Below are 72,089 nucleotides of genomic sequence, written 5' to 3'. Positions count from 1 at the left end.
GAAGAAACCATCTGAGCAGAGCCTAATCACCCTGGGTTCCCACAGAGTCTCCGTGGCCTGAGGGAAGGGAAGGCTCCAAATCTAATCCCCTCTGGCCTTTTATTGGGGAGAATAGAAATATCTACTTCCAGTTCCCTCTGCACTTCCAGTCACATCTCAAGAGGTGGAATGACAAGGACTTGAGAAAGTCACAGCCCAGGGTCTCAGGCTCACTTACTGACTGGTCTCAGAATGAAAGAAAACTTCCTCCCTCCATACCTCACCCTGCAACTCTAGGACCTTAATATACTAATGGCAGTTTTCACAAGAAAGAATTGTAAGACTCAGACCTTTTCAAGATATCACTAGGAAAACCAAAGTCACAAGCCCTTAAAAAATACAGCTCATCATCACACCACAACTCTGAGCCAATAAAATATAAAGCAGCTCTAGAGGCCTACAGGCCTCAGTTCCTTTTCCCCAGTACATCATGTCCACAGCAGGACTAAATGTGAATAGTGCACTAACAAAAGGGCATCATTTGAAGAGACAGAGGCAGCACTAGAACCATCCTGGAACATGCAGTGAAGAGAGCCTTGGACAATTGAGAAAGAGAAACAACTATGGTTAATATGCTAGGGCTCTAAACGACACAGAGGGTATATGTGATATGAACAGAGAGAATGTGCAGTGTGGATAGAGCAAGCCTGGGAGCCAGGTTCTGATTTGGCAGAAATATTGCAATGGTAAGGCCAGGACTTTAAAATCACTATGATCAATATGTGCCTGGATCCAAAGTGAAAGACAGCGAGCAAGAACTGATGAGGGATGGAAAGGGGACAGGGCAAACTCTAGTGAGAATACAAACATGAAGGTTAGTTGTTAAAAATCTCCTCACAGGAGAGGGCCTTCCATACATGGGCTTCTGCATAGACTGGGCAGTGGCCAAGGATTCAAAAGAGTTATTTGAAGTGAACTGAACAAACTCTGAGAATACAGAGAAGCAATACAGAAACCTGCCAGAGCAGGTGAGCAAGGGATTGCACTAAGTTTCCGAATCACTCCAGAATTCTGCCCCTGAGAATTACAGTGAATGAGCTCCCAAACATACAGAGCCTCCTAGCAGAATTGATCGCCCAGAGGGAAGAACCATGAGCTCCAACACATTAAACGCCTAAGAGAGGAGAAACAGAGAAAGAAAATGAAGTAGGAATAAAGAAAAACAGAATAGGAGACATGGGGAAGCAACATGAAGGGCCATCTCTTACAATAAATAGGTTCTCTTCTCAGCAAATGTTAAAACTACACTGAAACTACCAGAGTATAAGAACAGTAGTGAATACACTGGCCATATTTCAATGTGGAAAACAAAGTAGAAAGTCTTCATGATCATTAGAACCCTATGCATGTTACATTAGCAAAATCATTGACACAAAACATGCATGCTAAACAATTTCTACAACACAGTTCTCTTACTCTTTAATAATCTGCTTGTGTCCATCAGAAAGATGCTGCATCCTTAATGACTTATTGCCACAGTCCCTCTAATGACTATAAGTGATCTGAAGGACAAAATACTGAAAAAAAATGAGCCTGATCTCAAAGTCCATAAAGCAACTGATGAGCAGTAAGAACAGCCTCCTGGACCCACGTGTGCCAACCATGGCTAAAAAGCCTCCTTTTAAAAGGAGAAACAGACTACAACAACATTCAGAAGAGCGGTGACATGTTGTACAATGGAATACATAAGCTGGCTTTCTAAATACCTGTCCTTTCGCCTCAGTCACCACAGAATACACTAAGATGATTATTCTGCACCTATTTTATAAATTCCATGAGGGAAAATTAATACTACTACCAAAAGAGGGGGTGGGGGGAATGCAGTGCCAAGGAGCAGCTCTTGATTGTGTCATCACCTCTAGGATTCCAGTTCTCCTTTAGCTTGACTTCCATCTCTTCCCATTTCTACTTAATTTACCGAGAGCCATGTTGCCTGCCTCAGAAGGCTGATCCTTGTAAAGACTAGTGTTGGAGTTCCTTCTAGGTCTTCCTCCTATTTCATCATACAAATACCTTGTGGCCATTTTTCTATATGAAAGGGTAGGCTGATTGACAAGCCCCCCTTACCAAAACAAACAAACAGACAAACAAAAAACATTGGTTTCATGTGAAATATGATATGGAACAGTTTTTGAAAGCTGTTCCATTTCCTTAATGACTGGTTGTCTCAGTTGTTGGGGTTAGGATCAAAATGAGATTTCCTGGAAATCTTTATCATTTCCCCAGATTTTTACTGCTGCAGTATGTCTCAGCTCCCCCTCCCTCCAATCCCTTTTTTTTTTATGTGTAACATGATAAATTTATTTATTTATTTATTTATTTATTTATTTATTTTTGTATTCATTTTTTTTATTGGTTGTTCACAACATTACAAAGCTCTTGACATATCATATTTCATACATTAGATTGAAGTGGGTTATGAACTCCCAATTTTACCCCAAATGCAGATTGCAAAATCACGTCGTTGGGCATTATGTAAAATTGTGGATGTATAACCTCCCTCCAATCCCTATCCCTTGGTCCCTTTTCTCCACTCATCTTTCCCACATTTCTTTTCTTTTTTGTTCTTTTTTTTTGTATATCAGAGGAAGCATACATGCCATATTTGTGCATCTCAGTTCTTTGTGGATGTTGATGTGTAGGTTTTTTCTTGATGTTTTCTCATCTGGTTTTGGTATGTGTGCAATGCTGGCTTTATAAATTTGGAATGTGTTCATCCCTTTATATTTCATGGAGTAATTTGAGGAGTTTTGGCATCAGTTCTCCTTTAAAGGTTTTTGGTAGACCTCAGCTGGGAGTCCATTCAGCCCTGGGTTTTTCTTTGCTAGAGACAATAATGAAAAGCCTTCCATCTCATTACAACTCATTGATCTGTTTGGGTTTTCTTTTGCTCTTGATTCAGTTTTGGTAGATCCTATTTATCTAGATAAGTATTCATTTATTCTAGGTTTTCCAATGTATTCGCGTACAAGTTTCAAAGTAGTCTCTAATCATCTGCTGAATTTCTGTGATATCTATGGTGATTTCAATTTTTTAATCTCTAATTTTAAAAACTTGGATTTTCTCTCCTTTTCTTTTGGTTATGTTAGCATGGGAGCTTATCAATCTTGTTTACCTTTTCAAAGAAACAGTGTTTCATTGGTCCTTAATTTTGTTATTTTTTATTCTCAAGTTCATTAATGTTGGCTCTGATCTTATTTCCTTCCTTCCTTCAGTGTTTGCTCCTCCACCATAGCCTGGCTTTTACACCATTTCCCATTTACACGGTGCACGATAGGGGCTTCCTCAGTAGAGGGCGCTGAAGTGACACTGCAGGAAGCAGAGGCCTCTGAGGTTAAGCTACTGCACCATTGCTCTGTGATGCTGGTGTGAGTCCATGTGAGGGCAGTGTGGATCAGGTGAGGGGATTCTCAGATCCTGAGGAAGGGTTTGGTCTCCAGGAAAATTTTCCAACACTTTCCAAGCTTATCTTAGGTGATGATGCCCTCCTTGTGAATGGTCCAACTGTAGTGGGAGGTACTGACTCTGAGTTCAGAACTTGGCAGTCCCTGGCTCTACCCATGCCCACCTGAGTGGTAGCATACCAACCACACTGCCTTTACCAGGCACATATTCTCAAGGGTCTCCCATCCCTTTCTGTTCAGAGGAAGCTGTGAGAGCCATGGCTGCTGCTCTCACAGGTAAGAAAGGTTCAGGTGGGCTGGGGGCAGGACAACCCTGGCTGCCCGTACATGTGCTCACCCATACTTACCTGCTTGTCCCCCAGGGGTGAAGACCTGGCACAAGGCAGAAGATGCTGCAGACTAGTGAAGATGCTTCAGACCTTGAAGAAAAATGTAGGTGGAGGATGCACATCTGGGAAAGCACAGCCAACTTGGGTGGGGGGCAATGGCTCCTGGAGGGGTGCTCCCTGGTGACAGGCACTGCCACACTATAGGTAGGCTCACCCAGGATAGAGTGCTGGAGGTGTGACCCATGAGTTTAGGGTTCTGGGAGTGGCAGGGGTGAATGCAGTGTGAGGATCCTCCAGGTTGGGGGCATACCTTGAGGTGTCTGTTTGGGACCCCATCTTCTGCAGGAACAGCTGTGTGGGTCTCAGTGAGGGGGCCTAAAAGGAAAGACATGCTCTTGGGGACAGGCAGATCTGTTTGGGGAGGCTGATTTTGAGTGAGTCTGCCAAGGAGGGCCCAGCCTTCAGCAAAGGAGAGAGGTTCAGTTTAGGGACAAAAAGACTCCCTCCTGCACCCACACATTCCTAGTCCCCAGAGCCACCACCAGGAGACAGAGACCACTTCTTAGGGGTCACAGGTCAGGGTCTATGGACTGCTCCTTTGGTAGGCAGGGTCCCCTCATCCTAACCACCTTACACAGGAGAATGACATACAGACTCCTGCTGTCCTGCTGCCCTTTTACTGTCCCTTGGGCCACCCTGGAAATTAGTCCAGCCTCTGGATTTATAGCCAGTCACCTCTGAGGTCTCTGTAGAGGTGGGGAACATTTAGAGTGCTGGGGGCTAATGATGGCATCTGCATGCCTGGACTGAGTGTACGTGGGTGCAAACATAGCTGTGTGTGTGTGTGTGTGTGTGTGTGTGTGCATTGTGTGTGTATGTGTGTGGAGTTGTGGCTGGAGTCTTTGTGTATGAGAATGTATGTGAACCTGTCTGCAGATGTCCAAGTGCATTTCCAGGCATTGTATGTGAATCTGTGTGAACTGTTTTTGTGAGTCTGTGTTTGTGTAATGCATGAGTATATATGAATTAATAAGGCTATGATTGTGTGTGTGTGTGTGTGTGTGTGTGTGTGACTTGCCCTTCTCTTGTCACCCCCCACCATCGCTCATCCTGGCACCCCTTTGCTGTCATGTTTGCATCTTGTGAGCTGTCAGCCTGAGATCTTGCATGGTGTAGACATTTTGGGCCAGCCTGGTGTGTGTGTGTGTGTGTGTGTGTGTGTGTGTGTGTGTGTGTGTGTGTTAGGGGTGGCATCATGTGGTGGATGCACTAAGCACCATTGAGGAGCTCCTTCCCATGCAGATGCAGATTGAGCACTTACTCACATGCTTTCATTAAAAGTACAATCCAGTCTGAGGACAGGTAGATACATAAGTTCCATGGCAGAAATGAAGGTCAGAGAAAGGGAAAGAGCTCACCGGTGGTGGTGGTCAGCTTGGTCTCTCTGAGGGGATAATGTTTGAGCAGAGCATTGAAGGAAGGGAGGACATACACTTCTTCAGGAAGGGTGTTCCTGGCAGAATTATCAACACCTGCAAAGACCTTGAGCTGGGAAGACAGAGTAGAAAGGTGGCCAATGAAACCAGAGCAGAGTGAAGGAGAATGACGATGAGGTCAGAGAAAGAACAGGGCCCACAATGCTGAGCCTCTTGGCTGCTGAAGACTTTGGTCTTCACTCTGGGTAACATGAGAGCCCTGGGGGAGTTTGGACCAGAGGAGGAACATGCAAGTATCAGGGACCAGTGGGGAGCAAGCACGGTCCCCAGGGTGTCAGGCTAGAGAGGAAACTTCTGCCTGTTCTTTGTAGAATTTTGACTCTGGGCTGGGAACCCCAGGCCCAGCCTCCACTTTCCAGCATGCGGAGGAGGTGTTGCAGAATTCTTGTCCATTGAATGGGTGCAGAACTTCCAAGAAGGACATTTCTGGGTCCCCTGAGTCTTGTAGGATTCACTCAGTTGAGCCTGTGTGTGGGCTCATGGGGCAGAACTTCTCATGAATAATGTAGTCCCACCCACAGGATGTGTTTTGAGGCTGTTTCATGCCTCTGGCAGCACAGCTCCTGGGTGCTTTGGATATTGATGGGTGTCTGGTAGCTTTGATCTCCATGGTTCTTAGTAGTGAGGGTGGCAAGAGGGGCCTGACTTTCTTGTTTGCTTGTGTCTCCTGTGCCATCCTGTTGGGTTTCCCTGCCAAAGCCTCATGGGGTGATGTAGTAGTTGGAGAGAGCATTTTGTCATGGGTTAACAAGTAGGAAAGGACACTTTTGTTACCCCCATGGGCCTGCAATTGCTAAGGCTGTGGACACTTGATGGAACAAGAAAAGGCCTGAGTCCTTGTTCCCAGGCCTCTGTCCCTAAAAATTATGTGACTCCTAGAAAGTCCCTGCTATTATCACCCTGTTCCTGCTTTCTAAGAAGAAGAGGTTTTTGAGCTGACCCTAGGGTCTAGCCACTGCCTGGAACCACCCTCTGTGACCAGGCCCTCTCTGGAATTTGCCAAAGATGCACTTAAAATATAATAAAACAGTAGCTGATAAGGCTTGCTCCCTGCCAGGAAGCCAAGGCTCACTTAAAGATATCCTTAGTAAATAAAGGCATAAAAGCAAACAAACAAAACAAAAATCATCATATGATACTGAGCCTGTTCTATAGAGAATCTAATTTAACCACCTCCATGCTCTGTGCAGTGAAGAACACACCTTCACTTGTGAATTAGGAGGCTGGGACAAGGAGATGGCAGGTAACTAGCCTAAGGTCCCAGAGATGGTGACTGGTTCACCCAGGGATCTGGCTGAAAACCCTGCTTTCCATTGATCTGCAGCTGGAACCAATAGCCCATAGGTGGTTGTGACCTATGCTGGGAGTTGGCAAAGGGCCAGACTTTGGAATCAGACAGTCCTGGGTTCAAACTGTGGTCCTGCCCAATTAGTAGCACTTGAACCTCTGGGATGACAGTCTCTTTCCCCTTATGCAGCAGTGTTGCTGACCTGTCCTAGTGGCACCATCTGTATGCAGGAAGGTGTGCTTGGCTCACTCCAGTGGGAGCAAGATGGACTCAGCTTCAGGGGGTCAGTTTCTGCCCTCTGCTCACAGATGACTTTGCAGATGCTTTCAGAGCATGAGCTTGATCACCTGGATAAGCCCTTGGTAGGGGTGCTGCAGGCCCCAGAGCTGTGCTATATGTTGAATGCAAGGGGGATTTCTTGATGTCCAAAGGGATAAGCCCTTTGGGGGGAGCCTCTAGCCCTGCTGTGAAGTTGTCCTGAGCCCTTGGGTGAGGGGTTTCCGAGTTCTAAATTTAGATGGGTCACTGTGTTTTTCCTTCAGTGATATGAGAAAATAGAAGATCAATATTTTTATGCTTTTTCTGTGCTGATGTTTTAGGAGCTCAGATTGTGGGTGTTCTTAGAGATGCAACAGTTGCTTCCACACTGAGGCCACAATGAAAAATCAGATAGCTGAGGCCCTTGGAGTCAGACACTCAGTGATACACTGGCCTTTGAAAGCATTCCTTGTAGTTATTCTTCAGTAAATTATGCTTAATTAGTAGATTAGAATTATAGAATCTTCCGTTCATCAAACCTCAATCCTAAGTGCTTTGCCTTGTCTCATATAATCTACAAGGCTGACTTCCTCTTGTGGAGGTGGAGGTAGCAACTCCTCTTTACAAGCAAGGAAGTTGAAGCCCTGAGGGTTTAAGCACTGAGGCAAGGCCACACAGCTGTGAAGCAGCAAAATGGGTCCATCTTTCAAATTGGATAAACTCTAACAAAATTAGCCAGAACAATAAGTAAACCAGCATAACTTTACAAGAGAAAAAAAGGCTGTAAAGTGGATTGCTTTGGTTCACATGTGTGGGAAGTATGGGGTGAATACAGATTCAGGCACAGCTTTATCCAGAGGTTGCAGTGAGGTCATCAGGACACTGCCTCTCTCCATCTCCCTGCTCTGCTTTCTCCTGCTCACTCTCTCTCAGTGGGGTGGTGGCATGTTGCCAAGCAGCTTTAAGGGCACAATCTGCTAGTTTGGCATTGGAGGAATAGACTGTATCCCCTGCCTAATGATGATAATGAAAGTCATGGGATTAGTGTGGCTGGGCCAGCCTGGGTCACTGCTTCTTTGTGCCCATCATGGTGGAATGGATTGATCTCAGTGATCAAGCCTCAAGGGACTGAGTCACCATATAAGAGAAAGAAATTGTCACCAAAAATATTCAAGGTTAAATGATGAGACAGGGAGATGAAAGCCAAGCAGGCAAGCCACAGATGTCCCCACTGAAGGGGTGAGAGCAGCTGCATTTAGAACACAGCCCCTTGCAGTAGAGGTGGCTGATTTTGCCCCTGTGCCTGTCTTTGGTCCTAAGTGCTGCCTGCAGGCTTACGGTTTGCCTGGTGTCCACTGGATCAGGTGAGCAGACCCTGATATTGTGCACAGAGACACCTACATGCTGCATGAAGAGAGCATCCCCAGCTTGCCAGGGTATCTCCAAGTGTCCAGAGTGCATTACCCAAATCTGGCTCACATTGCCCAGGTCTGAATCAGTGAAGGCAGGTATACCTAAGAACCATCAAATGTGGCTTTGAAATGACAGAAACTGATTTCTCACAGATCTGGAGGCTGTCAGGCCAAGATCAGGGGGCCAGGATGGCAGGGTCTGGTGCGGGCCCTCCCCCAGGTGGCAGCCTGCACACTTCTCATTATATCCTCACCCTGTGCCTTCTCCACAGCTTCTAAGCCCTCCTCTCCAGTCTTGGTGGAGCTGGGGAAACCACAGTGAGCACCAGAAAGGACCCTACACTCCTGGATTCCATGGTCTAGAAGAAGGGCCCTAGAAAGTAAAAGCAAACTGCTGAAGAAATAGGTAAAATTCAGAATTCAGGGGGGAGAGAGCATAAGGGTGTTCCTGGGTGGTAGTCAGAATGGGCTTCTCGGAGGAGGTGTTGTGGGAGCTGAGAATTTATTGATGGACAGGAGCTGCTGGGCCAAGAAGTGGTAAGTGCAGCACAAAGGCGCTCAGGCAGCAAGCAGCTGGCAGCCTCTGAGGGGGCAGGGGTGACATGGAGATAAGTAGGGACAGCCCAAGGACAGAGAGGGAGAGGTGGGCCACCCTAAATCTGAGTCTTCCCCCATGGCCTCCTCCTGAGGAGGTTGTAGGCAGGACTTCTGATCTGTGACCATCAGACACCTTCTCTATAAAGACCCCAAAGCCCCTTGAAGGCCATGCTGTGCTGAGCTTGGAGAGAGGCAATTTGGGAAGGAGGTGCTGGGTCTGTTTGCCCCGAGCTCTGGCTGTCTGCCCTCAGCTTCCCCAGTGCAGAGTGACAAAGCACACTTTTTTCTCTTCTTGTTTTTTTACTTGATAACTTTTTAGAGCACTTTTAAGCTCAAAATTGAGAGGAAGGACAGAGATTTTCTGAATGCCCCTGTCCCTGCACAGCCTCAGCTTCTGTCACCACCACTGCCCAACAGAAGAACACATTTGTTCCAGTTCAGAAACCCACATCATTGTCACCTAGAATCTTGGGATTACCTTAATCTTTACTCTTGCTGATGCACATTCTAGGGCTTGGACAGTTGTAGAATGACATGAACCTGCCTTTGGCCATGACCATGATGTTTACTGGCAGTGAGCTGAGGAAGCAGATATGTTGGCCACCTGGACAGAGCAACCTGAAGCTATGTGGGGCTTCACTGATGCAAAGTGAAGTCTCCTCACAGGCCTGATGGGCCTTGCCTCCCCAGGTCAGCAGCCTCATAGGGAATTTGGGAATGCTAAAAGAGACACCTACATTGCATAGTGCTATGAATCTTTGGGCTTACACGGTAAGCACTCACTTCCAGGAGGCACCCATAGGGGTTTGTTGAATGAGTGAATAAGTGCACTCTGTTCCAGACTTGCTGTGGGACAGGCTGGAATTGATTTCCCACCCTGGCACTTCATGCTGAGTATTCTGTTGCAAGTCATTTAATCTGTCCATGACTCAATTTCCTCATCTACACAGGGAGGGTTGTACCCATCTCATTGAGTAACTATGAAGAATTGAAGAAACCATAACCCTGAGCATGGGCCAGAAACACAGTGGTAGATGGTGCTACTAAAACAAATGTACGGACACTTACTACACAGCAGCTACTCTCTTCAATTCTTGGAAGGTGCTGTATCATTCCACAATTCTTATGGAAACTTTTCAGTGTGTTTCTGGTTTTGTTGGGGTATTTTTCGGGCACATTGTGTAGAATTGAGTGGAAAAGGCCATTTTACCTTCTTATAAATGATTTAGTGGAAATTTGTGATTTGGCTTCTCAATTTAAGACATTTAATTCACTTTTGAGTAAATTCCAATGTGAAGGCACTAAATCAACCAGTAATTGAGGATGTGGGATCTTTCAGATGAACAGAAGCAATTCAAGAAAGAATAAGAATGATGTCTTTTAGAAATGCTTTAGGATATAATTTTTGGGTCAGTAAGTAATATGCTTAATAAATATTGTGTTAGGTCAGCTTAGTGTCTACATTTTTGTATTCTAGTAGCATTTTATCTCATTTTAGTATGTTGATGAGAGAACCTATTTATCTTGAAAGACACTATTTAGTGCTACTTTCAACATTTGCAGCTGTGTATGTCCAGATGCTTGGGTGAAGCAGCTCTTGTGTACATAAAGCCTTTCCTGTTAGGTCATGTGTCAGTAAGGCAAAATCAGCACATAAGGAGTCTGCTGTCCATTGGAAGCCACAGCAATGTGACTAGGAGCTGCAAGGGCATTTAGGTCTTTTGGAAGTTGAATCCTGATCATTTCTTAACCTGCTTAAGTAATCCTCTCCCATTTAGTTTTTCTTATGATATTCTGAGTTGATGATTCTACTGCTATTTTTGGGAGAGCATAAACAATTTTTTAAGTTTGGTATAGTTTAAAAGAACTTAGAATCATGTGCTTGTCACCTCTGGTAGGAAGGTAATGAGCAGCCACTTAGCTCCCTGTGTACAAGGAAGATGATCCTGAGTCTCCTGGGATAGTTAGTTAATTCTTGAGGTTCCTTAGGAGAGGGGAAAGTTGTCAGCTCCTTGAGTTTTATTCAAGAGTGAGCACAGGGTGCTCAGTGGTCATGTATTAGTTTAGTGAGTGTTCCCTGCAGGAAATGGTCTCCTCTTTTCTGTCCAGTCCTCAAAACTGAACTGTCTGTCCTTCTCTCGGCTCCAGTATCCTTAGCAATTGACTCAATATTGCCTCCTAAGATACTTCTTTGTTCATATTTCTGGGGCCTTGTTTCAATATTTTAGTTGAAAGAATAGGAGGAAATTGTCCTGAACGGCACACAAAACAAAGGGTAGTGCCTTGCTGCCTCCCTGAAAGAAGCAACGTAGCCTTTCCCTAAAGTCATGAAGATAGAGTGTCCACTCCTGTGGTTAGGACCATGCTGTTGGACAAAATCTTGGCTACTTCATACCATTCTTGCTTCTTGATATGTTTTGTGCATCAGTAAATTTTACAACTCACATATTTTCTCTTCTTTGAGGCACTCAGAAAGGGAAGCACAGAAATACCATCCCCTTGCCATTTCATGGGATCCCTGGATCTCTCTGCCTGCTACCACACAAACTTTTCTCCCAGAGCTCTAGAATCCCAGCAGTGACCCAAGCTGTGGGGCTATGGAGCCAGACAGAAATGAGACTTCCCTTGACTCAAACTTAGAAGTGATCTTTATGACCTGGCTGATTTCTGTTTCTTAGAAACCAGATGCTGATGTGGATCCACTTGGAGGGAAGGGAGCTACAGGCCTTGGGCACCAGGATGCTATAATATGGTCTTTTCAATCCCCTGTAATGTACCCACATAATACAATGGGAAGAGAACTTGGGACAATTCTAAATCTCACAGGAAGCCATTGGCAGGTCTCTGACAAAGGGAAGGCTATGTCTGAATATCAGTCACTATAGCCTTCCAGTGGTGCAGAGAGGGGACCATGGCCAAGACAGGATTTGACTTTCTCTCTCTCACTGTGGGACTCAGGTCATGGTAGAGTTCCATGTCATCCTTTTTTCCTCACCTTCCAATGTTGTGTCATCTGTAGACTTGTGTATTACAGACTCATAACTTTAGCATTAGGGTATCTCAGGGAGTAAATGTATGTATGGGTTCATTCCCCCTGATGACCACCTGAAAAGCAGGTGGTCTAATAATCCTTGATGGACACATTGGGGAGCCATAGAGGTCTTGCAAGCCACAATGACTTTTTCAGGGTCACACACATAACCTGAAGGAGGAGGTGGGTGTGGACCACGTTCTGTTCCAAACCAGAGGAGCTGCCTATTCCTGGCTTATCTGTGGACCTGATCCAGGGTGTGTTGGTGTAACTGTGTCCACTGGTGCATGTGTCATGAGAATATGGGAGTAGCCCACATTTCAGGGGGCCTTTGGAACCATCTTATGTGAGAATAGGACTCAGCTAAGGAATCCCCAAGGAAGTGACCTCACTTTTTAGTCACAAAACATACAGAACTTGCAACCCTAGTAGCTAGGCACCAACAATCAGACACAGTCCCAGTCTGCTCACTGGTGTTGAGACAGCAAGCCCAGTGCCAAGAGTTCCTTTCTACTGATCTGTGGATGCTCATGCCTCAGAAAAGCCCTGAATAGGGGCTGTTCCTGAGTGCTGGGTCACTGCTGGGTCCTGACAGCTCTGGCAATTTTTCCCAAGGAGACCAGAGGTGAGACATGACAGGCAACTTCAAGTGACCACAGTCTAGGCAACCACTCAAATTCCCCATGATAGCTACAGACCCTCACCAGGTTTGTGTGTATATATGTGTTCTATGTGTGTGTGATAACTCAAGATTACAGAGATAAATCCTTCAATTTAACTTGAGTGTATGGCAATGAGTCATTTTGCAGATGGCTCCTTTTGCCATGTTGCAGTGTCCCTATTTGATTCCACAATCTAGGGAGAAGATGACCAAGATTCATCAATAGATGTGTCCTGTCTTCTGAAAACCTTCGCAGCACTCATCCTGCAGGAGCCGAGGAAGGGCCTGGATCCTGTCCTACAGAGGGGAACACCTCCTATGGCCATAAATTTTTATATTCCTACCCATATCTGGTCAGTTGTCAGAAGGTGCCAGAGCTGCTATGTAAAAGGTGTGTATCAATCACGTCCAATCACTGGCAAATGGACATCTCCTACTTGGTCCTGGGATTTCTGGGCAATCAGTCCCCTCTGGAGAAAGTAGTGTTTTCAGAGGAGAACCCTGCCTGAATGTTTAGAGAACCGAGTAGGATGAGTCCAAGGAGTGTCTGCCTCAGGCCTGGTTCTGTGTAACATGCTTCCTGCAGCTCTGGTCTTACCCTGTGAGAAAGTTCTCTACCTCAGGCCTCACTACTCTGAGGCTTCAGGAAAGCAATTTTCACATTTGGGAAGGAGTCTGTGGATTGGATCTGGGAGTGTTCCAACCTGCATGTAGTCAGAACAGGGACCCTTGGGGAGAAAGGAATGGGGTCCTGGTCCTGAGGTAGCTAGGCATTAGGTGGTTGGGCTCAGTCATCACTCAAATGTATATGTAACACCACTATTGGGCATCACATGGCCTATCATTTAGGAAGCAATGCAGACAAACCTCTTAGCCCTCCAGAACTTTCATGATTGTCAGGAAGTTAGTCAAGCCCACCAGCCATCTTGGCAGATAAGGGGCACAGGATGGTAGAGGTGACAGCCTCCTCACCTTCTCTAGGTATATAAACCTGCAGCCAGATGTTTGTGAGGAGTGGCTTCAAAAAAAAATGAGTGGTCTTTGGGCCAGTCGGGAGGGCTCCTGTTCTAAGAGGGGCCAATTGAGGGGCTGTTGTCAAACATAGCTGGGTAAACACCAATTTCCACCCTTTGTGATTTCCAGCAGAGGACTCAACTCTGGGGCTTATACTGTAGAAAGGACATAGTGTGCTGCAATGGGATTCTGGACACTCAAAGAGCAGAGGAGTGGTTGGGGCCTCAGAACCAGGTTCTGTGAGGATCCCATCCCAACACAGCCAATCCCAGCCTGAGTTGCCCATACATTTCTGTACAGAGACAGGACAGCAAGTGTGTGGAGCCCCTTACCCACACATGTGCCTCAAAGGTTGCCCTTTTGATGTGGTGCATGGGCCTGCTTGGCCACTCATTGGGAAGTCCATGATGCAGGGACCTTGGGAGGTGCTACCTAAAGGAGAGGCCCAGTCCTTCATGACTCCCGGTCTCACTCCACACTCCACAGAACCCTCTGCTCCATCATTGAAATGTGGCTGTACGTCTATCCAGAATATTTTTGAGGACCCAAGACTTGGACAACCTGAAATACCTTAGGGCCTTCCTGTTGATCATTATGCCTGAATCAGAGGGGACCTTCCATGTCCTTCCCCAGCTGTAGAACACAGATCCTGTGAGTCTGAGCTCTCTGATTATGAGGATGGGGCCTGGGGTGGATGACTGAAGGTGTGTGCAGAGGAATCTCTGCTGGTGCCCCTGGGATCTGCCATATGGTCCCAAGACACACATGGCTGACATCCTGCAGCTGATGGAACCTAGTCTGGGAAGATGTCCTATTGGGGAGGGCCTGGGCTATTCTCAGAGGCAGGGTTCTAGTGTGAATTGGGAAAGGCCCAAGGAAAGCCAGTCATGTTGGATCTTTTCTCCTGCAGCTCTAGCACCACCCCAAGTGATGTAATTGCCTCCAACAGCCATGGCCTAATTTACCTGCTTACATTTTGGGGAGCATATTATCACATTCCCTGTGAAGGAGGAGGAATAGCCCTGAAAACCTAAGTTGGCCCTACACCAGCAATGACCACACAGGACCATGAGTGGCCACTGTAAACCTTCAGGAAGAGGAGACAGCTTAGCTGCCACTAAGCAAGTGAGTGGACATTGTACGTTATCCTCCACTTGATTTTATATATATATATATATATAATTACATCTGGTGCTCCAAGCTGCCATCCCATCCTTTGAAAGAGAGCCAACTATCCTGGCAGCAACATAAATTTCAGGCACCAAAACACCAGAGACAGAAAGTCAAGAAACTATTAGGCCAGCAGCCCTCCACTTCTCCTGGAATGTATGCTCACCACCCTAGTTCTAATGTTTTCTATGGCACCTCCCACATGTGAGCTTCTGAGCATTACCCAGTGCCGGACCCCCCAGCTCAGCTCTCCTTCCGCTTCCCTCTGAGATTGTCTATTTTTTTGTGATGGTAATTCTTTCATTTTAAGGATGGCATTGTAAGTATTTTTAGTGACAGTCTTTTATGTTGACCTAAAAATGCTCATTCATTCACCAGGCTGTGCCACCATCAGCACTGTGTAGCTGCTGATGGAGCCCATGTAGAGCTCATGGTGCTGTGGGAGAGGACACAAACAGGCCATCCTGGAGAAGGTGAGATAGAGGCCCCTGTGTATGGAGCAGAGGTGACTGCCTAATGAGTGTTGAAGATTTAAGGCCATTATAACTCGTACTGTGATCTGTGATATTAACTATTTTAACTGTCACGTGGCACTAAAAATCCTGTTCATATAAGATAACAACCTTAATATGTGCATTCTTATTGCTCCACAGATCATGGCTCACAATCCTCTTATTCTCCATGACACACTATTGAAGTTAGAACCATTAATAAATCAGTAATGGTTCTAACTTCAATAGGGGATAGGAAAGGTAGCAGAAAACAACAATTGCTAATTGGGCATTATGTAAAATTGTGGATGTGTAACCGACGTGATTCTGCAATCTGCATTTGGGGTAAAATTGGGAGTTCATAACCCACTTCAATCTAATGTATGAAATATGATATGTCAAGAGCTTTGTAATGTTGTGAACAACCAACAAAAAAATAAAAAAATTAAAAAAAAATCAGTAATGGTCTGTACTATTTAAATAAAAGGAAGAGTCTTATGCTTTGTACTTCACATAAAAAGCTGTGCATCTTGCACTACTTTGTCAAACTGAGAATGCAAAGGAAATGTTCATGAAGGAAAGTAAAGGGCTGCTCCAGGGCATATTTAAATGACAAGAAAGCAAATACCAGCATTATTTCTCATTTGGAAAAAACTTTTTATAGTGTGGAGAAAAGAAGAAACGACCCACATTCCATTCAGCCAAAGCCAAATCCAAATAAGGCCATCACTTTAGATTGTTCTACTGACAAGAGAAGTGAGAAAGCTGCAGAAGAAGTTTGAAGGTGCCAGAGTTTGGTCCATGAGGTTCTTGGAATAATAAAAGTATAAGGCAAAGAAGCAAGTGCTGATGCAGAAGCTCTTACAAGTCATCAAGGAGATCTTACTAACCTATTTGATGAAGATGTTTTGTGGGTTAGGTAGTATGTGTCCCCAGAAGCTCACAGGTGAGCCAATGCAAGGTTTATCAGTGAGATGATTCAGTTTTGAGATCAGTGAGTTAATCCCCTGACAGAAATAAACAGACAGCAGGCATGGAAGGGCATGTGATGGACCCTTCCCAAGCCTGGGGGTGCAGGTGGCACCTGTGGAAGTGTCCAGTGGCTGAGAAATAAGTCTTGTTTCCAGGACTAAAGCATATAGAGGCCAGCCTTAGCATTCCACAGCAGGGTTCCACATTGGAGTTTCCCAGGAGCAGTGTCAGGATTCTGTAGCATGAGCATCCATCTGTGAGGAGGATGTCAAACAGGAGTCCCATGGCAGTTTGGGGAGCCCAGATGTATCAGTGGCAAAATGGAGACTTGGCCTCAGGCTTGGAGGACAGCCATGAGTAGGAGCCAGGGCAGTGAAGCCTTGGCGTTGGGCCTCTGTGGAAGTTTCAGTGTCTGGAGTTCAGTTATGGCAGCAGTGGCAAAGGCAACTGAGGAGTCTGGAGGTGGCAGCAACAAGCCAGGCATCCAGACAGAAGCATCCTCATCCTCTGGCAGTGGTGAGAGTCTGATCCCAATGCAGTGGTGGTGGCTGCAGCATTACTGGTGGCCATGTGGGGACTCCAGTGGCCACAGTGTGGAGCTCTGGTAGCAGTGATGGTGACAGCATGGGACAGTTGGCCTCAGTTTCAGAGGGCGACTGGAAGCTGTGATGGTCTCTGCAGTGGCTCCTCCAGGTGACTGGTTTTTCTGGTAGTAGGGCCTGCCTGGACAGAAAGCAGGACACAGTACCTCATGGTACCCAGAGAGCTGCTGAGGACCTTCTACTGACCAGGCCAGCCATGCCTGGCATTGGCCTTGAGTCCACCAGGCGGCTCCTCCCCTGATCCTTGAGCCCCTCCCTGGGTTGTAGCCTCTAAGGGGCGAGTAGGCCATCTGCCAGCTGGGAGAGCCTTTGGAAAGGACACCCACCCTCCCCAGCCACATCTCCCCTGGGCTGTGCCAGCAGAGTGCAGAGGTGAGAGCTGGGGGGCGCCTAGCAAATCCTCACCCTCCAAGCACATCTTGGGGCAGGACAAGAGTGGAGAGCACAGGTGGCAGAGGGAGTCTAATGGTGAATAGCACTCTGTCTTGGTCTTCTGCTGCCCTTAGCCACAGAAATGTGCTTTGGGAGTGAAGATGTCCTAGGACCTCTGCTCTCTGTCCCCACAGTCCATGCAGGATGTTGCTGGGGACACTGGGGTTCTATCCTAAGGCCATTTCAACTTGCAGACAGCCTAGTTCCTCAGTAGAAGCTGTACTGGGGGATGAGGTGAGCAGACACCAAGTGGGCTCATGACCAGAGCAAGGCATGGCAGCTGAGGGCAGATAAGTTCCTGGACAGCTGCGTGGGTACTGCTGTCTCCCACATGCTTCTTTCTGAGCAGGCCAAGTCCACCAGGAGAAAGACCAAGACCTGGAGCTTCCAGAGGCCATCCCAGCTACTGGTCACCTTCTCACTCTGACACCCACTATCCCATGCCCTCACTACCACAGCCAGCCTGGAGCTCTTCGCTGTAGCCACCCAGACTCCCCACATGGCCACTGGATGCCACATTCACCATCCTGCAGCCGGACCCCAATTACTGCTGCAGGATGGAGATGCTCACTGCTGGACACTGCCTGTTGTTGCTGCTTCTGCTTCTGGGCTCTTCTGGTGTCACCACAATCGTGCAGCAATTGAACTTTTAAACTCAAGCTTGACTCTGATGCTGCCCACCAAGGACCCAACATCACTGCACTTCACCCCAAGCGTGATATCCGACCCCAATACTGAGGACCCCTGATGCAGGTGCATGTTGCTCTAACCCCTGCCAGACTCTGGAGCTCCACCCTGCTGCCACCAGACTTTAACATGGACACCAGACAGTGACACTCAGCACTGGATGCCAACTTCATTGCAACTGCAGCCAGACTCTTGTCACTATGGCAGGATGACAACCCTCAGGACTGAATGCCTCTGTTGTCACAACCACTCTTTCTGGATTCTTCCACAGTCACCGCAACCATGAGTAGGAAGCAAGGTACATAGCTGCATGCTGACACCTCCACAGACACCCACACCCCATGCCAATACTCCACTCCTGGCTTTTTTTTTTAAGAGAGAGTGAGAGAGGAGAGAGGGAGACAGAGAGAATTTTTTTAAATATTTATTTTTTAGATCTCGGCGGACACAACATCTTTGTTGGTATGTGGTGCTGAGGATCAAACCCGGGCCGCACGCAGGCCAGGCAAGCGCGCTACCACTTGAGCCACATCCCCAGCCCACACTTCTGACCTTTGATGCCTGATGCCCTATGCTAAAAGTGGCTGGATGCTGCTATGGCCACCAGATGCCCCCATTTCATGATTGTGCCATTGGAGTGAATTGACTCCAAGGCTGCTGGTCTGCTCAAGATATACAAGAGCTGGGAAACTGGGCATTCTCCATCACAGCCACCTCACCATGCTGCCTGCCTTTTGCACTCTCCCCCCAGGACTAGCCACCAATCCTTAGGACCCTTGAGGAGTTATGGCTCTAACTCAGGGAACTCATCCAAATAAACTAGTGAGCACAATAAATAAAGGCTGAGGTCCTCACAGCAGGCAGTGGGTGGGTCTAGATGGGTCCAACTCACTGCTGAGGGAGCAGTTTCAGAGCCTGGGAGCTGCTGACCCGGTCTGGACCTGATCCTATAGGGCAAGCTGGAGAGGGATCTGGATGCTCTGGGAGTCCATCCCTGGAAGCACCTTCTGGTCCTTTCTCCTAAACTTCCCACCACGTCTTCTTCCCCTATCCCCCACTCCTCCCTGAGGGGACTCTGAGTCCTGGACATAGGGTCATAAGGGCACTGGGTCTCTGGGCAGTGGTGTGAGGCCTGAGCACATTGCAGCAGGCTGAGGACAGCCAGACTGGCCATGCCTGGACTTGGAGAAAAACAGCCTATTGGGAAAATACCCTCCTTGATCTACCAAATTTAGCCTAACACTGGCTTCTTCCAAGAGATTATCAAGAAAGGAAAAAGCAAGTTTTGTCTGGCTAAGGGGTAGTGTGAAGAGAGGTAAAGACTTCAGATTTGGTAGAGCTGTATTCAAATCCCTGGGTGACTTTTACCAGGGTGCAGAACTAGGTACAACCTTGGGTTTGCATCTGGTAAAGTAAAGATCATGAGGAGGATAAGCCAAGGGTAAATTAAGCTGCTGAGCACTGCCTAAACTTTGGGATCCAAGTAGGCATATGACAAATTTCCATGCAGAAAAATATTCTGAGCTTAAAGTTAACCCACTTTGAAGTGCAATTGACCTTTGAGACAGAGGGTTAAAATTTATTTTTTAATTTTTAGATGAAATAATAATATATGGAAGATCATAAGCCAATGTTGGGTCAGGCTTCTGAAATTATATGTTGTTTTCAAATTTGTTTAAAGTTACTTTGAGATAAATCTACATAGTTCAAGCCTCCTGGGATATCCCCCACCTCTGTCACATCCCCACACTGAGCACTGTCCACAGTCCCCTACTCTTCTTTAGAGTATCACCAAATATGTCTATACATGTATGTACACATGCAGAAATATACATTATGTAATATTTTGTTCCTTTTGAAATTTCCTGAAAATAAAATCTCTTATTTTTACGTACATTCTTTTGCAGCTTTCTCTCTTTAATTTGCACCCTTTAAGCTGAGCATCCGGAAGAAGGAAACACCTGAAAAGCTCAAGGATCAGAAGAACACCAACACTGCTCAAGTCACTCTGAAAGCTGACTAGCCTGCATGTGCCCAAAGCTAGAGGAAACATCAGCCCTGCTTCAGCCACTGTGGACTGGATGATCCACACAAGGTGTAAGATAAACTCACCAACAAGAAAATGGACTGTTTCTCCCTCTAAGACAGCTCTTATATTGTCATTGCCACTACAGAGTCCTTTCTTTTGTCTTGACTCTAGGACTGATAACAATCAAACATATAGTTAACAATATCAGAAAACTACCACATGGACCAGTTCAAACCTGAAAGGGTATTATGGTTGGCATCCAAGCTCACTATTTGGTGGATGGTTTCCTATTCTTGATAGATTCAAATCTTAATTGACATAGCAGGGATTATGCTATGAACTTATTCATTGCTTCCATGTTTGTTTCCTCTTTACATTACAATTAGTGGGTCTACTATAGAAGCAGCTGTTAAGAAAAAAACTATGATGTTACATTATATAAAGCTTAAAGCCAAGATGATAATAATGCTTTTTGACTTAGAGGATTAAATAGTGAGCATCAAAGGGGGTAATGATGTAGCCCACAGAAGAACCCACTTCATTGTAAGATATAAGCCTCTCTCCTAGTCAAGAAGATATTGTTTAAGGAGTGAGCAGGATTTCTAGAGAACTTATTGTGCTCTGAGCTCCTCTTTGTTGTGAAGGCTGGGTTTCTTGTAAAGGCCTGCAGGGCTGGCATTGTGGTCAGTGACAGAGCACTTGTCTAGCATATGTGAGACCTGGGGTTTGATTCTCGGCACCACATAAAAATAAAAAAAAAATACATGTATTATTATCATCTATAATTTTTTTAAAAAAGGTCTCCAATTATACATGTTGATGTGCAAAAGATCTGTTTCCATAGTAAAAAATTGGGAAACCTCTGTCCAACCTAAAACGTGGAACAAAATGTAACTGTTATGTTAACCATTGTGTTGTACAACCACCCACTGAAGTCTCAAAGAATTTCCAGACCTGGGGTCCAGAGATTGTTTGGCATTAGCCCTTCTGGATTGTTGCAGCTTAAATAAATCTGTTTCCTCCAAATTCCTCAGGTGTCCAGCCTCATCTATCCTACATCAATACCTGCTTGAAATGCTAGAATGTCCCCATTCTTGAAGGGCACACAGAGACAGTCTCTCAGACTGTGTCAAAGTATGAATTTTATGAAAAGTCATTCATCACAAAAAAAAAAAAAACTAAAGGCAGGTTACACTATAGGGACTTCCTAGAAGTAACATCAAATTTGCATGATAAAACTTGTACACTTACATTGAATTGTCATGATATACCCATAAAGATATACAAATGAAATGAATAAAAATTTTTAATCTGGGGAAAAATATGCTTTGTGAGAAATCTGAAAGCCATGCTTGCATTTTGTATTGTTTTAAATGTTATACTGTAATAATATTTGATAACATCATTATACTTTTTGAATTTGAAAGAGACATCAGAATTTTGTAGCATAATATTGTCAAAAAGGGAAAATTTTATTTATTATAAGCAGAGCTAACAGTTGAATTAAAGTTTTGCACCGGACACCAACTCTATCAGAACCACAGTCTGGTGAAGCCACCATTTGGTTTCTGCCCAGGCAAGTGCCCATGTGTGCCTGGCTCTTTGCCACCCAGTAGATAGGAGCCCTGACTGCGGGTGGTGGGACCTGAATTCCAGCCCCCTTAGTGCTTATCTTGGGGCAACTTGCACAGCTGTGCTCTGCTTTAATTTCTTCTCTGTGAGGATTTGTGTCCAATCTGCCCATAGAGCTGTTGAAGATCAGTGAGGAGCTTCATCAAGTTTAAGGAAGCCTGGCTGCTGTACAGTGTGAGGAGGGACATCCTGCCAAAGGTAGCTCTGTGACTGACCCCCACCCTCTCCATACTCTCCTTCATGGTCTTCATGGAAGGCAGGGTGATTTTGTTCATCTGCCATGCAGCCTGCCAGCTCCAAGGCAAAGGGACCCTCCTCTGACCTCTACCGGCCAAACCAAAGAAGGCCATTGTCACTTCTCTCAGGTGGTGAGAGATGTTAGATCACAGTAGTGAGCACTGAAATGCAAACCAATAACAGGAAATGTCATGGGTTTTCTTTATGTTGTTCTTAAAGTTTCCCTAAAATTACTTTTAAGGCAAGTGAGTAAACAGATAATGCAGAAAAAACAATAGATACATGAATAATCAGAACAAAGGGAGTCAATTAAGAAATACACCAAGAAAGATTAATGGGGCTATTAATAACTCTTAGAAGGATCATTGGGGTCATTGTGAAGCTAGAATTTATGGCCATAGGAGTCTCAATAAATTTCAGTAGAGAAATTTTCTTAGAATTTCAGGAGAAAAAAGGTTCTGTCTTGTCATTAACCCAATATCATACTAACATAGTATTTACTTGTAAATGAAGCCCCCTTCCACTTAATATAATTGCCACTATGACAGTTCTGGAGAGGACCAACTAAGGTCAAAACCTCTACCCCCTGACATGAACGAGTTGAACATATGAATGGCAAAGAGTGGAGAAGGTGGACCCAGTTCTCAGGGAACCATAAAATACCAATGAATTTGGGGACAGCACTCTTTCCTTCCTTTTTCTCTGTGGGCAGCTGACCCACTCTCTTGAGAACGCTCTTCATTTGAGCCTTACTTTAAGAAAAAGTTATCTTGCATTGCCTTTGGTGTCTGACTTCAAATTTTCTTTCTTTGGAACACAAGAAGTGAGGTTTGGAGCTTCAACTTCCCACTCTCCAGTGACATCTAACCAAGTGCCTTAACTCAGATTGACAGCCATCTACAGGAAGGCATTTGAACCTTACCTTGTTCCTCTCCCAACTTTGGTTAAAATGATGTCTAACTTAGCCCCTGACAACTTGTAGTTTGCTTTGGGTTTCTCTGTCTACACTTTCCTCTGCTGAAACCTCTTTCATATGTCCCACTCATACCTGATGTCACTTCTGTTCATAACTGTAGTGACACCTTTTGTTTTTCCTGCTCATATGTTGATGTACACTGTCTCTTGCTTTTGTGTCATCCTTTTGAGCAAGGCCATTGAGAGGCAATATGTCTCCACTGTTATGGCTGTTGCCTTATTGTGTCCCCGTGACTCTCTTCAGCTATGAGCATCATACCACCATTTTTTTAGAGGCTGCTTTCAGAATCTGGAGAGCAATGAGTTCACCACCTTTACCTACTTACAAATCATCTCATGGGGCACTAGTTGAAGATCCCTCACAACTAAGAAACCTTTTCTCAGTTGGTATCTTTTCTTCACCAAAATGGTAATTATGGTTCTTACTCGACAGTGACTGAATGGACCCTATCTCCCCTCACATTTATTATTCCAAAGGAAAGCAAAGAATATAATGACTCTTGATCTTTTCTATGTCAGTTATCCTGTTGTTATTTTTGGACTATCTATGCTTCCAACAGAGTGACACAAAACACCTGCTTTCCCTCCCCTACTTTTCAAAATCATGCCCATCCTACTCTTAAATGGATTAAGGGTCACTGCCCAAGTTATATCAACTGGCTGGCATAAGGTTATTAAATATTCAATAAGATTACAGGCTTCAGCAACAGAGTACATCAAATGAGGCACAAGTTGATGAATTTGGAAAGGCGTTCTATGAAACCACACAGGGATGCCTCCTGGTTCTGGGTTTAACATGGAATGTATGAGAGGGAAACATTCAGTCCTTCATTTCTCTTGCCTGTCAGTACTACTAGGGCTCCTGGGCGTATTGACAGACTTATCTTCAGGAAGTCTAGACTACAATACTCTTTCCCCATTAGATTCATATTGCAGAAAGCAAGGAAAATGGCCAGAAGTCCCCTAAATAAGGCTTTCTTTTACTAAGGGATTCAAAAAATTATGTGCTGTGTGGAGCACTGATGAGGCCTTTCTAGCAATGATGAGTCAAAACATTACTGGCCTAGAGTATCCCCAAACCTCCCTTCCTCTCAAAAATATATTTACCACTCTAATCTGTCAAAATTGAATTCTCCCACTCTCCTCTGTACCCACCATTACCTGCTCCTATTTCCTGCAACCCTGGTTTCCCTCATTATGAGTCTTTCCCTACTCAGCCCACTGCCAGGTTACACCCATCACAAGAGAAAAATGGAGAATCATGACTGATTAAAGTGCAAGTATTATTTCTATGCAAGATTGAATGCAAGCCCAACAGGAATTATGAAGGCTTACTGACAACCCTGATAAATATATAGCGGGATTCCAACATTAACACAGGATTTTAAGGTAATCTGGAGTCATATAACAGTAATTTAGAGTCAAACTCTAACAAACAGAGACATCAGGGGACAGAAGTTACTAAGGTGTGGAGAATGATTGACATCATACGAACACTTTATACCCTGTGGGCCCTTCTGCTGTTCAAACTGAGCATCCTCATTGAAATTATGATGAATCATTTGGAAGGTGGCAGAGGGATCACTGATTTCACTGGAGTGAAATCACAGGGCTTTTGAAGACAGGTTAAAGGAAGGCTTAGTAAAATATGCACACTTAGACCCTACATCTCTTGAAAGGCAACTTATTTTAAAAGATAATGTTTTCTTTAAGTTACCTTTAAGGCAAATGGGTAATTCATTGTTCAACTCGCTCCAGATATTAGAAATTACAAAATTGGTATCAGGCCCTGTGACTTCCCTTAAAGGAAGCCACCCAGGACTTTTATGATCAAACTAGGAGGAAACTAAGGGACCTAAAAAAGGAGAGAAGAGGAACAAGAGACCAATACAAGTATGGACTGCATCTCTTCGTGGCCACCCTCTTTTCTCCCCCACAGAACTCTTAAGCCTAGGTGTCTATCATCATTATAGAAAGTGAGGGCAGTAGAAGAAAGACCACAAAATTAAGGGCAAGCTTCCAAAGACTTCTTGCCCTATATGTGGCAGGAGAGGTCACTGGAAAGTACCTCTCCTTTACTCCCAGTGGCTGGGGAGGCTGAGGCATGAGGACTGCAAGTACAAAGCCAGCCTCAGAAAACTAGCAAGGCCCTAAGCAACCCAGGAAGACCCCGTGTTTGAATAAAATATAAAAAATGGTCAGGGATGTTGCTTAGTGGTGAGTTGCCCCTGGGCTTAATCTCTGGTGACCCCACCATAAAAACCAGATTTGCGTTCCCCAAAAGATACTCTGTCCTCACCACTTTTGCCATGGAGACTATTTTTATTTGGTTGTTTTCTAGTACTTTCTGGTGGAGGAAATTGCTGGGTTTTGGAATAACTCATTCTATCTAATATTTCTCTGTCTCTTGTTGTATCAGTCTTTTTGTTATAGTTGTGTCTTCTTGTTTTTTCACAGGGCATTTGCCTCTAAGATGATTTTACAATCTGTTTCTCCTATATCAGATGTTGTGGCCCCCTGGATAGACCTTAACTCATAATCAAGAGCATTTCACTGACTGCAAGTATGGGAGATACCTACCCTGATCAGCAGAAAGTAGGTGATGATATGATTTAATCACCATTGTCCCACCTTTGATTCAGGGGCTCCAACCTTGGCAGGGGGTATTAGGTAGCAGTTAGTAGTGAGCAGTGAAATGCAAACCAATAACATGGCAACATCATGGGTTTTCTTTAACGTTATTTTTAAGGTTTTCTTTAAGTTACCTTTAAGGCAAATGGGCAATCATATAACTTACAGAAAAACAACAGGTGTGGAAACCTTAAAGAATAAACAGGGAATAGAGACCTAATTAAAATATATATCCTGAAAGGAAGAATAATGGGGTTATTTCTAACTCTTGACAGGATCATTAGGTGTCATTGTAAAGCTAGAATTTATGGTCATAGGTGTCTCAATATATTTCAGAAGAGAAATTTTCTTAGTAGTGCAGGGGCAGTAAGGTAAATTCTGCCTGGACATTAACCTGAATATTCATATTAACATATGACTTGTAGATGGAGTCCTCTGAACAAGAAGGTCACCATAGGAGTTTTGGAGAAGGACAACTAGTGTCAAAACTCCACCACCCAACCTGAAGGGGGTGAACACCTGATTGGCCATGTGTGCTGAAGGTAGACCCAATTCTCAAAGCAAGCACAAAACACCAATAAATTCAGAGACAGCACTGGTTCTGTTGTTCTCTGCTTGGAGACAACCTTGAGGATGTTCTCTGTTGAGAGATGACTCTTGAGAGTGAATTCTCTTTTACAATTTTCAGCATCTGACTCCAAGTTTTCTTTCTTCTGAACCCAAAAAATGGGGTTTGAACCTGCAGCCTGCACTCTCCTGTGACAGGATAGACTCCTGGTCATTTTTGGATAGGATAGTCTCAAGCATGAAATTCAAGATATGGGGTGATGCCACAGACAGTTTTTCCTGCAAAGGTGGGGAGCTCTGCCCTGGGCTATCAGATGTCTCCAAGAGTTGGGTTCCACTGAGCAGCCTGGCTCCTGGGACAGCTGAGGTGAGGGGAGGGTGAGCTGTGTAAGCCTCTTCAGTCCAGGCCTGCAGCTACCTTATCTCCAAGTAGGCCAGCACCTGGATGTGTGACAGCTACTCCCCAGACCTCCCAAACAGCCATCCTGGGAACGAAGACACAATTGTTGGCTGGTTGGTGGTGTTTCCTCTGTGCTCATGGGCAGTGTTTTGCAATAAAATGTCTTGCCTGGCTCCTCTATGTACACAGAACTAGCTTATATCCCAGAGGGTTGCAGGGGACAAGGTATCCCAGTCCCAGAGGGCTGCCCATAGTATCCAAACTTTTTTTTAGGTGAAGAACACCCCTCCAGTCTCAGATAGGAGCAAACATCAAAATAGTTCTGCAGTACCCTTTCTTCATGGTGCCCTATGGGCCCACTCTCACTTCTGTTGCCAGACCATTTACCTGTCCTGTCCCCATCACCTTAGCTACTACCAGTGTCTTTTTCCTTTTCCTCCCCTCCAAAATCCCACTGATATTTCAAACAATCCAGAGGAATATCCTCACTTTAAGACACAGAGTGTACACAAGCCAGATTTAGCACAACTGTCCATCAACAGAACAGGATGCACAGCTTATGAGACTCTCAGGCACAGGATTTAATGCAGCCACAGTGAGTAAACAGGCTCCATACAACAATATGATGACTCTCAAAATACTGAATGAAAACAACAAAATGTGCTCTATGTTTGATTCTTAAATCCTTCAAAATCAAGAGACATACAAGTATTATTTGGGGTGTGAGGACATGGTAATGACAAAAGCCAGGGCCAAGTCAACCTTGGGGGCGTCACCAGTAATCAAGGAGAATATGTGTGTGATTCCATGGTTGTGGGGATGCTGAAGGTCCTGTCTGGGGAGGTGGGAGTCAGCCACACTCATGGTAAAATTAATCAATCTTCACAGATACACTTCATGTACTTTGTATTTTATTTCACAAAGAGCACACACACAAAAAAACACCCCCATGTTCAGGCCTCAACTGGTCTTCTCAGGGCACTGGATCACTCATGTCTTGCCCAGATGGTCTTAGTGGGGAAGACTGGGTGGGGAGCTGCCAGGGCCAGAGGGCAAGCCACTCACATTCCTTCCCCTTGGGTACCCTCCTGTTCCCAGCACTGCCACACATTTGCTCCATACCTCCTGTGTTCTCTTCTGTTAACCTGGGAACCTGGCTTCCTGGCTCTGTCAGGCCTGTCTGGAGTGGCATTAACTGACCAAGGTTGGTTTCTATGGAAGGGATCAGCTCTGATGAAGCAAGAACTCCAGCATCCATGGTTAATGGAATCTCTGCAGTGGTATCTTTTGTGTTCATTCATGTATGTGGTCATTCGCTCACTTACTTACAGTTGAGAAGAACCTTTAACTACATATAAGGATATCAATCATAACAATGGAAGCTCCGTCTCCATGCCAGGCACCTCATTAGGTATACAAGGCCAGAATACTTGTCCTTGTGGAGAGAAGAGGTGTGAGAAGACAGATTCATGTGATGAATGCTGCAGAGCACTCTCGGGGCCTTTGGGAGCCACCAAGGAGCAAGGCAGGAAAGGGATCCCTAAAGAGTAATGTTTAGCTGCGCATGGTGGCATGTACCTGTAATCCCTGTGGCTACAGAGGCTGAGACAGGAGGATGATGAGTTTGAGCCAGCCTCAGAAACAAGGAGGCAATAAACAACTCAGCGATACCTTGTCTCTAAATAAAATACAAAATGGTATTGTGGCTCAGTGATTTAGTGCCCCTGAGTTCAATCCCTTGTACCAAAAAAAAAAGTGATGTTTATATGGAAATCAATAACCTTAAATTCTACTATAGAGTGATAGTAACAAAAACAGCATGGAATTGACATCAATATTGACATGTAGATCAATGATACAGAATAGAAAGCACACAGACAAACTCACATAAATAAAATTGTCTCATACTTGACAAAGTCTCCAAAAACATTCATTGGAGAAATTGTAGCCTCTTCAACAAATGGTGCTTGGAAAACTGGACATCCATATGTAACAAAATAAAATTAGACCCATATTTCTTACTTTTTGAGAAATTCAACTCAAAATGGATCAAGAACTTATACACTAGAACAGAGACCATGTACCTAATAGAAGAAAAAGTAGGCCCAAATCTTCACCTCATTGGCTTAGAGGTGCATTATGGTTCAAAAGCAGCCCTGAATATATGAAAATACCAAGGACATACATGAAAAGGAAATAATTTCATCAGGCCAGGGTGTGTGATTTGGAAAAACTTACTGTTTTGGTAAAAATTTCTTTAATGTTGGATATATATACATATCTAAAAAGTCACATTATGCATAAACCATTCTAAGCTGAACCCCTTATTAAAATAAAAAAAAATTCAAAAGAGATTAACAAAAATAAAGCTGGCACTGTGGCATATGTCTGTGATCCCAGAGACTCAGGAGATAAAGCAGGAGGCGAACAAATTCAAGGCCACTCCCAGAGCAGAGCAAGACCCTGTCTCAAAATACAAGTTATAAAGGCCTCAGGATGTGACTCAATCGTAAAACAGCCCTGGATTCAACCCTCAGTACCCCCACCTCCAAAAAAGATGAGAGAAAGAGAGAGAGAGATTAACAAGAACAGATGAAAGAACATAAAACAAACTGTGCAGAGAAGAAAATTTGAACATTACACGGAAAATAAAACAAACACAAAAACATCTGTTTTCCAGAAGTAGAAGATAATAAAGAAATTAAAAAGAAAGTGTAATCACCATTTCAGACATGTCATCCGAGATTTGTCCTTTCACTTCATCAACTTCACTCTTCAGTGCTTATGTTCTTTTGTAGCTCTTCTTGAGTGGAAATATATCCAGATATAACATTTCTCTCCTCAATAGTTTGGTAAAAGTAAGACACACACACAAAAAAAAAAATGTATGTCAATATTTTGTGGGATTCCATATGAAGTATGCAGACTTCATATTTTACAAAAAAGTTATAAGTAATAAATTTGTTTAGAATTCTGAAGGACAATCTTAAATGACTTTGAATATTACTTCATTCAGTTACATGCCTCTCCATGTGACCAATCTATACTAGATTTCACTATGGCATCTTCAGGTGCAGAGGAGGCATTTTAATTGTAGCCTTTACAATAACACTGCATATTAGCACAGAACCTGAAACACAGGTCATACTCAATAAATACCTGATGAATGAATGAATTCTCAGGGGATAAGTTGTTCTTGCATTTGCTCACTTTCCCAATATTTACTGTATGTTTAACTGTGCCAAGCACAGCTCTAGGCACCAGAAAATAGCAGTGCACAAAGAGCGAGTGGGGGAAACCCTTCCTTACATGAAGGCTACTACTTCTAATGGGAAAAATTAGCAACATGTAAATAAATAAATAAATAAATATCATGTGAGATAAGAATGGGGTTGGAATCTTAAATCACAAGGTGATTAGAGAATGTTTTCCTGAAGTGATATTTGAGCAAAGTCCTGAAGGAAATGAGGGAGTGAGTCTCTAGCAAAGGAACAGAAAGAAGAAAAAGGAACAGAAAGAAGAAAAACCTGGATCGTACAGCACCCTAGAAGACAAGGGAAGAAAAATTTTGTAGGAAGAAGTAGTGATCTACTAGGTCAAATATTGCTAAAAGATCAAGTAAGGAAAGAACTAAGAACTGATCATTGAAGTTAGCCATGGAAAGGTATTCATATCTGACAAGGAAAATTGCAGTGGAATTGTTGGTTTGGAAACCTTTCTGGAGATGGTTCCAAATGAAGGGAAGGACCAAAAGGTGAGAAAGATAAAGGAGGACGAGGTGGGATTTTGGCCTGCCAACAGGACTGGTACTTCGAGGGATAGAAGGGCAAAAATAAAAATAAAGGGTAGAGGGAATTACAAAGAATTAGTCCAAAATTCTAGTGTGATTTCCCCTTTAGGCATTGCCAAAATTCTAAGCTGTGCACAAGCAGAGTAAGACTCTCAGAAACCAAGTGGGGCAGCCAGTGTCCTGGACCTCAAGACTACCCAATCACCAAAATGTGCCAGGTGTACCCAGCACTCTACTGGCTGTGCTCACCTGGTGAAAAGGAAGGAAAAGCTGGTTGTTGCCCCTGAAGGGGTTTAAATCTCATTAGGGTGAGACTCCACTCTCTCCCCCATGAACTCTGAGTCCCTTGAGATGGGAAACATGACTTCCAGCTTCTAATCCTGGAGGATGGCTGGCACAGGGCAGTTGCCTAGTGAAGGCTGAATGAGTAATTAAAATAGCATGAAACAGATTTTTCAAGACTAAAAGAGCATGAACAAATATCCAGTCAACAGAGTGGCAACCATTTACTCTGAGTGAGCCTGAGTAGAGAAATATTAGGCCAAATGGAATTTGTTAAGCTGGTGAATAATAATGTATTGAAACAAGCTCTGTGATAAGTCGAAGTCACTGGGTGAACTCTAGCAAACCAAGTTCCCTTGCTGAGCTTCACTTTCCTTTTCTTTATGGCTTTATATTTACATTTTAATCCATGATCACTTTGAATTAATATTTGTACATGGTGTGAGTTTTAGGGTGAGGTTCTTTTCTTCGCCCCCTTTCTTTCCTTTCTCTCTAGCTGGGACATTCTCTTGTTCTACCACTATTTCTTGAGAAGACTGTCTTCCTTTGCTAAGTTCAGTTTCCTCTTCTTTCAAATGAAGGAGTTGGATTTATACTAGAGGAAATCACTGTTCCCTTCTAGCTTTACAAATCTTTTCTACCCACTTTTCCTGATGTGCACTTCCTGTGAACAAAGCTATTCTTCATATCAGATACATGTAAAACAGGTCATGTAGTTGAAATTCAGAATTCATGTTGGATATTGTTCAGTTGATAGATTTTCCTGTAAAAACTATGCTTTTAGAAGTTTGATGAAAATGTATAGAAATTTTTAATATTAAAAAAAGAAAAATCATTAGTCTATCATGTATGACTTTTTTGGACAAACTTATTGGATTGTGGGTTTTGCTTTACTTGGAATGGAGGGTGAAAGATGGTTTACTTCTCAATTAAAAAGCAACAACTGGTTAATCTTTGTATTGGATTCACAAACTGAAGGGGTAAAATAGTAATTGTGTCATGATTATAAATAAAGTGAGGTGGAGATCAAAAGGTAAGGCTGGAGTCAATTTTTTCCCTCAAAGGATCACAGAAACCTTTAATCTCAAAAAGATCATCAATCCTCATCACAGAGAAAACATATCAAACAAGAGTGAATGATATGGATGCCCTGTGGAGATTCACATATTTGTGTATCCAGTATGTAAACAAATATACAAGCAAAAGACATTTTAGAGTTCTGTTCCTAAAGACCATAGTTGTGAAATATCTTTTTAGTTTTTAGATAATGAATCAGAACAAGGGGATACAATACATGTCAAAGCTATTCTCTGAAAATGGGTGAGCTCTAGAGTCATACTTCCTGGGGCTGCCAGCTTCTGAGCTCTCAAAATTAAGCAGAGCTTTACTTTAGTAGGAAATGTCCACAAAACACATGCTCAAAGGGAGAAACAACGGTAGCAACCAAATACTAGAGGTTGAAAGGCGCCTGGTTATATTGAGAAAATGATTTAGGTCTTTTTCTTGAAACAAGTTTGGCCTAAAACTCAAGAAATAGACCCAACCATGTTTAGATACAAGCAAGTAGCAAGCCCTACACCTAAGGAGGTACTGATCACTGCATCATATTAGATGAAGTGAAAGAAAAAGAGGATTTTATTTTGGAGAATCAGTCTACAAAAACTCCTACATTGGAAACCAAACCCTTTGTGTTTTAATTCTGACTTCTGTCACTCTATGTCTGAGTATACCTGGGTCAGCCCAGGATTTTGGGGGATCTAGATTTTCTCACCTAGAAAATTAGATATTTGGACTAGATGACATTCAAATTTTCTCCTACCTCTAAAATTGTGTGACCTTTTTCTAGATCATAAATGCTTTCTTTCTATACTGCTTCTCCACTAGTTCAGCAAATATGGAGCCACTCTTTTGTTTCTATACTGTGACAAAAAGTGCTACATCTTATATAATTTATAAGAACTGTTCAAAATGAGCAAATCCATAGAGATGAATGGTAGATTAGTGGTTACTGGTGGCTGAGAGTAGAAAAGAGTGAGAGTGATGACTAATGGGACTGGAGTGTCTTTTAGGAGTGATGCTGGTTTTGGGATGTTTCCTATGAACAAAATCATAATATGTGGCCTTGTGTGTGCTTCTTGTATTGTAATGTTATCCTTGTCTGTTCATGTTGCAGCATGTAGCAATACATTTCTTTTTGAGTGAGTGATATTCCATTGTATGGACACAACCCATTTTATTTATCCATTCATGTGTTGGTTATTGTTTCCACATTTGGAATTTTAGGAATTATACTGCTGTGAATATTATTGTTTAGGGTTTTGTAGATATGTTTTATTCCCCCAATATATGTCTAGGAATAGAATCGCTGGGTCATTGCCACATGCACCCATTCTGTGCTCAGGCCTGTGATCCCTTGTCATCCTGCCTGAGAAACTACCATGTCTTGCAGACACAGGTCATTATCTCAACTTCCTTTGTTCTAGTCTAGAGGACTAGCTTACAACCCCCAGAACCAATTATTTAGTGTTAATGTGGGATTTATATCTGTATAGAGTCCTCACTTACTGAACCTTGTCCTTGTGTTGAGCTGTAGTCAAGCCTCACCTGCCACATCCTCAGCTCTCTGAGAAAGATTGGGTAGTGATCTGAGTTTGGCTTTCATTTGCAATCCTTTAGCTATTCTGTGTGACAGCTTCTATTCTTCTTTCTTCAGTTTCCCAAAGCACTGCTTGCTTCCTGACCCTTTTATACACACACACACACACACACACACACACAGGCATCATAATGTTTACTTAAAGAGCCTCTCTATTATTAAGAGGGGCAACAGATCCTGTAGAATTCCCAGAGAAATAGAGTGCCTGGCTTCAAGATGTTGTAACATTCCTAGTACCTAGGAATGGGTCTGCGGCAACAAAGCTGAGGAGTGGAAACCCTTCCTCTGCTGCTGGCTGTGTTGCATTCTACTGCAGTTTCCTTTCTTTGCATTGCTGCACATAACCCCTCCAACCCCCTGTGCTGGCCCTGCTGGTCACAGTGGAGAATTTTGACTCCCATGGGTTCAATGTCCTGTCAAACAGTTTTTATCGACAGCTTTTTGTTTGCTGTGCATCTCCTTGGCTTGCTTACCAACAACAACTAGATTTGGTTTCTTTCATACCCAAACCAAAACACATTTGGGTATCCTGACATTTTATACAGCATGTATTTTTTGTTATATGAACCTAACCTAACTTGTATTCTCATATGAAGTAATGCAAATCTACTTTTGTTCTAGTGGAGGTATTTTGGTAACATATAAGCAATTTTGGTTCAGTATAGAGGGTGAATTCAAGGTTTTTATAACTCAGTTTGAGCTTCATTCCATATTAGTGACAGCCATTTTAACTTATCTGAATAAAACATTTTATTTTCTGTCACTGTGTGTTACAAAGATTCCCCCCACTCCCCTGGTTCCTAAGAGAAAGAAAATTTTTGATTTATCTTTATGGATTCTATCCTCCTTTGAAAGCAGGGTCTAACTGATCATTGACACAAATTAGTGTTCTAGAATCTACCTTCAGAATTAGAGTATTATTGGGTGAGAAAAAGTGAAGACTATAGGTCGTGGGCTTTAGATATCTGCAAGGTTGAAGGGGGCAAGGTGAAGAGGGGGCAAGGTGTGGGAGAAGTGAACCTCTGCCCCGGTTCTCCTGAGAAGATCTGCTTAGTCCTGTTTTGTATTTTGAGAAACAACATAATATCATGTTTACACAAGGAAGAAATGGTTCCACTTAACTTTAAAAAAATAAAAGAAAATAGCTTAAATTATATTGCTAGAGGTCATATAGATAGGACTCAGGCTTTCTTTGCATTGCTGGATATAAGCCCTTGAGACCACACATGGGAGAAAAAAAAGAAAAATTAGCTATATGTTTACTAACTTCTGAAAATCACAATCACACACACCACACCAGAAAATAGGCAAAAACAGGCACTTCTCTCAGGGCCATGTACATTTAAAGTTTAGATGAAATATGGTTAAGTGGTTTGCTCATTTTCAGAGTAAATGGGACAAATTTGTGGGACAAAATCAGGATTTCTTATCTTTAAACTGGGGCAAATATCTCATAGTTATCTTTCTGTCTTTTTTTTTTGGACCTTCTCCAGAAAGTATAAAAATTATTAATATTCTCATGTAGTAGAATGACAGGAAACTCAATTTTGTGCAGCCATGGATATCTTAGGATACATTCTATGGATGTGTTACTGCATATAATATTAGATGGTTACCACCAGCCCTTCCAGTAAGCAAATATGTAGGCCAAGCTGATGACACTCTACACACAGTGAAGCATTCATTCACCAAGGATGTTTTAAGAAGATATGATTAAGGAAGGGTACCATGGGGTGGAAAGAACAGGAACTGTAATGCCAGACAGATGTACATGGGAGAAGAGACTCAGCAAAAATAACATTAAAAAAGAAATGACATATGCCCTTGGAACCTGTCTCCTCATCAGTAAAAGAAAAATCATAATAACCATTTTGCAGTGTTGTTCTGTTAGAAATAATGTAGAGAAACAACCAGCTAAGAATCAATACATCATAGACATCACCCAGTCAGACGTAGTGTGGTGTGGTTCACTGACCTCATGATGACTTGCTTGGCCAGTGGCATAGCCACTGTGGACTGCCATAGCCCTGTGCCATTGGCAACTGTTACTCTTGTGGCAATTTGACTTCCCATCCTGCAGAAGAGCAGTGCCTTTGGGGACATAGCCCAGGGTCTTGAAGGCATTGAATACTTGATGGAGGGAATTGAGCTCATCCACAAGTATTGGCTCAATGTGTCTCTTCAGAGCCAGCCTCCAGTTCTCATTGTATTGGTGAGACTTGTGCACCATCACACAGGGGAAGGACATTGCCTTCCTACTAGCAAATGAGATGCAAATGACTATCAATTTAAAAAAAAACTTTACTATGTAACATCTATAAGAGTCATGACCTGTGTATCAGGAACACAGTCTTTGGCTCCTTTTTTCTAATACCTGGCCCCTGAAGCTCTTCCTTTCCTTGAGAGGAGGCTTCAACCCTGTAGTAAAAGTCTACATATTGGGTCAGTTCACTCCTTGGGCCAGTGCAGGAAGGGAATAGTAGTGGGCCTGCCTTTCAAGAGCCTCGAGAAAGGGGTAGGAGGCAGAGTGGGACAACATGGGAGGAAAGTTCAGGGTGCAGAGGGGAGAGGCAGAGGGAATCACACTGGAAAGACAATCGGGAAGGGCGATGGGGTTTGGCGCTCTGGCATCCTCTTAGGTGAGGGCTCCTGTGAAACCACCAGAGCAGGTTGGAGGGAAACAGCGGCTTCCTCCTTGGGGCTTCTACCTCCGAAGTTGTGACACATGTCTTCACGGGGGAATGGATCTGATGGAAGAACCGGAATTTGGAGTTCAATATCAGTATAGACAACAGGCTGGGGAGGGTCTATTCGGATGGTAGCCGTCATGCCATATCTGCGTCGTTTGTTGACCCAGTACATCAGTGGGTTATAAATGAAGGTGGAAGCTTTCATCACCTCCACCCACTGCTGGGCATGCTGCCTCCTCCGCAGGTTCTTCCCCAAGTGGAGTAAGAGGATGAAGCCAGCAGTTATCACTGTGCAGAGCCCCAACAATCCGAAGTACCATGGCACCCACACTGAGACAGTAAAAAAAAGAAAAGAGGCAAGCTGACTGAAAGCTCTAGCTTGGGACATGAACTGTATCTCATTGGCTCATTCATCTTCTCATTCCCTCCCACCCTTCTCAAAGACATGGCTAATAATTTCCTGATTCAGTCAAAGCTATATTTGGAGGGCATGTACGCGACCCCATTAGCCTTTTACACATAAGGAACACTAGGTGTAGAGGGGCCATGATCTGCCCAGACTCAAGTCAGGCCTTCTGGCTCCTGCCGCCGTCTGGCTGCAGCAAAATAACCAGGGGGTGATGAAGAACTTGTGTACATTGATACAGCAGGAGTGGGAGCTGTTTATTGTAGGGCAACAGAGGTATATATACATTCCACACAGCTTATCTTAATTAACATAAACTAGATATAGCAGTCAACCAATAAGAAATCTCGACACTTAATGGCTCCCTGGCATTACTTCACAAACCACTCCCTGTGGCAAAATGCCAAGCGCCATCCAGACTTGTTTACAGACTCTAACAGGCTCCCAGTCCAGGACCCATACAGTCATTCAGACCGAGAAGTCTCACTAAGGGCAAGGACCTCAATTGTATCTTTTCTGCTTGGCCAGAACATGGTCTCTGCCTTCAAGGAGTCCTTAGTTTCTTAGAGGAGTCTGTCTCTTAACGAAATAGCACTCCATTCAGGCAGCCACCACCCCCATTCATGCAAAGGGTCTTCCCTGAACGTTTGTCCCCCACACTCATGGTCTGGGTTTACTTACTGCCTGGAAGGCCCATGTCCTCCTTTTGTGAATCCATAAGGTTCACTCTGGTTACCAGGCGTATGGCTCTGGAAAGAGTGAACTCACCCACTACTCTGCCCACCAATGGGAGTCCCCAGAAGGCCCAGGCCCATTGTTCTCTAAAGATGAGGTCACCAGGTTCTGAGCATCAGGAATTCTTGGGCTGGTGCTTGTAGAGTGGTGGGCAGTTGATGGAATAAGGGACTCCATCATATGACATCTCATGAGAATGTTGTTTTCCATGAAAGACTGGTCCACCATTGAATTGTCTATTCCCAACTTTGTGTGGTGAACTCACAGGGCAGCCCCCAGGAAAGGCCCTTACACCCTCAGGAACTTCTACTTGTGTTTTCAGTTGTTAGGGAGCCATTTTTCTGTGGGGAGTGGGGCAGGAAGGACAGTGAGCACTGGACATCCTTAACTTCAAGAAGTGTCTTACCTATTTGTCAGGGAACAAAAGGGCTCAGAAGAGCCCAACTTTTGCTCCTACCATCTCTCTTTTGTTTCTTCAAGTGTTTTGGGGCATCATCAGGTCCCATGGGAGCTCCCCCATATGGGATCCTGCTTCTGTTTTCAGCTTCATCTCCCTCCCCATTCATCATATACTGTTTTCCACACCTCCTTATCATCCCAAGTGGTCAACTCCCCAACTCTGAGACAAAGAGTCTTTCAGTTGATTTCCAAATTTCTAGAACTCTGAAGCTGATGAATTTGAAACAAATTGGTTTTACTATAAGTTTTACTATAAGTTTGTATGAAGTGGAAAATATAATGTTCTACAGATTTAATATATGATTTTTAGAAAGTTGTTCTATATTAACTGGTATAAAAGTGATGCCCTTTTAAACAATACAACCCACCCACCATGGACAAATATAGTTCAGTTAAGTATAAATTAAATTAAAAACAACATGAAAAACCCCAGCATGATGCTCTGCCACTGAACTTTATTTTAAAATCAACATTTTTTATATCATCTTCCTCTCCCTGTACCTTATCTGGGGGGAACAAGATTATTTTTTGTCCAGTTATCTTTCCTTGAGCACATACCGACCACAGGAGTGAGGAAATTCAGAGTTGAGGATGGCACCAGAAGATTTAAAAAATAATTATATCTCAGGTTAACAAGTGAAGCAGGACCAGACACACCTGAAATCACATCATTAAAAACTGTCTGTTCCCCCTGAAGTGTAGAATTACAGCCTCTGGAATAAGAGTCCCCTGTGTTTTTCCTTTGCTTGCAAAGCAATTAAACTTCTGTCCCTCAACTGGTATATGAATAAACAAATGGGATATATCAATCTAACAGAAAATATGTGTGGATTTGTATGTATATATACACATTATATTTACATAAGATTTTGATATTAGGGATGGACCCCAGTATTCAGTTATTGAATAAACACTGTAGGAAGCCTAAATCAATTAAAAATTGAGAAATAATTTTCTCTCTGAAAAAATTTAATAGCAATTTTTACTTATTTTATACATCTATATTATTTGTTGAGATGTGCATATATATGTTTGTATATAATATGTGTATAATATAAAATATATAATACATATATATGTATATGACTACATATATTTATATGTATATATCTATACATATGTATCTATCTATCTATCTATCTATCTATATATATATATATATATATATAATTATTGCTAAAATTAAGAAATCAAAACCAGTTGACTGGTATGTATTTTAGACCCAGAGCTCAGGCCCTGAAACACTTTGCTTCATGTGCAGAGCTTGACCTTTACCCTGTTCTGCAGTTTCTTTTGCTTGCTCGTTGGAAATCTTGTCTGGTTATCCTCCTTCCATTCTTCCATATGAAAACAGCCTTACTCTCTATGCCAACCTAAACCATGAAGTACTCTGAATGGAAACTACTTATGATTTTGTAATGAAGATATTTGAAAAAAAATGCAAGAAATACCAAAGAGAATGTAGTCAAAGAATTAGTTGGGTTAATTGTTTTTACAAAGTAAGTCTACGTTTTTTAAAAATATTACACAATCATTCATTTGATTACTGCTTCTGCCCAAACAAAAAATGTTCCCATATTTGTTGAATCACTGAATGTTGAAGTTCAGGACTAGAAATAGCATGAACTCTACATCATAAGAACTATTTGCTGCTCATCTAATCTGGTTACACAGCCTGGTAGAGGGTCTCTAGGCTCTACTGTTTCTCAGTCTCTGATGCCCATTCATTGCGTGTGCTTACCCAGAGCAGCATGTTTTTTCTGCATTTATTTTCTCTTTTTATTTTTTCGGTGAATGACAGGCTATTTTAAAAATCAGCACTTAAGTATAATGCATTGGCTACATTTTATTGGAACATTTTATCTTAATGTTTCTTCTACACAAGAAGTATTCACCTGATAAGACAGTGGATTTGAATAATCAATTACTTTACCAAAGCAATCTTCAAAGAACAAAGTTGGAGAACTCACATTTCCCAACTGTGAATTTATTAAAAAGTGACAATAATTGAGACAGGGTGATACTGGCACAAAGATTGACCTGCAGGCCACTGTAATAGAGCTTAGTCCAGATGTTGGCCCTCATCTTTGCAGTTACTTAGTTTGATGGGAATGTCAAGATAATTAAACAAGGGGGAAATGTCTTCTCAGTTATATGCTGAGGTGACTGGATATCCACCTGACCCCTCCCTTACACAATGCAGTGTTTACCCAAATTTAATTCCAGAACTAACTCAAAATAGACTTATATGTATGTAACAGCTAAAGGGGGAATTTTCTTTAAAGGTATAGGAGCAAATTTTGACTTTATTAGGCAAACTCTTCTTGGATAGGACACCAAGAGCATAGTGATAAAGAACAATATGGGTAGATTGAACTTCAAGGTAACAATTTTAGTTCAAAGTATATTGTCAAAAAAGTGGAAAGACAACTGACAGACAAGGACAAAATATGTGCAAGTAACATGTCTTAAAAGAAAATGTATCCAAAATATATAAAGAACAGAACCCAACACAAAGATAGCCAATGTTTAAAAAATGAACACATCATCTGAGTAGAAATTTCTCTACAGACATTCCTCCAAAGCAGATATTCTGGCCAGTGAGCACATAAAAAGTGTTCAATATCATCACCCAGTGAGACTCAAAATAAGGTACTACTTCACATCCATGAGGATAGCTAAAATGAAATCGGATATTAACAACTTGGTAAGGATTTGGGAAATGTAGAACCAACCTTCCTACATTGCAGTAGGAAGTGGTAAAATAATGTAGTTTCTTTGAAAAATATTATTTGAGGAAATGTCAGACTAAAGATAGCACAACATATGACCCAGAAATTCCACTCCTAGTTATATACCTAAAAGAATGGAAAAATTTAAAAAAAATTTTTTAAATATTTTTATTAGTTGAGAGACCATTATTTTATTTATTTATGTGCTTTGCTGAGAATCAAACCCAGTGCCTTACACATGCTAGGCAAGCTCTCTACCACTGAGCCACAGCCCCACCCCAAGTAATGAAATTTTTGTCTCCCAAAATTGGTACTTGAACGTCCATAACATTATTTATAATTACCCAAAATATAAATAACTCTAAGGTCTATCAACTGGTATACAGATAAACAAATTGATATATCCATCCAACAGAAAATATGTATGTATTTGTGTGTATACATATGCATTGTATGTATATAAGATTTTGATATTAGATGTGGAACCCAGGGCCTCACCCATGCTAGGCAATGCTCTACCACTAAGCTAAAGTCCCAGCCCTTTCTTTTTGTCTTTGTTTTTTGGGTTTTTTGTTTGTTTGTTTGTTTGTTTGTTTTGTGACAGGGTCTTGCTAAGTTGCTCAGGCTGGCCTGGAGCTTGCCATCCTCTAAACTCAGTCTTTCTAGTCTCTGGGATTATACACATGGGGCATTACTTCTGGTTCCAATAGGACATTATTTGGTAATAGAAAGAAATCAGTTACCAACACTTGCAACAGCCCAAATTAACCTTGAAAACATAAAGTTAAGTGAAAGCCAGGAAAGATTACATGTATAATTCAATCCACATGATTCTTGAGAAGGCAACTCTTAGGAGGTAGGAAGTTGATTTCTAGCTGACTTAGGGTTAGGAGGCTGGGGTAGAAATGAGTGGTTGCTTGTGGTTCTGATGCTCTTTCTGGGGAGGTAGAAATATACTAAGATTATTGATTGTACAACTCTGCAGATACACTGAAAGCCATTGGCTAATCCCCTTAAATGGGTGAGTTGTACAGTATGTGAATTGAGTATTAATATATCCTCTAATTACTTGGAGGATTAAAAATACTTTTGTATGCAATGACTAAGTCAAGAATACCCTCTTATGTTGGGATTACACCACAGATACAACAACAGAACCTATAGGGTGGATGCTGCCAATTGGAATCAGACTCCCAGAGATACATTTAAAAAAACAGATGTCAGCTAAACCAGCATTGTGGACTTCTATCAGCAGGTAGGAAATTTTATTTATAAAATATATTTGAATCTTAGAATTTTTAACCTTTGTAGAATCAAATTCTCTGAATCTTATTTAGAAACCTTAGATAAATAGTATTAACATAGTTTCCTTTGAGGACTAGGACAATTTCATCCATTATCCATGTGTTTTAGTGCCTGTGTAGGGGGCAATATGGCATCATTAGACAGTTCTAGCAGGGCCACTCTGTCAGCATTAGAAGTGACTAGAATAGTTTTCAACATGTAGATGGACTGTCAGATAAAAATAAAACATGGTAAGTCTTCAGATAGAAAAAAAATTGTACTTGTCTAGAAGTCTTAGCTCTGTAGTGCTTGGTGAAAAAAGAGTAAAAATGATTAATTACATTTGATGTGAAGTCAGTTATGTGCTGAGCCTTACAATTCATGGGTTCCCCAATCTCAAATTTGAGTGTGCACAAAGAAATAAGTAAACTTAGCTCAGTAAACCAGGAAGCGTAAGTTGATATGGTTGACTTTCTAGTTTTGACAAATGAAAGAATGATCATTTAAAGAAAGCCAGACACTTGGAGCAACTAGACACCAGTTACAGATAAATGATAAGGAAAAGACCTCTATTTGTTTATAAGAACCCAAAGTATACCCATGTGCAGCCATTGGAAATACACTGAACTCTAATGGGCATCCAAGGGAATGGCCCAGTGTCAGTGTTACCCTGGCTTGTGGGCCAACTTCAATGTTTCTGTATTTTCTCCAATAAAGCAGTTAGTGCCTCAGTTGCATCTTGGCTGTGTATGCTAGGACAGTTGAGTCTCCTGATTGAGGGACTTGAGTTCTCACAGCAGGCAGATAGGATGAATCTATTCTGATAGTATTTCAGGTTATGGAGACTCTCTCATCGCTCTTTAGATTGTGTGTCATGGAAAACTTCTGAGAAGCTGAAATATGCATGTCAGAAGTGAGCTGTGTGCAGATCAGAGTGAGGAGAATGAAGGGGATGATGGAGGCACAAAGACACACTTTTCAGGATGGGCCTGTTGTGACCCTATAACAAACAGCTGGTGTGTTCTCTAGAGAAGTAAGATGGATACAGGGCAGGAGGTGTAGGAGCAGGCAGGGACTCCACCCTTATTGGAGAGTGAGCTAGGGAACACCTTGTATAGAACTTTGTTCCCTGGGACAAATTGGACTTTGCTGAGATCATGTAGTGTTATGTAGATGAATCAAGTGATCTGTTGTTTTTTTTTCCTTTGGGGGGGTTGTTCTTTTGTTTTGTTTAATTCATTGTGGCCCTGGGATTGAACCTGGGTCCTTGAGCATGCTAGGAAAGAACTCTACCACTGAGCCACATCCCCAGCTCAAGAGATCTGTCTTTAAATACTATTTTATCAATATGTACAAAGTGGGCAGTGTCTACATAAAAATGGAGGTAAGGCACCCAGTGAGAAAGTTGTTAATGTGACTCATGTAAATGGTGGTGTCCTGGCTTGGAGAGGTGAATAGGAATGGGCAGGATTTGTTGATGGTGTGGATCTTTTGGGTGCCAGAAAAAAGAGAGAAAATGGGTGGATGATGGCTTCCATCATCATCTGGGATGGGGAGCCTGGAAGAAGCTGGCTTGAGTGGGCTGGAGATATGCAAGGCTCTGATGGAGTTGCAAACTGCAGAATCATTGAACTCCATACCATGAGAAAGTTCTAGGACAGGGACACAGGTGAATACCAGGGGTTTTTCTCAATAATCACAAAACTCTTTGCATCAGTATCTTAAGAATTGAAACTAGGAGGCTAGCTTAAAATAATAGTCACAAATGCCAGATTTGAAGTTTTCTTCTTTGAGGTGTGAGAATTCTTGAACCTCCCAGGTGCTTAAGAAACACCTGGTGCTAGAACCCTTGTGACAGATTATCATTTGCAAGGTCCTTTTTGATGAGTGCTAAGGGAAGGCCCTAGCAGAATCACTATTTTTTGTTGGGAGGAAAGGCACTTTGCCACTTGAGAATTGCAGCGTAAGTGTAGGAAGGTGTTTGTGACATCTTTTTTTAAAAATGTCTTTTCCTCCTGGAAACAGGAACTATGAGCTTAGGGGAAAAGACTGAGAAGAAATGTTGGGTGTATATCTGTAATTGAAATTTTAAAAAGGGGTCAGGGTTTGCCCTTCCCCATTAGTGTAAGTGTTCTTAAAAGTTCTCAGAATGCTTTAGGAATTTTCAAAGCAAGCTCAGTGAGCATTGTATACTCTTAAGTGTCTCTCAGCCATCACTGCATACAAGGGTAGAAAAGAGAATAGTCACTTTAGTGTAATGCTTTGTGGGATGTATGCCATGTGGGCCATGTATGCCAACAGGAACCACAATGATGATCTCTTGGTCACAAAAGGCAGATGGAAAAAGTGTCATAGCCTTATTCCCTGTTCACATGTACATCTTGCTGAGCTGTGCTACTTGACAGGTAATGGTGACTGAGGTAGTCTCTGTAAAAGACAACCCTGTCTTTAAAAGTTGGATTTAGCTGTTGTCATGATGTGCATCTATAATCGCAGCTACAAAGGCCAAGGCAAGAGGATGACAAATTTGAGGCCAGTTGAAGCACCTTAGTGAAGCCCTACCTAAAAAAAAAAAAAAGGGCAAGGATGTAGCTCAGTGATAGATCCCCTTGCCAGTTAAGTCTCTGAATATTAGTATCAAAAAGAATAAGTCACTATTTAATCATGATTTAGAAATAGTGTTTTAACAGAAGTCTATGACTCAGAATTGCAACACCTAAGTTTGTTGGGTGGGGCTCCCCCACCCCCACTACCATAGTTTTCTCTAATATATATTTATACTTGCTTGTGTAGCCATATTTTTAATTTTTTACAAAATGGTCTAATACATGCAAACCATAAAGACTGTATAATGATGAGGCCCTGTCTAAAGATATGAGACTGAGTCCCATGAGAAGGATGACAGTACTGAAGGAGTTTGACAAGTAAGACTGTAATAATTACTATTTTTCTGACTGTGCTTGTGTCTGCATGGTGTATGCACAGAGGTTGAGCTCTGTGTGTACCCTTTAGCATCTTAGATTCTTCTATTAAAAAAAAGTCTATGGATAATGTGGAGAAAATGTTTTGTTGTAGTTGTTTTTGTTGTTGTTGTTATTTTGTACCCGGGTTGAACTCTGGGGCACTCAACCACTGAGCCACATTCCCAGCTCTACTTTGTATTTTAGTTAGAGACAGGGTATCAATGAGTTTCTAAGCCCTTTGCTATTGCTGAGGCTGGCTTTGAATGTGTGATCCTCCTGCCTCAGCCTTTCTAGCTGCTGGGGTTACAGGCATGTGCCACTGCACCTGGCTGAGAAAATGGTATTCTTTTTGGGAGGAGAGTGAGCAATTCTAGGTTTGCTGATTCTGTAATGTTAGGAAATGCAGAAATAATAAAGAGAGATGCTCTGAATTGCCTGTATAAATATAAATCTAGGGACAAGATTATTTCGGAGTTGTATATTGTTACCAGGGTTAAAATACAGGTGCTTTTCCACAACTGGCCAGTCAAGTTGACAGCTAAATAGTTGAGGCAATGAAAGTGACTATATTTACAAAGTGGCTCAGTGAGAAGAAAGTGGGATTCTGTATACAAAGACCTACCTCTTAGGAAGCTGATGTTAGGGGGCTTATGTTAGTGATTCATGCATGTTTCTAGATAGGCAGGTGTTCTGTAGAGGGAAGGCTGGATAATGGTATCCAAGTCATGATGTTTTCCAATTTCTAAGATCTCACCAATAAAGATCATGATTTTTTCCTATTATGAACTAGTTGCATATTATACAATGATAGAGCCAGAAGAGGAGGTAATTCTTTCTAGACCCTCTTGCTGAGCTACTAGCTGAAATCCCTGTAATGAGGGAGAACATCCTTACTCAGTTAGTAACATACTGTAAACTCCTAGCAGTGAACACAGAGAATCCTTCCTCAGCTAGCTACTCCCATCATAAACAGAAACACTTCCACTGCTGAATTTTAGTATTTCAACATTGAGGACAGGGAGTAATTTATTCAAGGAAAATAGTCCTGATTTACAAATACCTAATTGTCATTGATTATTTTCCTTGGTTTCATCACAATAGGAATGTTTTAATTTTCAGAACCCAGAATGCACAAAGAGAAGTTAACACTGATGTTTTAGACTTGACCTAGATTTTCATAGGAAGAACTTTGAAAGAAGTTAGACTCTTCCAACATTACAAATCAATAAGATGGATTTTGAAGCTATTCATGTCATTAAGGGGTCAAATAAAGACTAATGCACAAAGAAAGCCATGCAGTCATGTTTATAGCTATGACTGTTGCTCTTTTCAGTATCCCTGTTCTTTCTGTGAGACAACAAGCAAACACTGAATCAGAATGTATGTAGAGCACTTTGCTATAGTGAGCTCTGTCATCTCTTTATCTAACATTGTAGACATTTGCTCATGGCAGTTGGAAGACTGATTTCCCAAGTCTATTCTTAAGGACCAGATACATAGAATCAAAATGATGCAGAGAAACCTACATTAAAAGAAAAGACTAAAGTTTTAACAGTATTAGAGGAAAGAAGGATTAATGAATTGGGCAGCACTCAGAACCAGAAAATGTTCAGAGTTTCATGGCAGCAGTGTGGGCAGTGAGCTTCCATAGGCTGATGTAGAAGTACAATGAAAAAAAATACATTTTACTAGAGTCAGAAGACCCTACATAGATGTTGGTTAGCAGTTTCTGTAAATTGGTAAATTTCCTAGTTTCATTTTACTAAAAACTTAAACTGGTTCCTAGTTTTCATGTAACATTTTCCATTAATTCTCCATGTACCTGTGGAGGAAGCTGAAGTCCTGGAATCATCTCAGTCTAATGAACTCTCAACTAAACTTCATATCACCCAGGATAGAATCCATGTTCCAATCCACTCATTGTTAAGACTAGAATTATGAGATTTCAGTAGAAAATAGCACCAATATACAATGAAAATGCCCTTGGATAATGTTGATGTTGAAAAAGCAGTAATTTATGTCTTGTGATTCTTTTTCAGTTTGAGGCTTATCAACTAGCAGATTGTTTCAGAGGATCCAAAATTACATCCTTACTTAGAGTGATGTCACTAAATGATGGGATATTTCTTTATAATAGGAGCTGTGTTGAAATAGAGAGTCATGACTATGGGAAAAGCAATTATGTAAGTACAGTGGCAATTTTAAATTTCTAATTTAAAAATTAAAAAATAATGAATTATTTACAATTTAAAATCAGTTGTTAACAATCTGAAAGTAGAGTCCCTGGCATATCAACATATAGGAATCATTTTATGAAAACTCTGAAACCCTGGAAGTAAAAGTTAATTTCTGCCAGTCAGCAAACACCAGAACAGGTTTTTATGAAATGGTTTGTGGCTGTTAGGATAGATGTTGAAGAAGGCAGGGGAATTAGAAATTTGGTGTGAATGAGTGGGTGGGGAATACTTTTTAAATGTGTTTAGTTCTATATGGCAGGATAATGTACTTTAGCATATATTATATACATTCAGTATATATTATATACACTTAGGATATATATATATATATATATATATATATATATATATATATATATATAGAGAGAGAGAGAGAGAGAGAGAGAGAGAGAGAGAGAGAGAATCACTTATTCTATCCAGGATCCCACTCTTGTAATTGACATGATCTGGAGTTACCCTGATTTTGTATACATATATAAGGCTAGCAAAGTTATGACTGTCTAATTCTACTGTCGTTCCTATTCCCCTCTTCCCTCCCTTAGTTTCCCTTTGTTAAATACAATGGATTTCTATTATTTCCCTACCCAACATCGCTTGTTTTGGGCTAGCATCCACAAATCAGAGAGAACATTTGGCCTTTGGTGTGTTGGGATTGGCTTATTTCACTTAGAATGATAGTCTTCAATTCTAGATGGGGAATATTAAGAACTAGATCCCACTTGACACAGTAGCACAAGAATGTAATCCTATGTTGCTCAGGAAGCTGGGGCAGAAGCATCACAAGTTCAAAATTAGTGTCAGAAACTTAGCAAGGCTTTGAGCAACTTAGAAAGACACTGTCTCTAAATAAAATATAAAAGGGCGGGGGATGTGGATCAAGGGTTGAATTCCACTTGGTTCAATCCCTAGTACCAAAACAACACAAGACAATCAGTAGCAAGAACAACAACAAAACAAGGCTCCAATTATGTTTCCAAAAATTGAACTTATTTTTAAAGAAAATTTAATCTTTTTATGGGAATTTTGGGTTCACAGAAAAATGAAGAAGATACTGAGACTTTCTGTGTACTCCCCCATTATCAATGTCTTCCACCAAAGTAGTGCATTTATTCTAATTGATGAATGTACATTAATAGATTGCAATATGCTGCCCATGTTTCCCTAAACTAGCCAACAAATGCCAATGTACCTTTATAGTTAGTTAAATACACACTGTCAGGGTTTAGCTATTCCTTAATATCACCATCTTATGCTAATGTTCTCAGACTTGAGAACTGGATATTATTTTTAAAAGAGAAAGGATACAGAAATGTAATGTAATATGGGTTATAGTAATCATAATTTTCATCCCCAGTCATAATCTAAGTACGTGTTCTATTTCTTCTAACTTGATTCCTTCCCCTTGGTCAATGGAATTCCTCATCTTTCCTTCCATCCATTGTCTTAGACCAAGTTGTCATTACTTGTCATCTGAATGTCTACAGAAAGATTCCATCTTACTCCCTTCCTTGAGTTTTTGTCCTTAATTCATCTTGCATTCTCTTCTTGCTCCTAGGATAAAATTTGGCTAGGGAGGCTTTCTTAATCATGAAGCAAGCATGTTTTTGGTTTTTGGTTTTTTTTTAACATGGAGCCTAGACTTTCTTGTTTTAAGTGCTACAGGAAATCCTGAGATGCTACACTAAGAAACACCTTTTCTGAGCCATATTCATTTAAAAATAAAATACCTTAGCTCTTTAGATAAAAAGGTAAGTTAATATAGAAATATATATTTATTGGATACAACATGTCTGAAAGTATATATCCATTGTGGAATGGTTAAATCTAGCTAATTAGCATTCATTACCTAAATAGTTGTGTTTGTGGTGAACACTTAATATCCACTCTTAATATCCACATTTTTTAAACAATGTAATATCCACCATTATCTGTACTTGCAGTGTTAAACATTAGATTCTGGAATTTATTGCTCCTGCCTAACTGTAATTATGTGACATCTGACTAACACCTCAACAGGCTCCTCATTCTTTCTAACCAGGCCACCTGTGGTAAACACTTTCTGACTTTCCACTTTTGAAATTAATGTTTTTAGGTTACACACACAAGTGAGGTTTCTATGGTGCTTTTGTGTGCCTGACTTATTTCACTTAATGCACTGTCCTCCATGTTCACCCATGATATCAAAAATGAGGGAGATTTCCTTCTTTTTATACTGAGTATCATTAATTGTGTGTATACCACATCACTCAGTGTGACTAACCTGGTTAGTTCGAAGTGGTGAATGTAACTTGAGCAGGCTTTCCATGATAGCTCCTGGTCTTCAATTTCTGTACTTCTTCCTCTATGGGGCTTTTCAGTTTCTTTAAATTCTCCCAGGCACATGTACTTTTATCTGCAGATACCATGGAAACCACAGCCTTGCCTGCAGGGATCATCTCTTTGAGTCCTCATTCTCTCTTACCCTAGCCCTGTGATTCTCTATTCATTGTAAACAAGGTTGATCCTTAAATAGCACACTCTTATACTTTGATCCAGATTCACTCTATTCTCTCAGGAAGCAACATGTGGTGACAGAGTTGCAAAAATAAAACTGAAATCCTAGGTGGTTTCCAAGCAAGAGCTATGTTAGAAATTACTCAATAAGGAGAAAACTTTGAACTGAAAGACTATGAAAGTGCTATGCATCACAGCTTTGTAGGCCACCTGGGCAATTCAGCAAGATCTTGTCTCAAAATACAAAGGGCTGAGGTTGAGCCTCAGTAGTATAGCCTCTTGGATTTCATCTCAACTACAACAAATTAAAAACAAATTGAAAGGTAGTTTTAGAAAATATTGAATTAACATTGTAAAAATGGAAGAAATAAAAACATTAGAGGCAAGTTGAGAGTTCATTATTATAGATATCACTGGAATTTTAAAGAAATGTTAAAAGAACATTGCAAGCTACAGTGTGCCAGTTATTTAAAATCTGAAAAAAGGTAACTTTTTGAAACAGAAGAATGATTAGCTAATGTGATGACTAATAGAAAAAATATTTATCTTGATCAATGTGATAATGTACTTAAAATTTTATACCCTTTCAAGTCAAATGAAGAAAAATTTTGCTAATATCAAATGAAGATTTTAATCTAATGAAAGAACAATGTCCCACAATTTCCTATAGCTATCACAGGATTTAAAATTTTAAAAAGATTATTTTTCCCATTGGGTAAAGTAATCTCTAACATAGCTTAGTGTCCTGCTGGAGTTCATATTGCAATGTTGGGCACCTTGTTAATTTGAATTCCCAAGCTAGTGTTCTCAGTGGTAAAATGGGGATAATAGTATTATTATTGGGTCACTGAAAAAATGAACTAGGTCAAGTAAAACATTTAGCAAGTGCCCTACATACAATAATCATCCTGCAAATGGAGATTATCCTGATCCTGGTATACTTCCAGAAACACTTTCAACCCATCTTTTTTAACTTCATCCTAAATTCTTGGAAATTGAGTCACTGGGACAAAGGATTTTGCATGCTTAACCATTGGATGTACATTGCCAAACTGCCAATCCTATAGCCTATTTCTTCTACCCTCACAGTTGTGAGATAGAATGGATTCTGCACCCTCCACTTAGACTGCAGTAGTCACCTAATAGACTCTAGTTTGTCATTGTTCTGCCTTGAGATTATTTTCATTTCTCTTATCATTACTGCATTTTAAAAATAGAATTTCATGTGTGCTTGCTTTCACAGTGGTGTGTATATTACCTAATGGTGTGAAAAACAGGTACTATTAAATTTTTTAAAACAAATGTAAAACTTATGTGTTCAATACTTGACTCCAAGGAAGTGCGGGGTAACAAATCCCATGGACAGACCCTGGTTATTACTAACCATGCCACAAAGGTTACCCAGCAGATAAATAGAAAGACAGGAGGAGCCCTCCTTCCATGGAGACAGGGGTATGTTGGATTTCATTACCTTTTATTTAATCGTAGTGAGATTTAAGAGTCTAGTTTTTTGTTGTCTCAGATCATCAAGCTTTTCTTTATTCAGCACTTAGCAGTGGAGCCAATTGGTTGAACCCTGACCTGGCTAATTTGGGTGGCAGAAAATTGGCCTTAAGAGTCTACATTTTCATCTAATGATTAAGTTTTGTTCCTCTTGTGTTCTAAATCTACCACTTTTTTATTGAAAGACAATGTTCATGTGTATTGATAGTTTCCATGATATGGTAAATCAATGGAAGACAAGTGAAGGATTTGGGGCAAAGGATATAAATTAACCAATAGTTTACAAAGATCAGCCACAGGAAAATTAGAAAATAATTTGAGATGAATTTTCAACTTACTGAAACTAAAGGAATGCTGTGAAAATAATGCAAATGTCCACTGTGACCAGGAAGAAAAATCTAAAATCAAGAATCTTACAGTAATCCTTCTCTCAAAAAAGTAGAATACCAAAAATGTAAAATAAAAATTAAAAATAACAAACACAATTCACATATCAATGTTGTATAGATATATTGGTATTTTAAATGTTTTTCATGCAATGTCCCTGTCTACTAATAACAGAGGCATTGCATAGGCCAACATTATTTTCTATTTATTCAAGCAATTTTATATTTATTTCATTGAAGCAATATTCATACTCTCAAAAGCAGATTTAGTGGAAAAGTTCTATGTTAGATACATATCTACAGAAGCAACCTTCTTATTTGAAACAAATTTATTGTTCAATTTCAAATATATTTTCTTGTGATTTAATTTCTACTAGATTCTCTGTTCAGGCAAATGACAAAAATTATAAAATTTCATTAAACCACACATTTGATATTTTTCTTGGAAAATATTAAAGTAAGTTTAGCCATGAATAACTGATTATTAAAGTTCAAGCAATAGAATGTCATATGTAAAATGATACCAGAGTGACTTCTTAAATCCTAAAACTATCTTAAAATTTAAAAGTAGTACACCAATTATGTCAGTGTTGATAGTAAAGAAGTTTTTGGTAACAACTGCATTTGGGTGGTATATTGTCAATTTGAAGCTTTTAAAGTAGCCATGGAACTTACACATACAATTTTCATAACATGGACCTGAAGTTCAAAGGGATTATGATTCCATTCTTGCATTTGATGAAATTAATTTTCTCAAACTATTATAATCTGTGATACAAATACATTGAAATAGAGCAAATTTCTATTTATCACATTTAGGTTGTATGCATCAACATGTCTATTAAGAAAAAGTGCAACCTGACTAAAACAAATGAAGTAGACATCATTATAAAATTATTATACTGCTGGTCTCTTTTTGGTTCTACAGCCATTTGATTTTTTGAAGTATCAAATACCTTTTTCTTGTAGAGCATATAATATGTACATACATGTAAACTCATGATTATATGTATATTTACAGATTATATACACATTTTTGTGTATATGTGCATATTTATGTGCCAATCAGACTTTGACATATAGAGAAGGAAGAAGTAAGATTTAAATGATTTCAAAAAATATAGAAGAACAATGATGGGATCAATTTATTAGCAGTTTTCAAAGCAAATCAAAAGCAATAAGAGGCAAAAATAATGAAAGATACTTAGTGGTGTTTCCAATTATAATACCCAATTAAATCCCTATAACTTCAAAGGAAAAATATACAATAAAAATAATTTCAATCAAATGTATGATATGTCAAGATCATTGTATTGTCATGAGCAACTAATAAATAATAATAATAATAATAATATGAATCTATAACTGTACCTCCAAATTTATACATATTGGAATGTTACTGAAACCCGAGTATAACTTGATTTTCCAAGCTTTATTTTCTGTGGATATATAGGCACACTCTCCTACCCAGAAACATACTGAAAACTTCATTATTTCTGTTTTATTCCTTATTTGATATTTCTAAAGGATAAAAACACTAATTTTCATAGGAAAATTATTTGGGGGAATATTTTTTCCTTTTGTTGGTAGTTATATAATTAATCTAATATTATTCAGGAAAATCTCTTACCTCCATGAAAATTTATCCTTCTCAATGGGATTGAGTGATATGAGAAGAGGAAGCCTACTAAGCTGCTTTGAGACTAAAGATGCAAAGATCAAAGTTGCCAATGTTCTTATGCAGTAATTAACAGTTATTTTTTTTCCAGTAAAATTTCAGAAAATGTTTACCTGGTTTGAGGGCTGCTTTTAATCTTCCAGTTAAGATACATGACTTGAGTAGAATGGAAATAACCTATAATGCTCAAAAGCCTATTTATTTCCATTGCTGGACTTAGCAGAATTTGTTGAGACTTTTAAACAGAAATGTATTACTGAAAACAAATTTAATTTGAGGACTACCTTAAGTAATGATTAAAGTAACTGTAAATTAAACTCCTCTACATGTTATCCACTACCTCTCAGTATGGAAAGTGGTTTCCCTACCCCCATCCTGTACTAGAGATTGAACTCAAGGGTGCTCTACCACTGAGCTACATACCCAGACCTTTTATTTTTTATTTTGTAACATGATCTCAGCTTGCTAAATTGCCTCCTGCTTTAGTCACCTAAGTAGCTACTATGTATGCCATTATGCCCAGCTGGAAAGAATTTTAAGAGAAAAATAACTTAAATATACCTTTTATTACTAGGGTATCATCTGCTGTAAGCAGAAAGAAAATACATTATCTGAAGAGTGAACAGATAGTATAATGACATTTTATAAGAATGTAATAGATAATAGCCTTATTTCCTTCTTTTGTGTAGTAATTCATGTCATTTTATGTTTTTTTCTGGTTCCCAATAGAACAGAGTAGCTTTTTACCCATTCATGCACTAATAAACACAAATTATTTTTCAAAAGTGTTTTATTATTTATATAGTATATAGACTATGTTTTCAAGAAAGCTTGATTTTCTTCTTTCAAATTAAGTATTAAATGTTATGTCATCGAAATTAATGAAGCATTTTTAAGGCACTTGTGCTCTGGAAAAGTCACTGCATCTAAGAAAACAACTACATTAATAAGAGAAATACTATTAAATGTGGATACTATAAATAGGCTTTGGAGGGCTGGGGATGTGGCTCAAGCGGTAGCGCAATTGCCTGGCATGCGAGGGGCCTGGGTTGGATCCTCACCACCACATACCAACAAAGATGTTGTGTCCGCCGAAAACTAAGAAAAAATAAATAAATATTAAAATTCTCTCTCTCTCTCTCTCTCTCTCTCTCTCTCTCTCTCTCTCTCTCTGTCCCCCCTCTCTCTCACTCTCTCTTTAAAAAAAATAAGCTTTGGAAGCAAGGAAAGCATTTCCTGTACATGCCACACATTCTTTGAGAAAGTTCTATAGAATATGATACAGAATGAAACCAATCGATGGGAAACACATAGCTATCTAAAAGTTTCTCTCTCTCTCTCTCTCTCTCTCTCTCTCTCTCTCTCTCTCTCTCTCTCGGTATACTGAACTTTGAGGAAGATTGCAGGTATGTACTCGTAAAAATGCTAAGATTCATACAAGGAAAGAGGGATAAAAGTGAATTTGGGCTTAAGAGGGCAGAGGAATAAGCAACACGCAAAGGATCTAATGAGAACACAACTTTATTCTCCCCTTCCCACCTCCCACATTGTCAAGGTAAAATTTTTCTGTGGTCTTTGTTCTTTCCTTCCAAGATAATGTCTGTGACATGCCACAGGGTTCTTTTGCTTATTTTGGCATTCATAAAACCTCTGGTAACATCACTCAGGTGAAATTTCAGTTTAGTTTAAACAGTACTGTATTAAAAAACACAGCAATAACCTTAAATGCAAAACAACTTAAACCTTCTTCTACATCCAAATTTCTCTTATTACTTCCAGACATGGGAAGATTAAAGCTGGAGGAGAGGCATACATACACAGCAGAAATTTTTCCTTTGGCCCTGTTCTGGTCTTTTCTCTAAGGTGGCCTGTGTCAATTCTTTAAATTTCTATCCTCCATTCTAATATGTTCTGCACATCTTACTTGCATTTCTCACTGCATGGACAAATGCATCCTTCTCTAGACACACTTGTTAATTGCTTATAATTAATTTTTAAACCTTTTGGCATCTCATGGTACATTTCTAGCTTCTTTCTTTCTATTGATGTCTCCCAGCCTCCCTCAATGGTCCTGGATGTCTCTTTGATTGAAGTTCCTTGGACAACACTCCTCCATCCTTTGTTTTGGGAAATGCCAAACAAGCAGTTTACATTGATTTACACTGTACATAGAGTGGTGACCAGCCCTAATCCTTAGTCCTTGGGTTACTTAAATTTGAGTCCACCATTTTGTACTGTGTGCTCCAAGTTTGGAAACGTGTCAATTCCCAAGCAGGCACATGGAAGCTGCCCACTTAGATGTTAAGACCCATGATGCACTGAACTACTTTCAAAATATTTCTCTCTGAATCTCTACTCCCTAAGTATATAAGCTTTGAATCTTTTTTTTTTTAACTTTTACTAAACATGATGCCAGGTTTCAAAACCAGAATTAAGCAATGGACTTGCTCACCCTTTTGAGTGTTCTTATTTAAGAATATTGGATCATTAATCTACATTATCTTCAACCAAATGAGAGAAAAACTTTCCACCTGGTAAAATGTTTTATATTATGTTAACTGAATATGGCTCCTGTGGAAGGTTGCAAAGCAAATAGAGAAAGAAAGAGAGGGAAAATTTTCTTTCTGTATTTTCAGAAAGAAAATTTTTAGGTAAGTTCTTCCCTGATGCTTTGGACTTAGAATCCTGAAGAAATCTAGAAAAAAAGTAAATACTGCATCTGGAATATGGATAAGGGAAAAAAGAAAATCTCTTGACTTTGCTGAACATAGATATAATTATCCAATGAAATCACTTATTTATTTAAATAGTAAATTTTTCATTTGGCTTTTATTCAAATCATGTCTACTTAAACATACTCATAATAAACACATATTTCAATCCTGAAAACATTTTTTAAGTTTTACCCATGGGATATGAGAATTTTGTAATGTTAGTTCTTAGGTCAACCCAGATTGAGTTCTTTCTGTTACCACTGAGATAAGATATAAATTCTGCTAACAATGTGTTTGCTATAACAAACTTACATACATGGATTCCTTCCTTGCACTAACTTACCAAATACATTTGCCCAAATGCACTTTCTTTATCTAATATATATAAGAATGCTTATTCCTTTATGATACTGAAACCACAAATATGAGAATGATACATTATTCTCATAGGGCCCTAATTCTAATTTATTTCTCATTAAATTTTTTGTGCACTAGTATTAGCTTTCTCTCCATATATGTATATATTATTAATATATTATTAATTACTTTGGGCAAGGTTTTCTAAAATAATTTCATTACTATGTCAATAGGGACACATTAACAGGCAAATATAAACAATAATTATAGTGACTTTGTCACTCAAAGTTTAATTAATTACAAAAGTACTCCTTAATATGACTTATGCAATACTAGTTTCATTTCATTTAAATTCTTGATTTGATACAAAAATTTCTCATGAAATTGGTAGATATATTAATGCAGGAAGAAGACTATTAATTTCTACATTAAAATATAAATCCCTGGGTGAAGTCAAATATGTATGGGATCAGCATAAGTTTATGAGTGTGTGTGTGTGTGTGTGTGTGTGTGTGTGTGTGTATATATATATATATATATATATATATATTACTGAATTGATATTTTTCCAATTTAGTTTCAGTAATTTTTACATAGATCTTTCAAGATAACCTCTTATTAATGATTGATAAATGAAAACTATTGCTAGCTTTTCAATTTTTCTTGTGTTTCTAAATATGTGAAAACAAATTAAACCAAGAAAATAAAACAAAGCAAAAACAACATATCTGGAAAACAAGTTTAGTGCTGGCACAACATACCTAACATTAATTTACACATTTTTTTCATATTTAATATATTAAAATGTAAAAACAAATTATTTTACTTAAAATAATTTTTTACTAAGAAACATAGAAGTATTAAAATGCAAAACATGAGAAGTTTTTAAATATAATAGAAACTTTAAATGAAATGAAACAATTCATTGTATTAATTCTGTGGGTTTTCTTAAAATACTTTCAAATTTTAACTTCACTCAGTGCACAAGTTAGGCTAGTAAATTCACTTTCGTTTATTATCCCCCCACCATATAGTCCAAAACCAAAGTAAAACAGGAATATTCTAAGTCATAATAATCCTATAATAAGATTGAAAATGTTCTTAAAAGAATATTCAATACAGATGAACTTAACCAAGCAAAATGTCATTATCTGATAAATTTTGTCCATACAGTCTCATAATTCAGATAAATAACATTGGGGATTAAATACGTGTTTGCCTGAATTCTCTGAATATTTACTTTAATCCTCCTTTTGAGCCAGGCTCAGTGACACATGCCTGTCAACCCAGTGGCTTGGGAAACTGAGGCAAGGGGGATATGAGTTCAAAGCCAGCCTCGACAAAGGCCACACACTAAGCAAGTAAGACCCTGTCTCTAAATAAAATACAAAAAAGGGTTGGGGATGTGGATCAGTGTTTGAGTGCCCCTGAGTTCAATCCCTGGTATGCCCCGTCAAAAAAAAAATCAAAACACCTAATTCTCCTTTTGATTATATGGCTCCATATGTGGTAAAATTATGAAACAAGATTAAGTTTAGAATTAAAAGAGAATTTACAGGGCAAAGTTTCCAAATTAATATTTCATTTATTTTTTTAATGGGAATTTAAATTAGTATAGCCATTATGAAAAATAGTATGGTAGTTCTTCAAAAAATTAAAAATAGAACTAGGATATGATTTAGCCATCTCACTACGATGTATATATCCAAAGGAAATGACATTTGTATATGGAAGCAACATCTGCACTACCTGCTCATGGCAGGATTATTTTCAGTAGCCAAGTAATGAAGACAACTTAAGTGTCCATCAAGTCATGAAACAGCATGTATTTCATACACAAAGTTAAATACTGTTTATTCATTAAAATAGAATGAAATCCTGTCATTTGCAGCAACGTGGATGGACCTGCAGATCACTATGTTAAATGAAATAGGCCAAGCACAGGAAGATATATAATTTAACTAATATTTTGAATCTAAAACAGTTGATCTCATAGAAGTTGAGAGTAGAATGGGGGTTACCAGAGTTTGAGGAGAGTAGAACAATGTGAGAGATGGGAGAAATTAAGTGATGATAGTAAGTTACCATTAAATAGAGTAAGAAGTTCTGGTGTAATATTGCTCAGTAGAGTGATTATTGATAACAATAATGCATGGTCCATTTTAAAAAGCCAGAAAAAGAAATTTTGAAAGTTATTACCATAAAGTGATAAATATCTGATGAGATAAATATGTTCAATTTGAATTAAACTTTATGTAATTTATAATTATATTGAAAGGCACAGTACATCATTAATATGTTCAATTGTATGTCTTTGTATGTTTGTTAAAATATTTTTAGTTAAATATTTAAAATATTTAAGAGCACATGTCTGTATTCCCAATGGCACTAGAGGCCATGGCAGGAGGATGGTAAGTTCAAAGCCAGCTTCAGTAAATTAGCAAGACTCTGTCTCAAAAGAAAAAAAAAAAAAGAAAAGAAAAAAGAAAAAGAAAAAGAATAGCAATAATGGGCTGGTAACATGACTCAGTTGTTAAGTGCTGCTGGATTAAATTAAAGTTATCAATTGACATTTTTATAAAGGCAAAAAATACAGGCTGATGCAAAGAACATATATTATTTGCAGTTTTTCATGATATTTTTTCTGCCATTAATATATTGAAAATATTGTGTAAGTAAGGAAATTTTGGCTACTGAGCTTCAAAAATAATGAATAGATAAATGAAGTGAAGAAATGTATATATAACTGCCTTACGGTTATATATATTATTTGAAGAAATGTCAATTGAAAAGTAATTACAATTGTTGGTAAAAAACAAAAATACTCATTCACCTTGAATATCTCTGTATAAAAAAGTACAAGCACAAATCAAAAAGTGAAATTTATAAAAAGAGAAAAGGGGGAGCAAACAAAAGATCTCTAGACAGTTATTCACATAATGCTTTGGATACATTAATTGTTTTTTTAGGTTTGTTCACTATTACAACATTTTTTTGTACTAGATGGCAACAGAAGGTTTGATTTAAAATGTAACACTGGTAGAACGGAAAATAGTTTTCAATAACCCTTGAGCACATTTATGTTGCATCTTAGGATACTTGTTAAGGAAATCTGAAACCTCTTGTGTTTGGAATGCAATGTGAATATGTGTCTTCACTGTAATCACAACACATAATTTCTCCTTTTTTTACCTCACCCAGTGAAATCCTTTAGCAGAAGATGCATGCAGATCCTGGGAGTGATAAGCTGAGCTGAAAGACTTGGAGTAACATTCACTTGATACTCAGTATGTTTCACAAATTAAAAATTATCATGTGTGTCGACAGAGTCTTAATCTAAAATCTAAAAGAATTACCTGTCCAATTTTGATTTCTACTTTGAAATAAAAATGTTATAGTGAACATCACATTCTGCTTCTCTGTTTGTCCCACTAGATTTCAAACTTCTTGAAGACAGGAAAAATGGCCTTGCAGCTAATAGAATCTGACCAAATGATATTTCACAAAGGAAAGGGCAGAGAATACAAATACATCAGCTTTCGAAATGTTCTTTATTTCATGATGAACTTGAGCCTAAAAAACCCCAGAGCACCCAAGAAACAACATTATACATTGTTGCCACTTTCTTCTCTCCTGAATCAGCTGGTCAGACTGTGATGACCAAGGTCAGCAGGACAGGAAGGCTAGAGTCAAAATCCAGGACCCATTCATACTTTGGAAATAGGACTCAAAAACTTCAAGGGCAAAAGATAAACATTCAAGTCTGAAAATGGAATATATGGCAGGAGCCAGTTCATAGGGTTGTGATGAAAGCTTAGTTAATGGACCTGGTACCCAGACCTAGACCTAGACCTCAAGTGAAAGCAGAGCAGGACCTGGGGCCTTGCTTGATCCTCACCCCTGAGACTGCACAGGCGCTGAATGAGGGAGTGGAAGCTATAGCTCTGAAGCCTGGAGGCCCTGAGGGCAGAAGTCAAATGAAAGTCTCACCTCCCCAGTGTACTGGCTTATGCCACTGTTTCTCAGCTTGTCCTATTCACTGCACCTCTGGTTAGGCCACAAAAGGAGAGAGATGGTCACACCTTTGCCATAGCAACTTGTCCAGGTGGAGCAAGGGTTCTTAGCCTGGGTTTGAGCAATTCTTTGACTCCTCTGGAAGATAACACAAAAAGGGAAGGGATCCTGGCATTTGTGCACCTGTCTGGAAGGGATCCCAGCATTTACACATTTGAGGATTCATAGGTTTCTTGGGATTTTCTAAGGAATCAGGACCCATATGATGCAAATGATGTCTGCTTTAGGACCTGTCAATTCTTCACTTTTCCCTAAACGCTGTCTCAAAGGATGTCAAGTGAAGACAGGGTATAATGGCTGTAAGAGACACTGCTGATTATGTGCCTAATAACCATTATCTCTTCTTCTTTGCTACCAGACAACCTTTATCTTTTTCCTGAAATGTTAAAGAATAGTTACATTTTTTTAACTTTTTTCAAGCTAGAAATGATAACACAGCACAAAAAATTTCTCAAAGGTTCTAATTCAGTTAATATGTGCACTTTGACCTTTGCTTTTTTGCTTCCTTCTTCCTGGAATAGAAAGAAACAAGATGCCAAAGGTGGAGTAGCCAGCTAGCATCCACCAGGAGAAGTACCTAGGTCCTTAATGGAATCATTGAGTCATCACATCAGACCTGGTCTCTCTGACTGATCTTTTTTGTCATGTGAGAAAAAAATACATCCATGATTATTAATAGTCTCTGACTGATTGAAATTTTTTTTACTTGCAGCCAAGTGCACCCTCCATAGATATAATGTCTCTATTCTTCATATGCTTTGAGAGGCCCCCCCTGAAACCTAGGTGCGAATCTAAGGACAGGAGAAATCCAGTGAGACTAATATTTTCTACTCTTGATTATCAAGTTGAAGAAGACTGTTTCTGGTATTAGATGAGACAGAGCTCAAGAAGGAAAATTAATTTTCATTTTAGAAAAAGAAGAGTTCTTTTGTATATTTATTCTATAGCCTCTGCAATTCATATGTGCTAGAAAAGCATAGGCATAATATAATGCTATGATTTTATTTAAGTTTCCTCTTTCACTATTAGAGACACCTACTTTTTTTTATCCCTAGGCCCCTCCCATCCTGCCCTCACTGTCTGGAAGACCACCTTATTCTCTCTACCAAGAGCTTCCTCTAGCTTCCTTTTCTCCTTATCCTGGGGTCAGACATCACTGTCATATAACTGATGAGCTGAAATATTCAATATGTTTATTCATTTAGTAGGTAGAATAATTCAGCCTCCCTGTTCCTTCTATTTTATAGTGAAACATTATTACTATGTTTTACTGAATCAAATGAGAGGTCTCTTGGTTTGGCACTTTAGCTTTCCTTTAGAAACTTCCTGAATCTCTGATCAAGTACTTAGAATACTTTCCTCCTCCCATCTATGACCTTAAGTGTAAGCTGGTGAAGAAAAGGGGTGCACTGGAATTTGTATTATTTTATGTTCGACAACAAACCCCATGGAGGTTAGGGGGTTTCACACTCTGATTAGAGGGATTGACATAGACCCTGTCAGCAAAACAGGCTCAAGAATTAAGGATTGAGAAGTACTATTTAAATGTTAAGAAAAACACAGAAACAGTTATTGGAGCTCCACTTCTCACCAACTTTGTGCCAAAAGCCAGAGCTTTCCTCCTTGTGTCTACAGTAGCTTCCTAAGGACCATGGCTCTTTTCCTGCCTCAATTTTTCATACTAAGGATGGCTTCAGTCTCAGGCATAGGATGACATTTCTTCCATGTTAGTGGCATTCCAATTTATCCTGCATTCACAATCAGAGTTCCTTTTCCTGTTGGAGTGCCTTGTATTGGTCAGCTTTCTGTCACTGTACAAAATACCTGAGATAAATCAACTTAAAAGAGGGCAGACTTATTTTGACTCAGAGTTTCAGTGATTATCACTGGGCTCCTTTGTTTCTGGGTCTATAGTGAGGCAGAAAATAATGGCAGGAAGCATGTGATAGAGCTTATGGAAATCAGAAAGCAAGAGGAGAAAAAGGAAAGGAAGGGGTCAGTAACCAAATATGCCCTTCAAATATGCACCCTCGTGGCCTACTTCCTCCAAATAAGCCTCACCTCCTTAAGTGTCCACCATCTCCGACTAGACCATGAAGCTTTGAATTCATCTAAGGATCATGAGGTCACTTCCCCCAAGGTCCCACCTCTGAATACTACTGCAGTGGAGACCAAGCTTTGGAAGTATATTTCAAATTCAGACCATAACAATGACCAGTTGCCTGACACTTATCACCAGTGGACCCAGTTGTGCCACAGTCTTTCTTCTCAATGGCTACAGTCACTGTGTCCTGGACCCTGTGGAGAAGCAGGTGAGTTCCTTGATAAAGTTCAGAGCAGAGCACTTACAGAAAGGGTCCCCTCTACTCTGTCCTCCCCCACCCAACACACCCCCCCACCATACACACATACACACACACACACACACACACACACACACACACACACACTGCAGCAAGAATATCCTTCTCCAAGATGGACTACTGCCTCTCTTGGATTGAATGATCACATTTCTCTTCCCTCTTCCAGGAAGTATCAGCAAACCTTAGCCATGGCTGTTGCTATTAAATGTCAGTGTAGAAGAATGGTGAAAACAGAGACTTCCAAGCACACGAAGTAGAGTTTAAATTCCAACTTGCTGCTTAAGCTGAGGAACAAGTACTAGATTGGAACTAGGGTTGACATGTCATAAGTGCTTATTCAATTAGCATTTCAAATGATGCATCTCTCTCCTTTCTGATTTTTCAGATCTGGGAAGTCAAAAGTTTTTTCTTCATGTATTTCCTGCTTGTCACTCCCACTCCCTCTGCTGATTCCGTTGTTTTATCTACTATGATTAAAAAAAAAAAAATCACGTCTTACCTCTGGTCCCATCTTCAGGCAGGTTCTCATCTCTCCTTAGCAGGCTGGATCTTGAAACTATTTCTGTCTCTTCCTTTGTAATTTTTTTTTTCTGATCTCATTCATCCCAGTATCTAACACAACAAGTAATGTTACACATAAATAAAAATCCATTCCTGGAATACAGTGGATGTGTTCTACCCTCAATTAGTCTGATGATGCTAAAGCAACAGAGGTGCTCTTACCATGGTTGTGGAAAAGAAGGTAAAGCACAAACTGAGAAATCATAGACACCTCCAATTATGACAGGCTTTGTAAAAGAGATGCAAAAAGAAGCCACAGAATTCAGATAGAAAAGGCGACCATGTAAAGGTGTCACTTGAGATAGACTTTGAAAAACAGGTAGAATTTTAACACATGAAAAATGAATGGGGAAGGCAGTCCAGGAAGAAGGTAAATCAAGAGTGAAATGTCAGAAATTGAAAATTATGAAGCATATTCAGTTTGGCTGAATTAGGAACTAAATTTCTATATTATCCAAGTAAAGGTTAGCCTCAGATATTAATGTCTACTTGGGTCTTTGTCCTTTATGTGTCTCATTCAATATAATTGGAAGCCAGAGAAAGGCTCTATGGGAAAATGGAAAAACATTGAATTGAGGATGAAAAACCAACTGTGAGAACTAGAAACATGGGCGCTGGCTAAATTTTCTCTGCAGAGACTATTGTATCCTAGCAAATGGAACATTACTATAATATCCATATAATCTTACTTTGATATATGCATCCATATAGGACATACATACATTTAAAATATACAATTCAGTTTGTTTTGGAGGGGCTATTAGTGGTTGAACTCAGGGGCACTCAAGCACTGAGTCATATCCCTAGCTCTATTTTGTATTTTATTTAAAGACAGGGTCTCACTGAGTTGCTTAGTGCCTCACTGTTGCTGAGGCTGGCTTTGAACTCAAAATCTTCCTACCTTAGCCTCCAGAGGCACTGGGATTATAGGTATGCACCATGCTGCCTGGCCAATTTTTATATCTATACATATGATCTCATAAATATAAGTATTTGACTATATATATATATATATTCATTTTTGTACATGCAGGCATATATATATATATATATACACATATATATATACACATACATGTATGCATATATACTGTACATATGTGTCTATACATATGTATGTGTATATATATATATATATATATATATATAAACACACAGTACACACAAATACAAAGATGTAACTAGAATTATATATGCTTATGTGTTTATGTTTCATTAATGAGATGAGGAAAATTTAAATTCTTTTTTATTTTCTAAAGGTTCCGTTTCAAACACATTATTTTTATAATCAGAAAAATAAATAAAATTTTCAAAAACAAGATGAAATTTAAAATGACAACCCTTAAATTTTATTCTTCTCAACTTGCCTTAATTTGCAAATATTCAGTGAAGTTTTCTGGCTTGAACTGGAAATCCAGGTATGGAATAAATGTACCATTGAAAAACAAAACAAAACAAAAGTACCTTGTTCTGTTTAATGCTTGGCTTGGTAATGTCAGGGAGCTTGTGGAAATAAAAATAACATTAGCTAAATAAAATTTTACTGATAGCGGAAAGACTGTAATGAGCCCCCTCTAGGTTGCATTTTCAGAGCAGACAAATGAAATCTTTAGAATCTGAATTTAACAATACCCCTGAGATTCCTGCCAACTCCAGAGCTGGAAATTGAGAAGAGAGATGGCAAACTTTGGGGCCTCTCTTCTCCCTTTACTCCTTCCCCATCACACTTGAGGTCATGTCTGACTCCATGACAGATCTGAGCCTGGTGAGTTTGCATCCTGGTTGCCTATGCTTCCTGCTCCTCTCTGACTTAACACACCTGAGGAATGCTATACCTGCAGCTTGAGTCTTCATAGTACTGAAGCAATCCTGAAGTTTGCCATTTATTGCTCAAATAGAATCAGAAAGAATTAGTGAGTTAAAGAGGACAAGCAAACAAGATGGAAGGTAATCTTATCACATACCCTTGATGGTCTTGATGAAGACTTTAGCTCTATTCCAAAAGTCGAAGGAAGCCAGTTGACAACTTCAGCAAGGTGGGGAGCCAGGTGATCAAGTTGAAGGTCATGCTCACTGATTAACTGGAATGACAGAAAGGAAGCAGGCTGACCAACTTGGTGACAGTGGTTTAGGAAGGAGAGAGTATGCCACATACATGTGTAAATAAATATCTATGTATATATGTAGGTATATGCACATACTTATACGTACCACATTCATGTAGAAATCTATAAAATGCATGTCTGTTTACCTGAAATGAAATGGCCTTTATAATGTGCCCTTACATAGGTTCTTTGTAAAAATTATTTTCTCATCTATTGTAAAAATCACTTTTGACAGTCCTATTTCATTGAATTGGATGTGCTCTAGTTTTTTAAACTAGTTTCTTCCAGTTATTTGTTTCTAGTTTCTATTGTTAAAGACAATAATTTCAAAGACATCTTTGCCAAGACAGTGTTGAGCATTTCTGATTATTTCTTTAGCATTTTCATTAGAAGTAGAACTGGGTCGAAGGTAAACATCTTTTTAAAGGCTGTAATACAGAATGTGACACTGCCCTTCACAATGTTTATCTGACTTATATTTCTATGAGAAGTGGATGGAGTTACCCATTTCCACATAATCCCCTCATATAATTTTAATTTGCCAATTTGATGGACAAAAATATTGTAGATATTTTAGTTACTACTTTTTTATTATTGGTGAGTCTAAATACAGTTGGCTTTCTGTATCTGTTGTACCTATGGATTCGAAAATTCCTTTTCTCATTGCAAAAAGTAAAATAGCATGTATCAAACACATATGATCTTCTTTTTGTTATTATTCCCTAAACAATACAGGATAATAACTATTTACATAGAATTTACATTGAATTTGGCAATATAATTAATCTAGAAATGAATTCAAGTATATGGGAAGAGATACATAGGTTATATGCAAATATCATGTAATTTCACATAAGATACTTAAAGCATGTGAGTATTTTGGTATCTGCAGAGGTCCTGGAACAAATCTCCCACAGATATGGAGAGATATTGCATATTATATATCTCTATAATATATTTTTCTGTGATTTGTCTTTAAAGTAAAACAGAGTTAAGGCTCATAAAAGTTTTCTTATTTTATGGATTTCAGAATGTACATTATATACAAACACTTCCCAGTGAGTACATTTTCTGTTATTTGAGTCATTTCTTAGATCTATATGAAATCTCAATTGTTGCACACTACCTAACACATGGAGGAGCTCCTCAGGGGGTGTAAATAAAGGCAAGTGTTCTGAAGGTTCACATTGCTATCTGCTGTGAGAAACATGTTGTCTAATGAATGGTTCTGGAACACTGGCCAATCCCATGTTGATCTCACTGAAAAATTAATTGAACAATCAGAGTTTGTGGTTCTCTAGTGAAGTAAGGATACCCACATGAGTGGACAGGCCATGTGGGTGAGCAAGTGGTATCCCCAGGAGACTTGTTACAGAAAATACATCTTTCACAGTGATATCAAGAAGTGGATGAACTCAGCCATGGAGCCACACATGTGAAGAAAGGAGTCATGTCCATGTTTTATTGACAAAACATTTAAAATATAAGAATTTAAAAAGAACTCATGATTTAGTAAATGTAAAAGTTGAGGGCCTGGGCAGTAAAATAAATGAACAATTTGTGTTTTTCACTTCCAAATTTTAGTCTTAAGCTTTTATTGACTCCACAGCAAATAGGTAAATTATTCTTGAAGTTCCAACTTGGAGTCTGAATAGCTTTATGCTTTAGTCCTATACAGCTTAAATTGAGGCAGGGACGAGGCTAGTGGGCTGTGTGCTTTTTTTAATGAATATGAAAAAGGTGAAATTCCTTTTCTCATCTATTTTTCATTTTTGAATTCTGTGTTTTAATTGGAAATAAAACAGTTGATATTGTATGGTTCTTATTCCTTTAAATACTAGCAAAACACAGGTCCCTACGAGAGCCCTGGGTTAGGAGACAAAGTCAAACCTCTGCTATTGACATCTCCCAGTGAACCACTGGGTCCCCCAAGGACATTGTTTAAACAATATTGCACATCAGTTCACTTGATGGAAAATGTATTGTGCTAGGACTCTGTGATGTGTTTAGCCCCAGGGGGAATATAATACAACCCCAAAAGGATGGAGTCTTTTGGCAAAAAAAAAAAAAATCATATGCATTAATCACTTTCTGTGTATAAGATTTTCTATTTGTGTTTCGTATGTTTTATTGCTGCTAATTCTGTAAGATGCATACACATATCTCCATTTCTCCTAATAAAGAAACTGATGCTTAGAGAAATTAAATAGAAGGCTAGAAGTCTTACACTTTAAGTCTGTGTCATTTGCAACTCTATACATTTTGTATTGGCTATCCATGTTCTGGATTTTGGAATCTGGAGGGAAATCTTCAATTCATCCAATCCCAGCTATGACATCAAAGAGGGAAAGAGTTCTACAGACTGTTTTGCTCAGCTCTTCTCAGGTAACATATGGAGGTCCGGAATCTTAGGCTGAGTTCCCTGGAAGCAGAGCCTAAGATGAAAATTTGTTTAAGGAAATAAGAGAGGTCAGGAAGAGGAGTTTGGCATTATGTGGGGGCTTGGACTCCCCGGCTGACAGCCAGCACCAGCATTCAGACCTGTGAGTGGGGTCATTTCAGATGTTCATATCCCTGCTGAGCCTCCCTTGCCATGATCATGTAGAGCACAGGTGAGCCATCCCCACTGAACTCTGCCCAAATTCCTGACCCCAATAACCAAGGGCAATGTAATGACATTTGTTTTGACACTAAATTTTAGGCCATTGCTTTTTTGTAGTAATAGAAAGTGAAACATCTCCAAAGCCTATATTTGGGAGAACAATTCCTTAAAGCAAAAATTGGCTACTTTTTCTAGCAAAAGTGTATGCATCCTGGGTAGGACAAAATATGTCCGAATTACTAGGATGCAAGATCTTGAACCTGGTGCTGAAGCTCTACAGCCTTTTCTGGGAGAATAGTGCATTATCTTGATATTCTCTCAGTTCCTTTTCCTGAAATTTAGCTTTAAGAGAGAGTACTGGAAGGGCCTGCCTGGTTAGAGGCCCATCTATTTCCCCCAGGATAGAGTGCCCTTTGATCAAATGCTTGGTCATGCACCCATGAGCTGCTGAAGGCATCCTGGTGGAAGTATTCTGAGGAAATGGGCTATTACATCATGTTCCTCCAAACCCTAAACCTTCTAAGTCTTTTCCTTTCTGAAGTCTGCTTAGGTAATTTCTTTTTATATTCCAATCCTGACTTTCAATAAATGCCTTTAGTGCTTAAAATCTAAAAACCTTAACTAACATATAAATCCTGAAAGCAGCATTATAATATAGTTCCGATTTAACACATGAGGAAACTGCAACCTCAGGAAGTTTAATTTAGTTTCTCAAGGTATAGAACCAGAACCAAAGCTCCAAGGCATTCTGGTTTTCATTCCAAGGCCTTTCCTCTACTTCCAAGGGGAGGCATAATTTAGGATGGAATTTTCTTTTTTCAGATGGGGACAGTGGAGTCAAAGACCACAGAAAGGGTGTGTTAACATCTTGAGGTATCACCCATCCAAATCCAGACCTGAAATATTGATGCTATTCAATATTTAGTCTCATTTTAGAGACCCTTAATCTGTGGCTAAAAACCTTAACTATTTACTAAGTTAAATTTTGGACTTTGAATTAATAACTAAGAAATATATCTGCTTTTCCCACCAATTCACTCTTGATGATTAATAAGAATCCAGTTTATAATAAAATACTTACTTGGGAAAGCTGTGAGACAAAGACCTAGGGGTAGGTCTACTAGATGTTCTTAAAGCCCACAGAATAAAATGATCTACATTTTCAACAATAAGCCACTATATATGCGTTTACTTCCATGATTAAATCAATTTCTGCTTTCTTTCACTCTGAAGTCTCTAGTTACAGGTATCATTCCTCCATTTTTTCTGCTCAAAGTAGTTCTTTTCTTTACTTCTCATTGCTTGATTTACTAAGAAGATGCATTTTCCAAACCTAAGATATATTCCCTTTTCCACGTCCTGTTTTGGTATTTAGTGCATCCATACTCCTTGTGTTTTATGGGCAGTGGTTATATTTCTTTTTAATTTGGAATCATCTGGCAATTAAATATGGCTTCTAGTATTGTTACTTTCCACCTATTCTTTCAGTTTCACAATCACATTTTTACTGGTAGCCATAAATCTTTTCCTCCTTTACTTTCTTTACAGTTCATAAGGTAGTAATAAAACACAAGAAATTTATTTATTTATATATTTCTTCAACAGATATTAATGAAGAAAATTCTATGTAGTCTGAAGTTCCTGGGCTTAGAACCACAATGAATGAGTCAATGTCCCTCTCAGCCTTTTTTTATAAAATATTCTGTAATGGAAGAGAGGAATCAAACCATCTAGGGCATCATGAAGGATGAGACACATCTAAGTGATGCCTTCTAAAAAGAAAACTTACTATACTAAGACAATGAAAACACTCAGAGACCTTAAACATCATGGAGGGCAGAAGAGCTATACTGGAATCAGAAGACCTAAGCTTTGGATTCAGTTCTACTAAAGCCACTGTTTTTGAGAACAGGTAATCCACTTAGCCACTCTGAGCTTTAGTGTCTGAAAAATTAAGAAGATGGATTAGACAGTTTCTAAATTTCCCTCCAGTTTTAAAATTCTGTAAACAAAAAGCAAGGTAAAACTCCTCCAATTCCTAACCTGAAAGAACAGAATAGAATTAAAGATAGTTTTAAGATGTGGTTCCTCTTAGTAAAAACTTAATGGAATATGAAACTGTTCTCAAAGCAGAGAGATTAAAGTGTTCCTGGTGTAAGATATTTAAAAATAAATCTTGCCCAAGTTTTATGGCATATACTGTCAGAATCCTAACAAAGCCTTTGGAAACAAGTAAGCAGGTAAAGGAATGAAACAGAGATAAATGGACTTTTTTCTTTCTGGAATATCTATCATTACACAAAAGAATTGCAGCAGTAGTTCTCAGAAATATACCAGTCTTTGCTTCTTTAAAACACACACACACACACACACACAAAAAAAAAAAGTGATAGTAGAATAGATTTGTAAAGTGTTCACTTAAAATGATAAATTTGCAAATAAATTATTTTTCCCCCACACAGAAGACTGCAGCTTCAGGACATCAAATGTGTCTGCTGCCTTGTATAGCACATCCAACTGTTAAGTTAGGGAGACACAGGAGTGAGTAATATGTCAATATAATAATAAGCCTGAGGGACACAGTAATCGAATATGAAGAAAACATTTTTTGGAGCACAGTGGTAACAGCTGCAATAAGGCATGAGATAAATTGTGCAGGATCCATTTAGCTCAGGAGACCCAAGTGAGAATCCACAGCAGGAGTTCGAACATGGGCTTATGTTTTGTCAAAGTTCAAGGACTGAGGAAAACTCCCCAGGCAGCAGAGGAAAAGAACAGAGGGATGAAATGAACTCGGGAAAGCAAAGCCTGTTTGAAGGCATGTGAGTGACCGGGATCACGAAGGTAGCACAGGGAGAGAATAGATTAGTCAGACTAGAGGTGGAACATAAGATTTGCATAATGTTATTTTACCCTCTTTTTAGAATTCAATGTTCCTCTTCAGAAGTATGCACTGTGACCCCCCAAATGAGCCCACGTCAAGCTTTGCAGGAGAAACATGAATTGGTTCCAAAGAGGCAGAGGGAGGAAAATTGAAAGTACATGTTCAAAAACGTGGCCTCAAGTGTAGACAGCTGTGAAATAAAGCAGAGCTGAAAGTCTTCAACTGTAAGAAAATATATTCTCCAAAGTGCAAAACTCTGTTAATATATAAGTGAGACAACAGCAATGTTATGCCTTAATGGAATTGAATTCAAGTTTAAACAAACACCAAGGTGGTTAGACTTTTTCAGTCAGGTCAGAAAATTCAAATGGATGACTCCCCTGGTAGCAATATTTCAGACACCCTATCCATGAGATGTATTTCATATCTGCTATGTTAACTTTCAGGCTTTTCTATTTGTAAAATGTCCAGCACTGAATTGAGGTGAGACTTCACTAAACCTTAACAGAGATGTATGAGGCACACTGGGATCTGGGGATGAAATGAAACAAATGTACAAAAACCAATCTTACAGAACTATAGGACTTTCCCCCTGTGCTCTGCACAGATGGGGATGTTTTAAAGTAGCATGCATTGAAATCAAAAAGAAAGATGATGTGAGACCACGGATGCAGGACCCAGCCCAAGTATATACCTTATATATAAGCCCAGTGGGTCTGGCTGAAAATTCATGTACACAAGATACCTGGAAGCATAGAAAAATATGGCAATCAGAAGAAAAAAATGATATTTTGGAAGAATACGAAAATGGTAGGTTTTTTTGCTTGACACAGTTTTCTGTGGAAGGTGTTACTGACATTTTCCATATAAGTAAACTGAGGCTTAGAGAGCTTTTGAGTTTAACCAGTGCTTCACTAGCTGGAAGGTAAATCTGCACCCAGGTCTTATAACACCAAGTCCCTTTCTTCCTTTCTCCTTTTTTCCTTCTTTCTAATTCTATGGAGTCTGTGGGTGCAGGAGGATTAGGGCATTATTCAAGGGGTTTTATACTGAAATAACCAAAGATATTTGATATAAAATTTATGTAATCATAATTAAGGAAGTCTTGATTCATACTTTCATACATGTACTTCCAGAGGCAGGCGGGACACCAGAAAAACTCATGTGTTCTACCCAGAGGACATAGTGTGGGTAGGAAAGAAAAGGGAAGGAGACTCTCCTTTATTAAGCACCAACTATGTGCAGACATGGAGCGTGGTACTTCACATATTTCTTGTAATCCCATCCTGAGGAGTAGGTTTATGGTTTCCATTTTATAGGTTTCATTTTATAGTAGAGGAAACTGAGGATCAGAATTGAGGAATATTTCCAGCATTACCTAGCTAGAAGGCCGTGGAGCCAAGTTTAAAACAAGTGGGATGGACGTCAAAACCACAGACTTTCTCTCTACCGTGTTGCCTCACAGCACATCTATGCAAACTGTACAGACATCAAAATGCTTTCACGTATCCAATTTCACTTAAGCAGAAGCACAAGGCTCCTAGTTGGGAGCTCAGCCTTGGTAGAGTGTTTGGGAATGGTCACCTTACTATCCTCCTGTAACCAGAGAGAAGAAGAAAATCTGGATGGGAAAAGGAGAAGAATCCCATTCCTTCTCCTGAAACCAGATTCTGCATGGAAAGGAGAAGCACACCATGTCCCTTCAGCAGTGTACCCCTTCTTTTTCCTGGCCTGTCCCCTGTGTAAGAAGTCGGCACCAAATGCAGATTTCAGAGTTCATT

General features: G+C 39.9%; 2 long non-coding RNA genes across 2 annotated transcripts; both read right to left on the bottom strand.

Moving 5' to 3' along the window:
* Positions 1–3,722: 3,722 nt before the first annotated feature.
* LOC144370026 (uncharacterized) lies at positions 3,723–5,315 on the bottom strand. The gene is made up of 3 exons (XR_013429954.1): positions 5,191–5,315; positions 4,083–4,147; positions 3,723–3,862 (listed from the first exon to the last, which is right to left on the bottom strand). It is a non-coding gene; the product is annotated as an uncharacterized LOC144370026 (long non-coding RNA).
* A 10,602-nt stretch (positions 5,316–15,917) lies between these two features.
* Positions 15,918–63,710, bottom strand: LOC144375319 (uncharacterized). The gene is made up of 3 exons (XR_013435005.1): positions 62,656–63,710; positions 29,077–36,102; positions 15,918–16,885 (listed from the first exon to the last, which is right to left on the bottom strand). It is a non-coding gene; the product is annotated as an uncharacterized LOC144375319 (long non-coding RNA).
* Between the last annotated feature and the right edge of the window lie 8,379 nt (positions 63,711–72,089).

Source organism: Ictidomys tridecemlineatus, chromosome 2 (assembly GCF_052094955.1).
Source record: "Ictidomys tridecemlineatus isolate mIctTri1 chromosome 2, mIctTri1.hap1, whole genome shotgun sequence".
In the NCBI taxonomy this organism is placed as follows: Eukaryota; Metazoa; Chordata; class Mammalia; order Rodentia; family Sciuridae; genus Ictidomys; species Ictidomys tridecemlineatus.
This window is presented reverse-complemented; position numbering and strand designations above follow the sequence as displayed.